The 72,089-nt window shown below is 43.1% G+C and overlaps 3 protein-coding genes and 1 non-coding gene across 4 annotated transcripts; 3 read left to right on the forward strand and 1 right to left on the reverse strand.

Annotated features, from left to right (window-relative positions):
* Positions 1-14,290: 14,290 nt before the first annotated feature.
* On the forward strand, positions 14,291-14,454 carry LOC134325862 (U1 spliceosomal RNA). Its single transcript, XR_010014378.1, has one exon. It is a non-coding gene; the product is annotated as a U1 spliceosomal RNA (small nuclear RNA).
* Positions 14,455-23,152: 8,698 nt separating this feature from the next.
* Positions 23,153-30,614, forward strand: chrm3a (cholinergic receptor, muscarinic 3a). Its single transcript, XM_063007543.1, has 2 exons — positions 23,153-23,220; positions 28,832-30,614. The coding sequence occupies exon 2, from the start codon at positions 28,851-28,853 to the stop codon at positions 30,612-30,614; it is 1,764 nt and encodes a 587-aa protein (XP_062863613.1). The 5' UTR covers positions 23,153-23,220; positions 28,832-28,850.
* A 4,630-nt stretch (positions 30,615-35,244) lies between these two features.
* fmn2a (formin 2a) lies at positions 35,245-59,004 on the forward strand. The gene is made up of 18 exons (XM_063007873.1): positions 35,245-37,084; positions 37,982-38,148; positions 39,992-40,090; positions 41,987-42,701; positions 42,735-43,134; positions 43,321-43,468; positions 45,729-45,816; positions 49,895-49,956; positions 51,403-51,488; positions 51,635-51,764; positions 53,205-53,351; positions 53,524-53,583; positions 54,047-54,167; positions 55,723-55,815; positions 55,968-56,019; positions 57,300-57,449; positions 57,828-57,909; positions 58,179-59,004. The coding sequence occupies exons 1-18, from the start codon at positions 35,245-35,247 to the stop codon at positions 58,203-58,205; spliced, it is 4,467 nt and encodes a 1,488-aa protein (XP_062863943.1). The 3' UTR covers positions 58,206-59,004.
* Positions 59,005-61,550: 2,546 nt separating this feature from the next.
* grem2a (gremlin 2, DAN family BMP antagonist a) lies at positions 61,551-66,865 on the reverse strand. Its single transcript, XM_063007874.1, has 2 exons — positions 66,839-66,865; positions 61,551-62,127 (listed from the first exon to the last, which is right to left on the reverse strand). The coding sequence occupies exon 2, from the start codon at positions 62,124-62,126 to the stop codon at positions 61,551-61,553; it is 576 nt and encodes a 191-aa protein (XP_062863944.1). The 5' UTR covers position 62,127; positions 66,839-66,865.
* Positions 66,866-72,089: the final 5,224 nt, after the last annotated feature.

Raw genomic sequence — 72,089 nt, forward strand, 5'->3', positions numbered from 1 at the left:
TGCTGCAGGCACTGTCGATTAGGCAACCAGGGAGTTCAGAATCTCGGCGCTGGTGTGCTAGTGCAATGTCCTTGGCATCTCATGGCATCGTTCGATGTTCATAATTCTGTTGTTTTCAGTTACTTGGGATTTTTGTGGTGTGATCTCGGGACTCTTTAAAATGCAGAGAGGCGACACCGTTCATGATCAGAACAGGAGTGTTGTTGATCAGTCAGTGACCTTCAGTCCATCACGAGCGGATCTGAGGTTTATTTAACCGAATGTTTTCCTCTGAGCGCCGCTCTCCATTACAGCCTGCCTGACCCCCCATGTGGAGGAGAACTGTGTTTTGATCGAGAGCCCTGCCGCCTCTTTTTGTGCCACAGCTCGTTTCTTGAAGCTGGTTTCCCGCGGGAAGCTGCAATCATTCGCTGCCGTTATTTACTGGTAATGAGACGCGGGAGGGCAGGGACTCGACATGAGGAGAACCATTGTACTCAGGACTGATTGGCAGTGCCGGGTAGAGAACATCTAGTTGGCTTAGAGGTTAAATGACACAGGGACGCGGTTCTGCTCTTGATATCTGTGTTGTTATCGTACGTCTATCCTGACTCGCATGCTAATCTACAGTTCTGAGTGGCTGAATGTGAGCAAAAGAAAAAATCCACATTTTACTGCAGTCATTCAATAATAGAACAAACAGAAGCTACGACACGCAGCACAGCTACATTATAGTGGAATATAAACCCAGAACATCCAGCGACGGTGCCACGCTTCATGTTCTGTCTCTAATATGAAAATTCTTGTTCGTGTTTTGACCCCTTCCTGCGACCACAGAATCGGTTGTTAGTTTTCCAAACTCGTGTTTTTAGCGGCTTTACTTCAACATCTTGGACCTTTTGACTGAGCGATTGCTAACTGAATTGCCGTAGGGTTGCTAGAACAGCTTATGTTTACTGGTTAATCTGCACTATGAGGCGTCCTAGCGATCCTACGACTATTTAAAGTTTAATTGCATTAACAGCAAATTGCAGATTACACAGTAAATGTCTCATTTCACTCTCTGTGACAACAATAATAATAATGATAATAATATTTTAATAATAATAATGATAATAGTAATAATAATAATAATGATATAATAATAATGATGATAATAATACTAATACTAATAATAACAATAATAATAATTAATAATAATAATAATAATAACAATAATAATAATAAATAATAATAATAATAATAATAATAACAATAATAATAACAACAATAATAATAAATAATAATAATAATAATCATAATAATCATAATAATTAATAATAACAATAATAATAATAAGAATAACAGTAATAATATACCTATTTTGAAAAAAAAAACCCACAAAATTACAACAATTATTGTGGTTTGTGTTTCTGCTAGAATAAAAATTGATAATAACGTGATGCATTATTTTTATTTGCTATTCTGATGTAAATGATTTATATTTGGTTGCATATTGTAGTAATATTTTATCACTTATTGTTCTTATTCGTGATCATTAATACACAGAGGGCTGGATGTACTTCACGTTTTAGGCTAAATTCAGCCTAAATGAAAAAAAACCCATAATTACACATAATTGCTGTCGTTACGCCCTCTGCTGGCTGATTGTGGCTCTGCACAGAGACGGGGGATAACGGAGATCAGTGCGTGACTCTCTGTGCACGATACAGATCTCCATATGAGGTGAAAAGAAGTGGACGGTACTGCACAATCGTGTCAGAGGGGGCGTGTGTCAGTCATGCAATCAGGTAGTTGGATACATCTTTTTGGGGGGGGGGGGGGGCTTGTCCGTACATCGTGCCCTCTGTGTAATTTAAAAATGATAGAGCGCTGTGAACTTGTAGCATCAGAAATGTGTGGACGTTTGATACATGATTGTGATCACGAGCGATACACTGTATGGCTAGAAGTATGTGGACGCCCCTTTAATTATTGTGTTTAAGTGCTAAAATGTTGATACTTTGTGCAGCAGTTTCTAGGCTGTGTGTTTTTTCTTTCCCAGTATGTAATGGGTTGACTGGTCGGGTGTGGACCAGTCAATTTGGGGGGACCCCCCCCAATTTTATCCAAAGCAACTGATTACCATTTGAGCAACAGGGGTTTAAACCGGCAACCTTCTGATTACTAGTGCAGCACCTTAACCGCTGATCTACCACAACAAGACAGAATGGATACAAAGACCCACTCTCACCCCAAAACCAGACGCTGCTGTAGTCACAAAGGGGGGGACAGTAGTGGACTGGGGCGTCCACACACCCCTGACCGCACCGTGCATGCTCCACACACGGCCGTATGTTTCACGTCTAACCGGCCGTCTCTCCTCTAACGTCTTTTCCTTTCCAGCACCACCCCCCGCGGAGCTGAATTGATGATTCTGGCTTTAATTAGTATAGCCTGTTTTAGTGATCACATCAATTCTTTACAGGCTATGCTAATCTACGCCAGAATCAGCAATGCATGTTGGGAGCCGACTTAATTCTTCACTCTTTTGAAACCGGTTTGATTTGAGTAAATCTGAGTAAATCTGAGTAAATCTGATACCCCTGTACGGTTTAGCTCGTATTCGTAGATTGTTCTGGATTTTATTAGTATGCAGCTCAGGTGATCAGGTGATCAGGACTGTTATGTAAAGAACGTTGTTTCTGTGTCCACATGTTTAATCGACACGTGAAACGACTGATCACAGAGAAAGACCTCGTTTATATTTGTTTAAAATGTTCTCTCTCTCTGTATTTACTGTATGTTTGAAGTAAGTGGGTAGCACTGTGACCTCACAGCGAGAAGGTCCTGGATTTGATTCCCAGGTGGGGCGGTCCGGGTCCTTTCTGTGTGGACTTTGCATGTTCTCCCCGTGTCTGTGTGGGTTTCCTCCCACAGTCCACATACATGCAGTCAGGTTCCATGGAGATACTGAATTCACCTTAGGTATGTGTGTGTGTATGAGTGTGTGTGTGTCCTGATGGACTGGCACCTTGTGTTTCCTGCTTCCTGCTTAATAATAAAAATAATAATAACAATAATAATAATAATAATTAATAATAATAATAACAATAACAAATATAATAATAATAATAATAATAACAATAATAACAATAATAAAATAATAATAATAATAATAATAAATATATTAATAATAACAGTAATAATAACAATAATAATAAATATATTAATAATAACAGTAATAATAATAAATATAATATTGTGTAAAAAGACACTATATAAAGTAGTGACTTCTCTGTGCCCACAGTATTAATACAAAAAACAGTGGGAAGCAAACACAACATGTCACACAACACACGGACACGTAGAGAACATGCGAACGCCACATTCACCTGGGAATGGAACCCAGGACCTTCTCGCTGTGAGCCGCCGTGTCTCCTGTGTACTGATCTGATCCTCTCATGTATGACGCAACTTTATTTAACAGATTGTGATGAATAAATGATGGTAAGATGAAATAAAAATAATAAAGGTTTTCTGGTTGTAACTGATCCTCTTTTCTCCTCTTTCATCGCTGATTAAACTTTAATCCTGAGCTTGTTTGCTTTGGCGCTCTGAGGGACGGAGTGAGGTTTAAACCTGTACTAAACCTGTACTAGACCTGTACTAAACCTGGAACTGAGAGAGACGAGAGAGAGATAAAAGATCAACACTGATTCACTTTTAACGTTCACACTGCGGCGGATCATCACAGAGGTCACATAGAAATATTAGCATTATTTAATTCTGTCTACGTTCTGCTTTTCTGGGGTCGTGTGTACAACCCCGTCTCTCTCCAGACATTACTAGCTGAATTGTGCTTCGTTATTAGGGTCAGGTGTCATGTGATCGCTGCGGCGCCCTCTAGTGTTCAGCACAGATCCCCAACCTCAGTTCCACCAAACAGCTTCGAAATGAATCGGAACTTCACCTGAGGCTTTCTTTCCTAGCCAAACTGAACAGGCACAAATTCCCACAGACATACCGTACAAAATGAACAGCGTCTGTTATTCCAGCTGAAAAGGTATCGCAGAGATAACATATTTTAATACTATTTGTTTTAAACAAACGGCTGCTGAAACAGTCGTGTCCTTCTGCGCTGCCGTTTTGACTTGCATACGGGGCATGGAGGCGCAGATGATCGGTGTGTCCGTTCCTCTTAATTGACATTCACCTAATATCAGCTAATAAATAGCATCTTTGCCTAGAGACTCAGCTGCCTTTTGTCCACAAGGGCACGCTGTAAGTAGGCAAAACCAACGCTGCGTTTGTAGTAGGCCGCCACTTTTAGGTATAACCTGGTCATACAACCTCAGAGTTTCTATTATTCTGAGTCTGAAGCTCTGCTGGTGGCTACTGGAGCAGCGCTGGTGCAGAACTGAGTTCTAGAACTAAAAGGCGAGAACACGAGATCATCAGAGAAAACGTTTCTCTGTTTCCGGTTTGTCACGATGGACCTGAGCTCGGCTGGAACCTTTAAAACACCTGGAACGTTTCCTGCTGTTTGAGTTCTTTCCTTTTTTAGCTCCAGTCTGGGATGAGTGACGTGGGGTTGGTATTTGTAGGAACGTCTGAGTGACAGAGCAAAAGGCCGCTTGTATCTGTAGGCGTCTGGCGCCAGAGACCGGCACTGAGCTCGGTGAATGCCAATGCGCCCTACATCCCTCCGGGGTTCCACTCGTAACACCGCTGAGTTCGGTTCGGGTTGTTTTGAGAATCAGGTGGTGAAGGGTCGTTGGACTGGCAGAGGATGCCAAGCGGTACCAGATTACTCTGTGAATGGGCACATGGTTATGCCCAGGGCTGTAATTTAAAGAAGCCAATCCACCCTCAGCATGTTTCAAGAGGTGAGACGAAACCTGGTGCAATTGGTGCAATGTATGCATATTCACCATTTTTCTCCGATTTTGGGGATCCAAGGGGGGGTAAATTCGCCTGCCTCACGGACCCTCACGGCCCCTCACGACCCCGGGCTGGTAACCAGGGTCCTTACACAGTGCTTAAGGCCCCGCCCAATTATTAGTCCGGTCTTTTCCCACAAAGCAGACTCGAAGGCCAATTTTGTCTGCAGAACTGTCTGCACTGCCAATCGTACCCACTAGAGGGCGCTCACCTGTGTGCCAACAACCCTCCTATTTCTCTTCGGACTTGGGACTGGCATTGAGAGAGCACTGCTGAGATTCGAACCCCCAGATTGGATTGGATCCCCAGATCTCAGCAGTAGTGCCATCTTGAGCGCCCTCTAGAGGAAACAGGAAAGTATCTGGAGAGAAGTCCTCACAAACTGTGGAGTTACTGGAGGCGAGGATCGAACCCAGGTCCTTAGGGCTGATGATACCGTCTGGAACTTATTCTACCCACTGTGCCATGGGATAACAGAGCGCGACAAGTGTTTGCGACCGAAGCTCCTGCCATACGTGACACAATAATAAACCCTCTTTTGTAGTCAGGTCGACTTTTTCTGAAGTCGCAGAGCCCATTGAGAGTGCACCGGCAAGTGCGCCTCCTACTGGCTAGACTAGGCTGTTTCAACCACCCCGCCCACAGATATTAGCCAGTCATATCTGTGCAGACGCCTACCGGCCGATAGCACAGCTGAGATTCAAACCCTGGATCCCCAGATCTCAGCAGTAGTGCCCTCTAGAGGAAACCTAAGTATGTATCACAAACTTTGGAGTTACTGGAGGCGAGGATCGAACCAAGGTCCCTAGGGCTGGTAATGTAATGCATAACTTCAGTCAGGCAGAATAAGTTTGTGATGTTCTGAGGATTAAACTGTGTCTGCTACAGGATAACGGAGAGCAACAAGTGTTCGCGACCGAAGCTCCTGCCATACGCGTCTCAATAATAAACCCTCTGTTAAAGGCAGGTCGACTTTTGGAAGCATCTGCGCCGGCTGTGTTTCAATCCTGACCTTAACTAAGTCCTGACCTTATGTTGTACTCGGTGTGTGTGTGTGTGTGTGTGTGCTGGCCTGATTAAACCAGACACGTACCAGAATTCCGTCCCGGTTGAAGCCAGAGTCCCCGTCGTATCCGTCTCCCGCTGCTCAGTGTTTTCGTAACCAGATCTGCTTTGAACGACGTCATGTTGTGAAAAATGGCGGCTCTCAAGAGGCTGGCGTGGTTGGCGCACACGGCGACCTCGAGTCCTGGGTTTGATGGTTAGCTTGTCGGAACCGATTAGCTGTACAGATGTGCAGACGTCTAGTTTTACAGTATAAAGGATTGATTCATTACAATGACTGGGGTAACTCAGCGGTTACAGTACCGGACTAGTAATCGAAAGGTCGCTGGTTCAAGCCTCACATCTGCCAGGATGACACTGTTGGGTCCTTGAGCAAGGCCCTTAACCCTCGATTGCTTGCAGTATATACAGTCTCAATTGTTAAAGTAGCCGTGTCCTCCTGCACTGCCATTTCGACCTGCAAAAGGGGCGCGGAGTCGCATAAGATCGATGTATCCATAACTCCTATTGACAGTCACTGCTTCTGCATCTCATGGAGCAATAGTTCGCTCCAGGTGGAAGGTTTCCTTTATATATATTACGGTTTCTCTCTGCCAGACTTGCCATCTCTGTTTTTTCTATTTTTCTGCTAGCGTGTGAGGCTTATTTCTTTCTGGTGACTTAACCGGGGTCTATAAAGCTGTAAAGAAGAGCTCTAGTGTCCTGCACAGAGCCCTGACCTCAGCCCAACATCAACATCATTAGTGTTCAGCCATACAAAGGTGAACGGGCACAAATTCCCATACACTTGAAAGTCTCGTGAGAAGCCTCCTCAGAAGCTAATAAGGTCACATAGAGGACGATCTCTTTCGAAATGGGACGTCCAACAAGTGTCAGCTACCTTTAAACCTGGCAGGCTGACTAGATTTCGGTGAACAGACCCCCCTTCCCCACATTCAGGGCGGAGATTGTAGCTGGTTAGCATCACACAGGCGGCCGGAGAGAAAGAACCAGGACGATGATTGATGGCCGCTAGAATAAAACACTCCTCCGCCAGCGAGCAGCCGCTAATCACAATCAATCACTCTGTCGCCATCAGGGTGTTCCTGTGGAACTTGGAACCTTTATGTGGAACCCTTTCCAAGGATTTGGCTCTGGAAAGATCAGCAATGCGCAATTAATATGAGGTTTCGTCTTCTTTTGCTGCCATAACAGCCTCCACTCATATGGGAATTAATTCGGTTAGATCCTGGAACCGTACAGACATGGAAGTGAGATCAGGCCCTGGTGTTGCGCAATAAAGCTTGGCGTGGTGAAACAGGTAATGGCATTCCCCAAACTGTTGCCACAAATTCACTGCACATAATTCACCCTCCGCCACACTTCACATCTGCTGGCAGATGATTAAGCTTGCATTCATTATATACACTGATCAGCCATAACATTAAAACCACCTCCTTGTTTCTACACTCACTGTCCATTTTATCAGCTCCACTTACCATATAGAAGCACTTTGTAATTCTACAATTACTGACTGTAGTCCATCTGTTTCTCTGCATGCTTTGTTACCCCCTTTCACCCTGTTCTTCAATGGTCAGGACCCCCACAGAGCAGGTATTATTTAGGTGGTGGATGATTCTCAGCACTGCAGTGACACTGACATGGTGGTGGTGTGTTAGTGTGTGTTGTGCTGGTATGAGTGGATCAGACACAGCAGCGCTGCTGGAGTTTTTAAATACCGTGTCCACTCACTGTCCACTCTATTAGACACTCCTACCTAGTTGGTCCACCTTGTAGATGTAAAGTCAGAGACGATCGCTCATCTATTGCTGCTGTTTGAGTTGGTCATCTTCTAGACCTTCATCAGTGGTCACAGGACGCTGCCCACGGGGGGCTGGATATATTTGGTTGGTGGACTATTCTCAGTCCAGCAGTGACAGTGAGGTGTTTAAAAACTCCAGCAGCGCTACTGTGTCTGATCCACTCATACCAGCACAACACACACTAACACACCACCACCATGTCAGTGTCACTGCAGTGCTGAGAATGATCCACCACCTAAATAATACCTGCTCTATGGGGGTCCTGACCATTGAAGGACAGGGTGAAAGGGGGCTAACAAAGCATGCAGAGAAACAGATGGACTACAGTCAGTAATTGTAGAACTACAAAGTGCTTCTATATGGTAAGTGGAGCTGATAAAATTGGCGGTGAATGTAGAAACAAGGAGGTGGTCATAATGTAATGCCTAATCGGTGTATATAAAAAACTATTCCCACTGCTCCAGAGTCCAGTCACAATGTGCTTTAAACCAGTAATTTAAAACCTTAATATAATTCTCAGGGTCGCACTAAGTCCACTTCACTGGGTGAAGGGCAAGAAAAATCCAAGACCACACATTTGGGACAATAAAGCATCATTATCCTGATTAAATGCCCTTAAATGGACTGTGGGAGGAAACCGGAGCTCCCGGAGGAAACCCACACGAACACGGGGAGAACATGCAAACTCCACACATTAAAGGACCTGGACCGTTCCACCTGGGAATCGAATTGCTGCTCTTTTTTTTTGTGCATGAGGGTGACACGGTGGCTCGGTGGGTAGCACTGTTGCCTCACTGAAAGAAGGTCCTGGGTTCGATTCCACATGTTTCATAATCAGTGATTGATTACAGCACATTCTGTCTATATTCTGATCTGCAGTCGTTACAGAGTCGTTACATGTGACGAGTTTATAATAACGTACTAACGACTCTCATCTCTGATTATCGGCTGTCAGATCAATTAGACTGACGTGATTAACGATCATATAACATCGTAATACGAGCTCATTTATACGACTGTTCAGGCGACAGGACGTTTTAATAAATCACGTCTGTAACGTCCTGACGTCTCCTGTTATTATCGTCAGCTCTCTGTTCCCTGATGAACGAGCTCAGCTGATTCGTTTCTGTTCGGTTCTTAGAAGCACAAAAAAACCTGCCGTCAGCTGGAGCTGTTCTGAACTAAACGCTGAAGAATAAAACACGCTCACGCGTGGTGAGCACATACGCGGCGGCCATTCTTCCGAGCTGTTGGAGGGTGCTCAGGTGGAAAATCCTTCAGGGAGTCATTTTCATTAAAGCCGCTCGATTGTGACCTGCGGGGGGAAGAGACGTCACGAAGATTTGGTTTTATCCAAAGTGACTTACAGTACTGAGACAGTGTATTATTTAAGCAACGGAGGGTTAAGGGCCTTACTCAAGGGCCCAACAGTGGCAACCTGGCAGTGGTGGGCCTTAAACCAGCGACCTTTCGATTACTAGTCCAGTACCTTAATTATTATTATTACATATAAGTATTATTACTGTTATTATCATTATCATTATCATTATCATTAATTATTATTATTAATAATAATATTATATTATTGTTATTAATATTATTATTATTATTAATTATTATTATTATTATCATTATCATTATTATTATTATCATTATTATTATTAATAATATTATTATTAATTATTATTATTATTGTTATTATTATCATTATCATTGTTATTATTAATATTATTATTATTATTAAGTATTATTATTATTATTATCATTATTGTTATTATTAATATTATTATTAATTATAATTATTATTATAATTATTATTATTTTTATTATTGTTATTATTGTTATTGTTATTGTTGTTATTATTATTATTAATTATTATTATTATAATAATTATTATTATTTTTATTATTATTATTTTATAATTATTATTAGTAATTATTATTATTATTATAATTATTATTAGTAATATTATTATTATTATCTGATTTATAGACTTGTGCTAATCCAGCGTGAAAATAAAACGCTAATCATTTTAAACCTCTCGATCCTCTGCAGAGCTAAATGTTGACAGAAGATGTTTGTTTTGATCAAACGTAACACGGGAGGATCGGACGGCCTTAGCGCTGCAGTTTAGCACCCGACTGCTACATGCTAATTAGCGAGTAGTGACAGATTGATGATTGATGCGGCAACGGTTCCAAATCGGATCCCGTCTGACGTCTGGCGGACGTCTAGTTTGCATATTTATTGCCGTCTGACGGGAGCCGCCGCTGGGTTTGACTGGCAGGATAAAGAGCCGTGCCAGGAGTTTTAATGAGCCGCCGGGTCGCAGGGCGAAGAGCATCATGGGAAATGTGGCCCTCTTGATCTCGACCTAGCCGCGGCATTAGCCTAACGTTAGATTTTCTTCATTCTGATGATTCTGGAGGAGAACAGACGAGTTAATTTAACAGATAATAATATTTATATAAATCCTGGCAGATACTGTTAGGATTTGTTCCATCTCGTGAATCTTAACAATCAGAACATTAAACCCACAGAGTCCCAGAGGAGAACATGTTTATTTATTTATTTAAATATTGAAACAGATTTATATTGTTGTAGTTTAGGTGGAATCGTGGTGCTTGTTTCTCCATGTGGGATCCTTCAGCGTCTCTCTCCTCTCTCCTCTCTCATTCTCTCTCCTCTGTGTGTTTTTTCTCTCTTTTCTCTCACACGGCCGGTTTCAGAGCTTATTAAAAGATGGATTAGAAGAATTCAGCCAGTTTAAGTGGTGAGATTTGGACAGAAACTCATTATCTGCGAGTGAGAATTGAAACGGAGGAGGAGGCTGAAAATCCCTCGACTCTTAAACCACCTCGAGTAGCTTCAGAAAAGCAAAATAAAGAAATAAAGATTATAATAATGTTACAGATCATAATAATAATAATCCAAACAAGAGGAAACACCTTTATCATATACACATAGACAGAAAAATAGACAAGACAGACAGACAGATAACTAGATGGACAGATAGATAGATAGATAGACAGACAGACAGATAAATAGATAGATAAACAGACAGACAAACAGACAGACAGATAGAATGATAGATGGATGGATGGATGGATGGACAGACAAACAGACAGACAGATAGATAGTTTGCACGGTGCCGCTGGAGCCGAGATGGTTAAGGGCCTTGCTCAAGGGCCCAGCAGTGGCTTCATGGCAGGGCCGGGACTCTGGTTCAGGTTAAAGGTTAAAGGTTTATATTACATTTAAGCTTAATTTTCATACCAACTGTAACCAGCAGAATTTACAGAACCTGAACTTGAACCTGAACCGGGTCCCGGTGCCACTTCAACCCAAACAGCCAGATGCCACAGCTTGGCGTGGCTTCCACACACACACACACACACACACACACACACACACACACACACACACACACACACACAGCTGTGATTGGTGGCTCAGACTCTTCAGGGCTGATGGGAGAATCAGGGTTTATATTGAGCACACAGATCAGTAGGATCCACTCCAGCTCCTCTGTACTGCAGGACCGCGGTGATTAACCCAGATTACAGTCCAACCCAAACACACCTGAACTTCTGCCTCAACTTCTGCTCAGTCAGGTAATCATAGACCACAATGCACCAGGGCAGAGGGTCACACGGAGCAGAAACTGTGGGAAAAGGAAAACTGATTAAAACAAATGTATTCAATTATAAATATTTAAAAGACTGAAATGAAATAAACAGAAAATAAAATAAAAAAGATTTAATATAATGATAATAATCATTTTTAACACTAATAATACTATTAAAATAATAATAATATAAATAATAAGCAAAAAAATTATATAAAAAGCAACAAGCCTTCAGTTACACAAAACGTACATTAGAAAAAATAAATAAATAAATAAATAAATAAATTGATTTGGGTAATAATATTTTTTCTAATTGACAATAATTTAATAATTAAAATATAAACTAACTGCAAACTGAAATTCTAATATTAAATAATAATAATAATGATATAAATACATTTAATAATAATAATAACAGTAATAATAATGATTAAATAAAATAACTAATGATTACATTTAATAAAATAATAAATATTAAATATTAAGAGTTAAAAATTAATTGGTTAATAATAACAGTATTTTTTATATTTATATTTATTCATTAAATGCAAACTGATTCTAATATTAAATAATAATAATAATAATAATAATAATATTAATAACCATAATAGTAACAATAATAATAATAATAATAATAATAATGATAATAAAATCTAATAATAATAATAATAATATAAATAATTTTTTTAAATAATATTAATAATCTAAATACATTTATGAATAAAAATAATAACAATGATAATAATAATATAAATATATTTATTAAAATAATAATAATAATAATAATGATTAAGTAAAATAACTAATGACTAATGATAAAAAAATTATACAATAATAAATATAAAAATAAATAATAAAAAAAAAATCTAATGAAACCAAACATAAATTAAAATTTTTCACTTACAAAAACTAAAGAAAAAAAGTGCAAAGTACACAAGGACAAAAAATCAACAGGGTTTTCATTTAACATCTAAAAACTAGGGCTGTCGAAGTTAACGCGATAATAACGCATTAACGCAATCTCAATTTAACGCGATTAAAAAAATTAGTGCCATTAACGCAAATTCTAGTTCATGTTGACACTTGACTGGTAGAACAAACATTTTAATGTCGGACTTGCCACCGTTTTTCATTTGCGGTTTGTTAACATAATGTAACCGATCGTGGTAGTGATGCACTTGCATAATAAAGAAATAAATACACGCTATATTCACAAGTTGTCGGGAGCAGAACACTTTATTACACTTAATTAATTTCTTCTTCTGTACCGAATACCGGAAAGCTGAGTCGAGCACGTTAGTTCATGAACTATGGAAGCCCCAAAGGGTCAAAACACACTCACTTCGTGTAGAAACGTCCATCAAACCATCGTCACGATACAACCACAGACAAGTCTGATACAATAACTACGCCTTATCCCACCTAAAGCACCGCTGATCTACAATGTTTGCTGATGGAGAAATTCTAACCTACAATCTGACATTTACTGCCTAGTATGTGAGTGAATAAAACTCCCTTACAGTTTTCTCTTGTCCCAGCAGTTTTTAACATCAGTACATTTAGCATAAAATGTGTTCACCATTGTAATTGTAACATTTCACTTAAAAATCCTTGTTTTCTATAACATTTACACAGATTTTTTTAAATGCGATTAATCGCGATTAACTATATGAAATTCTGAGATTAAAATTAAAATTTTTAATCGTTTGACAGCCCTACTAAAAACATTTGCTTAATTATGAGAGTATTTTTAGCATTTTTAGTCTTTGAGCAGATGATCTTCAGGTTGTGGTCGGTTAGTGAAACAGCTCTGTGTGTGTTTAGATTCTCTCATTATTTCTTCTTTTATCACCCTGGATAAAAAAAAATCTGTTTTTATTCATTTTAATAAGCAGGAACGAGACAGAAAAAAACCCCCAGAAACCACAAACCCGAGTCTGCGTGTTTATTCAGTCCAATTTACAGCGTTCAGGTTAAGCGGTCCTGACAGGGCACGGCAGGAATTGTGGGTAGGGGGCTGCGAGTCGGTCTCTGAAATGCCACGTCCCTTTAACGAGACACGGGTACGATTACACGGGGGCGGCCACCGTGCCGCCGTGCTTTGTTATTTTAGGGTGGGTGACCTTTCTCAGATCTGAAGGTGGAAGTTAATGAGTCTGAATCTATGCAAATGAGGACGAGGACAAGAGGGCCACCTTTACCCAGAGTATGTGTGTGTGTGGCATGGGACTCAAAATTGAGACCTGAAATTAATGAAATAAAGAAAAATTTTATTGTTTGTGCTTATTAAAACATTAGAAGAAGAAAATGTAGCATCACGACTCTGTTTATTAAAACTTACATTAATTTTGGAACATCAGGGTGTCGTTTGAACCATATTGCTCTCTCTCTTTCTCTCTCTCTCTCTCTCCCTGCCTCTCTCTCTCTCTCTCTCTCGTGGTATTTATTTGATATAACGGATTAATCAGGGAATTTCCCGGCCGTCTGCGACAGGCCCCGTCTGGCTCTCCGTGCTAGCATTGATCAGAAGCGACAGTGCAGAGATGGCTTTGATCCGAGGTGTTATTGCGCCTCTCTCCCGCCGTTACGCCGCGTTCTGGCTAATCACGGGGCCTCGTTACACCCGGCCGTCCCGTCCTAATCTCCTCGCCGGATCGTTCTCCGCTCTGTCCGTCTCCCTCTGAACCGAAGCCAATCGATAACGGCACCGTAATGAAAAGGGCGGCTATGAAATTGGCATTCGCGAGGGGGCTGCGAGAGAGCCGTCACATCCCATTCTTACCCGTGTTGAGTGGCTTCTCGAGCGAGGACTAGCAGAATCCACGGGAGGGGTGTGTCCGAAAACCTAGCGATCTTTATACACAGTCGCACTTTACGTCATCCTACATCCTACATACTTACCCGGCAGGGGCGAGACCATGATCAGGAAGCTGGTTCCCCCAGGGCGAGGCTCAGTCATTGACCTCCGGCTGTGCTGACCCCTGAAAATTCCCCAAATGTGGGAATCTCAACTGCATCATTTCTGATAGTGGGGGACTGTGCTCGTGCTCTTTCCTGATTTTTTGGACAGTGGTAGCCTAGTGGGTAAGGCTTTGGGCTATTAATTGTTGGGCCCTTGAGCAAGGCCCTTAACCTGCACTCTGACTCCAACTTCCATAAGCTGAGATATGCGAACAAAGAATATGTATAATGTACAGGTGTACTGTATCAGCTCCACTTACCATATAGAAGCACTTTATAGTTCTACAATTACTGACTGTAGTCCATCTGTTTCACTACATGCTTTGTTAGCCCCCTTTCATGCTGTTCTTCAATGGTCAGGACCCACACAGGACCACCACAGAGCAGGTATTATTTAGGTGGTGGATCATTCTCAGTACTGCAGTGACACTGACATGGTGGTGGTGTGTTAGTGTGTGTTGTGCTGGTATGAGTGGATCAGACACAGCAGTGCTGCTGGAGTTTTTAAACACCTCACTGTCACTGCTGGACTGAGAATAATCCACCAACCAAAAATATCCAGCCAACAGCGCCCCGTGGGCAGCGTCCTGTGACCACTGATGAAGGTCTAGAAGATGACCGACTCAAACAGCAGCAATAGATGAGCGATCGTCTCTGACTTTACATCTACAAGGTGGACCGACTAGGTAGGAGTGTCTAATAGAGTGGACAGTGAGTGGACACGGTATTTAAAAACTCAACCAGCACAACACACACTAACACACCACCACCATGTCACTGTCACTGCAGTGCTGAGAATCATCCACCACCTAAATAATACCAGCTCTGTGGGGGTCCTGACCATTGAAGAACAGCATGAAAGGGGGCTAACAAAGCATGCAGAGAAACAGATGGACTACAGTCAGTTATTGTAGAACTACAAAGTGCTTCTATATAGTAAGTGGAGCTGATAACATGGACAGTGAGTGTAGAAATAAGGAGGTGGTTTTAATGTTATGCCTGATTGGTGCTCTCCAGGCTTGTTGAAGGTCGGAGGTATCGATCCTCCTCATGGATCCTGGTTTACTGACCCGAGTCTGGAATTGGACTCTCCGGTTTCCGGCTCTTCTGGGACCTGCTGTAGTTGAAGAACCTTGTGTGTGTTTCTCTGATTCTATTGATCGTATCAGAAGTGCACATTTCATTCATTTATTCATTCGTTATTAGGAACTGCTTCATCCTGGTCAGGATCACAGTGGGTTTGGTGCCACATTGAAGCACTGTGTGTCGGGCAGGAAAACATCCTGGACAAGTCGCCAATCCATTAGAATAGAATAGAATAGAATGGCGTAAAACGAAATGTACAGTACAATAAAATTCCAGCTAGTTTGGAAGCTAGGATCAGAGCCGAGAGGGTTAAGGGCCTTGCTCAAGAGCCCAACAGTGGCAGGATTTACACCCCTTGAGACTAATTCTCTTTTAAATGGCTTTTTTTCTTTTTCTCCATGACGCTGCGTGTCTCCTCTCATTTTTATTTCCCCTCGGTGGCTGTTATCGACCCGTGATGAATTGCTTCACCTCGTCTGATGCCCCGTCAGACCTGTATCGCCGGTAAATCCTCACATCACAACAAAAAATGACAGTTTTTAATCCCGACCACTCGCTGTGATGAAAACGTTCATATTTTTGGTTTTGCGTGACGTCCTGTCCATGCAAGACCATCTTCTCTCGTGTAATTAGGACGACGACCTGCCTGCCCGGTCATTCCTCCCAACATCCATCTCTTTTACAAGCTCATGAGGCGCACGCTGTGCCAACGTCTCTACAGATAAAGACGGGATGAGTTTTATTAGACCCTCGACATCAGGATAATATTAATTTTCTAGTTTTATTTCGGGTTCTGTCGTACAGAGGAGCTGTAGAGGTGAAACAGGACAACAAGGACGTTGTCTGGTCGTCTTGTTGTCTTGCTTTGTATTAGTGTGTCTAATCTTTCATCAGGTGGATTAAAAACTGGTAACTGGTGCATCCAGCGTAAAGGCATGAAGTGAACACTGTACTGAGCTTCTTCAGTGTAAAACAGTGTATAATGTGGTAAATAAGGATCACATCCAGAGAAACGCACCCAAGTGGAAGTAACAAACCCTCCACGCTACCGAATTCCATCAACAACCACCTGGGGACACGAACACTACAGAAAAAAACATCAATCCTATAAAAGCGTCTGATCTGATCATCTGTAGGAAAATTCATTTTCTCCTCCTGAGTTACGAGGTGATGAAGTGATGATGGTGATGATAGAGAGCAGATTTTTCTTCCTGAGGAACGTTAGAGATGTTAGAAAGCTTCTCATGGGCTGAGATCTTCTGAAAATGAAACCAGATCCCAGAACAGTGATTGATGTTCCGGCTGCGCTACTGACGTCCAACAACACGACGACAGAGACCAACTCAGAGATCCAGTTTATTCCATTTGTTTACCGTTTGTATTGCAGTAATTTGGCGTACTATTGAGTACGCTAGTGTGTGATTTGGGACACAGCCCACTTCAAGTAACGCTGAGTGTTACTCCGAGCCCTGCCTTCAGTTTCCAGTTCACCTTGTTCCTGCCGAAACGGTCTTTGTTCCCACCCACGTCTAAGCCAAAATCTTAGGACATTCTGTCGCTCTATGCTCAGAATAAGGTATGTTGGGGGTGAGGAACGTCCTCCAGGCGTGCACCGGACCCACCATTTATCAAGCTTCCAGATGGTGAGGATGATCTCCCTGCGCACCCTGTGGTGCGTTCTGTACGCTCGACTTAAACGCTGAGCGCTCCTTATTTCAAGCCTTTCTCACTTCACGTCAGATACACGTACAACAGACATAAAGATGTAGACCTGATCTAGTGTGACTTGATCTACTGTGTGTTATGATCTAGTGTGACTTGATCTAGTGTGTGTGTTATGATCTAGTGTGACTTGATCTAGTGTGTGTGTTATGATCTAGTGTGTGTGTTATGATCTAGTGTGTGTATTATGATCTAGTGTGTGTGTGTTATGATCTAGTGTGTGTGTTATGATGTAGTGTGTGTGTGTGTTATGATGTAGTGTGTGTGTGTGTTATGATGTAGTGTGTGTGTGTGTTATGATGTAGTGTGTGTGTGTTATGATCTAGTGTGTGTGTAACGATCTAGTGTGTGTGTGTTATGATGTAGTGTGTGTTATGATCTAGTGTGTGTGTTATGATCTAGTGTGTGTATTATGATCTAGTGTGTGTGTGTTATGATCTAGTGTGTGTTATGATCTAGTGTGTGTGTTATGATGTAGTGTGTGTGTGTGTGTGTGTTATGATCTAGTGTGTGTGTGTTATGATCCAGTGTGTGTGTGTTATGATCCAGTGTGTGTTATGTGTGTGTTATGATGTAGTGTGTGTGTGTTATGATCTAGTGTGTGTTATGTGTGTGTTATGATGTAGTGTGTGTGTGTGTGTTATGATGTACAGTAGTGTGTGTGTGTTATGATGTAGTGTGTGTACATTATAATGTAGTGTGTGTTATTGTGGAGCTTCTCATGGACTGGAGAGGTCGACGACAGGTTCGATCTGCTGTGTTTGGGCTGTGTGTGATCTAGTGTGTGTGTTATGATCTACTGTGTGTGTGTTATGATCTACTGTGTGTGTGTGTTATGATGTACTGTAGTGTGTGTGTGTGTTATGATCTAGTGTGTGTGTTATGATCTAGTGTGTGTGTTATGATGTAGTGTGTGTGTTATGATGTAGTGTGTGTGTGTGTGTGTTATGATCTAGTGTGTGTGTTATGATGTAGTGTGTGTTTGGGCTGTGTGTGATCTAGTGTGTGTGTGTTATGATCTAGTGTGTGTTTGGGTAGTGTGTGATGTACAGGACTCGACTCTGGCATGGGCGAGTGTGAGACTGTAAACGTCTCCCGCTGAGACGAACCATTTGCTCACATTTGAAAATACGCTGGCGTGAGTCCACGGAGAACAAAGGAGAAGTGACGATGGTACACGGTGTTTCTCTCCTCTGTCACGTCACTTGTTTGTTGTGATGTTGTTTAAATAGACCAAACTTTCCTTTAACGAAAATAAAACCTTTAATTATTATTATTAAAGGACTGAGATCAACTTCAATCCATCAAACCGAGACGAATTCTGCTCTGGACTAATCGAGATGATGTTCCTACTGTTCTGATCTGGTGGTCTGTAGTTCCTGTTAGAGTCATGTGACTGATGGTTTTTTGGCTGCCACCAAGAGGCGCTGTTCACTAATGCTATAAAAGCAGCCCTTGTAGGAAATTAATCAATATAAATAAATAAATAAGATAGATACTTTATTTATCTCAAAGGAAATTATTGAAATAAAATAACAGTCCACAATGAATAACAAACAAATAATAAATAAATAAAATAACAAACAACAATAAATAAAATAAACAAATAATAAATAAATAAAATAACAAACAACAATAAATAAAATAAACAAAAATAATTAAATAATAGACAGCAGTAAATAAAATAAATAATAATAAATAAATAAAATAATAAACAAACAATAAATAAATAATAAATAAATAAAATAATAAACAAACAATAAATAAATAATAAACATAAAATTACAAACCACAATAAAACAAAATATATAAATAAATTATAATAAATAATTATTATAATAAATAAATTAAATAAGAGACAACAATAAATAAACTAAATAAATAATAAATAACAGACAATAAATAAAATTAATGAATAGTAAATAAATAAACTAAATAAATAATAAATAAAATAACAACAATAAATCTAATAAAAAAAAAAAATAATAATAATAATAGATGTTTCCTTTATTTTGTTTACCCCCTGGTGCACAGATTCACATCAGCTATTAAACATTTTGCTATTTTGTGCCTCGGAGCTTCTTTACTCGCTCCAGCTGCAAGAAAATAATTTAATTTAAAACGAATCCTGTTCAATATTTTTCCCATCATTCCACTGGTAATGGTTCTGACCTCACATCTGCACCTCCAGCGGAGCCGCTAGCAGATTCCACAGCAGCGCTAGCACGGCGATCCATCACCATTTGTAAAACTTCAATTTTCTATTAACGTCCACGTTAATAAAGCAATAACAGAGTTTTCCATCATCGTCTCGCCGCGGCTCAGACTGTTTATTTCACATTAGCGGCCTGGCTAACGGAACGGCGTCTCTGTTCGGAAACTGAAGTGGAAAAATGCAGATTTGCTCTTCGTTAGCAGAAGCGGCCGCTGTGAGCGATAAAACACACTGATTTATAGCGATAATGCTAATAATGCTAATAATTCTCTCTGCGCAGCATTTTAGAGCTCAGTTTGGTCACCTCATGTTTTAAACCCGACTGTATCAGAATATACAGAACGTATCACTTACATCTAAATATATTCAGCCATTAAACTGCAGCATCTCTGTACTTAACTCTCTCAGAATTTAAATAATATAAAATAAAGTAAAGAAATATATTAAAAATAATCCAACAATCAGCAAAATATAAAAAAGCAAAGTCAGAAAAATAAATGAATTATAGAGAAGAAGAGATTTAATTATTTTAATTATTTTAATGGAAGAACCTCAAAACTAAGTTCACTCTGTCATGTTAGAATGATAAAGATAAGGAAACTACAGACATGCTGCCATGGTCAGGCCTCCCTTTTTATTCAACAACCTACAAGGAGAACTTGTGTTTGAATAAATGAATAAATAAAAATAAATAAATGAATAATGAATAAATAAAAATAATTTTAAAAAAAATAAAGAATAATAAAAAAATAATAATAAAATAAAATAAAATAAATGAATACATGAATAAATAAATGAATAATAATAAAAAATTTTTTTTTTAAATATAAATATTTGAGAGACACGATTATAGAATTAAAGCTATTAAAAATGTCCCATCCTTTATTTAAAGAGTACACTTATCTGAAGGTTATTTTAGTGTTTTATTTTGCCCTTTTTGATGCATCTCATTTTATCCGTGTTTGGGACCTGCACTGAGAGCGCACTGTTAATCTGTGTTGATGTGAGACGCGCCCCTCAGTACCTTTGCTGTGGTGTGTAGAGAACGGTGTTCTGTGTGTATCACGTCCGTGTAGACGCCCAACCAACCGTCGCATCACCCGAGCGCCCTGCAGCTCATGTAATCTCATCATTAGTAGTTCTTACCAGTTAATGATGATAACCTGGGTTATTATGGTACTTACGGTACTTTACACCGTCAGCTCATGTTGTTGCTTTATAGCGTCTTCAGCATCATCAGACGTTTATTATCTCCCAACAGCCCCGAGTGAACGTGTACGAGGTTTCTGTCTCTATCCGAGCTCTCATTATCACTCCGCAGCAGGTGAGGGCCGTAAACAGAACACCTAACGGCATCATTTCAGCTCGGGGGTCCTGAAAGCATGAACATAAAAAAGGTTCGTTTGTTCTAAGCCGATCGCTGGTATCCGGCGGGGATTCGACCCGGCGTGCTGTTGAAATAAGAATGCTTTCAAGAGCTGTTTCGCTAACAAGAAAGCGGCGCATTTATTTCATGATAACACCCGGCTGCACGCTGTTAACCTTACGGTTTAGGGTAGAGTGTTACCGAGTCAAGAACACTCGTACAGATGAGGCAGAAGTATGTGGACACCCTTCTTAATGAATAAGTTCAAGCGGTTCCGCCAGATCCTTTGCTAACAGGTGCATATCAAGTAATATCAACTATGTTTAATAATAATATGGGCAAGCTGTAGCCTAGTAGTTAAGGTACTGGACTAGTAATCAGAAGGTTGCTGGTTCAAGCCCCATCACTGCCAGGTTGCTGCTGTTAGGTCCTTGAGCAAGGCCCTTAACCCACAATTGCTCAGACTGTATACTGTCACAATACTGTAAGTCACTGTCAGTGTAAATATGCTTCCGGATTAGCAGCAACAGTTTAGGGAAGGCCCTCTGCCAGGTCTGTAAGGACCCTCAAATCAACCCTTAGTCCATAATCAGCGCCGGACAGGTGTGCTTTTGACTGAATGGAATCTTGTGGAACCTTCCCGGATGATCGGAGCCTGTTATTGCTGCAAGGTTCATTTGACAAGCTGGTGGTGTTTGGACCGTGGGAGGAAACCGGAGCTCCCGGAGGAAACCCACACAGACCTGGGGAGAACATGCAAACTCCACACAGAGATCTGGATGATAAAAATAAGGAAACTACAGGCATGGTCAGGCCTCCCGTTTTATTCAACATCTTACAAGGAGAACCTATATATATATATATAATGACTACTGTAACCCAAACTGTCACACTAAAGTGCAAAGGTTAGTGGATGTAGTGAATACAAATAAATAAATAATAAATACATTAATAAATGAATAAAAACATTAATAAATGAATAAATAAATAATAAATTAATTAATAAAAAAAAAAAAAAAAAAAAAATGAATAAATAAATAAACGAATAAATAATAAATAAAAATAAATGAATAAATAAATAAAAATAAATGAATTAATAAATGAATGAATAAAAAAAATGAATAAATAAAAATAAATGAATACATCAATAAATAAATAAATGAATAAATAAATAAAAATAAATGAATGAATAAATGAATGAATAAAAAAAATGAATAAATAAAAATAAATGAATACATGAATAAATAAATAAATGAATAAATAAAAATACCGGACCGCTCCACTTGGGAATTGAACCCAGGACCTTCTTGCTGTGAGGTGACAGTGCTACCCACCGAGCCACCGTGCCGCTCATTTTCCGTATTTCCTGTCTGATTAAAAAGGCTTTAAAATGCAGCTTCAGGTTGGACGTGTTAAAACATCTCAGGAGTGTAAGTGGGTGGGTAATGTAGCGTCGTGTGTGTGTGTGTGTGTGTGTGTGTGTGTTGTGAAGCGGATGTTGGCATTCCTGTGTCTGCGCCGTGTTTAGATAAAGTCCATGTGGGTTTCTTCTCTCAGACAGCATCATCCATCACGCCAGCTTTAGGATGCCATGTATGGACTGGACATCACTGCACAACACACACAGATGTATGGAGCGCACACACACACGCACACACACACACACACACACTAACTAAGCTGCAAAAAAACATCCATGTCATGGCAGTCCTGAATCATTTCTGCATCGCTTGTAGCTTGGCTCTAGTCAGATCTTACAGTTACATTTAAGTACAATTGTAGGTACAACTCAAGTACATGAGGACTGAGGGCCTTTCTCAGGGGCCCAACACTAGCAGCTTGGCAGAATTGGTAGTTTTAGCAGTTTGGTTGGTTCTCTGGTGACGACTTGATATTTTAATACTGTCCAAATATTATTGACAGTGTTGAAGTGAAGTTTATTTAAAAGGCTTAATTTTAGCTACATAACAGTTTCAGTTCCAGTTAAACCACTTTCAGCTACTTATCAGCCAATGAGAACAATACAGCACTAGTGTGTATAACTGCCACCACCATTCTGAACAGTAGGTACAGTGTTGTTGGGTTTAAATGCTTTAATCTTTCTCCTCCATGCTCACTTCTGGTCACTGTGGCTAAAGCACCATCTGACCATCCAGATGAAATTTCCCAGCAGATGTTTGTTTGTTTGATCGTTTGTTTTCCTTCCCAGGATTTGAAGAAGAATTGTTTGTGTAGATCTTGAGACCTGAAGTGGCTTGAAGAAACAGTGGCTGCATGGCAGAGCCGGGAAACAAACCCACAACCTTTTGATTAATAGCCATATTGTTGTACATAAACTTTGGACTTTGTAATAGTATTATTAAATGCTTCTTGTCTGTTGACAGGACCTGATTCTGCTCTCTAGGATTTCTGGGATCCCATGAGCCCTTGAGCCGTTCAGCAGCAGAGCGGTAACAGGAGAAACGATCTTAAGGTAGGTCTGCAAACCACCGTGCACTCTGAGATGGTTGTAGGTGGTGCTGGAAAAATGTGAATGTCAGAAAACAATATTTCGTCCACGCCCGTTGCTATCAGGTTTGGGAAAGGTTCTGCCCTGGTTCAGTGTGGCTGTGCCCCTGTGCGCAAAGTGAGGTCCATTAATACATGGAGATAGTCCCTGTCACATTCTCATGTGTTTACAACGTGAGAGGCAGTAATAGGTTAGTGTCTGGGACATACCTTAAGCCCTGGGCCCTCAATCTACAGCCCAAAAAGTGGTTGATAGCTCCCAAGCTTTTGGCCCTTCTAGCAGCCGTGTGCTCATCACGCCTCAGGGTCTGAGACACACTTACCAAATCCAGTAAAAATGTAACTTATAACTCTGGGGTTTGTGTTTGCTCAGGTGGTTTATCTCACGTCAGAATCTTCGGGTTTTAAGTGCTGTGTGTAATGGGCTTCTGGGAATTTATAAAGATTTGATAAGGCACGGGGTTTAAAAACGAGGGTTTGTGCTGCTCTCCTATAAAAATGTGATATTTAGGGTCAGTCTGAAAACCCAGTGATCTCTCTACACAGACGCATTTTACATCATCCTACACTCCCGAGAAGAGGGCGTGTCTAAATTCTTAGCTCCCTTAAAATGCTCCTACTGAGGCGCCTTAATTCTGAGTGATGATCTGACTGAATAACGAGGGAGCGTCCGACGCTTCATCAGCGCTGAAGGCAATCCCAGCATTCCGTGCGGCACAACTTTTCTCACCACAAAATGACAAACACGGTGGACGAATGCGGAGCAACCAACAGAGTTCCTTTCAAATAAATGTAAATAAATTCTCACTGATGTTTCATTTGTCGTTTATTTGTAAATTGGGCGTCAGGGACGGTTGAAGCGTTTTTGGTACACGGAGGGAGACGTTAGCTGGCATGACATAATTAGGCTTCATTAAGATTGTTCCTATATTTAAAAATGAAAGGTGAAGATAAGACGTGACCCGGGTCGATAAACGTCCTCTTGCTAAGTAGCAATCAGACCGCGCTGCTAACATCCGTAATAACACCCTCAGACTCTCTGGAGAACATAAACACACTTCAGCGCGACACCCTGACCCCTCCACGTCAGCAGTTACCCCTCAGCCGCGGTCCGCCGCGTGTTCCCGCCCGTCTCCCCGGCTCTGTGTGGTCCGAGTTACGCAATCCTGCGCTGTTTCTCATGTTTCTAACACCACACTTGCTTCAGCATTCCGGTGCCAGGATGAACCCACGGCGACGGCGGCGGCACGTGGGAGGAGAGAAACGACAGGGACGCATGGAGGACAAAACCAGGATCGATTTTATTCCAGTCATGAAGAGACGCCGGTGCCGGTGCCAGTGCTGGTTCGGGTCAATAGCAGCGTCTCGGGTGCCGGGAGGAGGCGAATATAAGGGGGGCTGAGTGTGATACGCAGGAGTTTATTTTAGAAACCTGTAAGATTTACTGTAAGACTTTCTGACAGTTCCACCTTAAATAGTGAAAATGATAAAAATAGCTGAAGATCAGCACCTTAAGGCTCGAGGCATCTTCCTCTGCTGAAGACCCCGATCATGTTTAAGGAGGGTATAAAGGGTCCACGACCCCTCTTATTGGCCCGTACTTTGGTGGATTCACATGTGAGGCCAGTCTCGCGCATGGAGAGTCACTCCACTTTTGTAAACGCACAGCATCCACTTTTTAGCTAGGGGCGCCCCGCCGAGCTGAGATTCGAACTCATAGACTGGTGTACTAGCGGAATAGAACTCTTCCATGAGCTTATTAATGGGGTGCAGTCACACCAGTATTAGTTGTAGGACACAGAGAGGTCACCAGCTGCGGTCATTCATAATCAGTACTGAGAAACGAGGGGCCGTCGTGGTCCTTTAGGTCACTTGGTTTCTGTGTGTGTGTGTGTGTGTGTGTGTGGAGATGATAAAAGCGCTCCTTCATGCTTGACTGGACCCTCAGCAGATATACACGACAGAAATATCGTACACAGTCCGCTATAACTTACATGAGCCGTTATCAGCGAGTGCTAGCGCTAGCACTTCAGACACCCCGGGCCGGCGCGTGTACATTAGCGCTCAGTAATGGAGGTTCCATCACTCAGGGCGACCAAGATAAAACAAGGTTTATTTAAATTAATAACAGATTATGTAAATGTTTACAAGAATATACAAGAACCCGGGTACCCAGGGGCCCTGGTGCCACGCCACACCCACAATACCTGATATAACAAAAACTGGAACCCTTGGTAACCAAACTGGAACCCTCTGGAGTTCAACTACATGTCATGAGTAACACAACTGAAGGTTTTTATACTGGAACTGGAGGTTTTGGTACTGGAACTTATAGCTTTGATGCTTAACTGAGGTTTTGGCTTGATTAATACTGTTAGTTTGGAAGTGATGTCATTGATACTAGAACTCTATTTGGTACTGGAACTGGAAGCTTTGGTGGTTTAACTGAAGGTTTTGGTACAGGAACTGGAAGTTTTGGTACTGGCACTGTAGCTTTTGACTGGATTAAAGCTGTTGGTTATAGAAATGATGTCATTAATACTAGAACTTTAACCCTAGGTTTTGGTACTGAAACTGGAAGCTTTGATGGTGTATCTGAAGGATTTGGTTCTGGAACTGGAAGCTTTGATGGTGTATCTGAAGGATTTGGTACTGAAACTGGAAGCTTTGATGGTGTATCTGAAGGATTTGGTACTGAAACTGGAAGCTGTGATGGTGTATCTGAAGGATTTGGTACTGGAACTGGAAGCTTTGATGGTGTATCTGAAGGATTTGGTACTGGAACTGGAAGCTTTTTGGTGGAACTGGAAGCTTTGGTTTATAACTGAAGGTTTTGACTGGATTAAAGCTGTTGGTTGTAGTAAGCGTCTTGCTGTGCGCTGTAAGTGTGTTTGTTGTGATTAGCTTCCTTGCTGAAGTCTGGACTCCCTCAGACTCGTTAACACCTCTTAATGAAGTAATTGCAGGGTTATTAGATGTGTAATGAAACGCTCGTCTGTTAAACGTGAGCGCGGTGTGGACGAGCCGTTACCCGCCTCTCACACCCACCTGCCAAGTACCATAAACCATCAACTTGCCGCCGCTTCACTCGCTTCAAATCTAACATTTATAAGGCAATTTAAACCGGTGGTGTGTGTGCGTGTGTGTGTGTGTGTGTGTGTGTGTTTGGTAATTCAGTTATTCCCGCTGCTAAAAGGAGAACACAGCATGCTGACATTTAGGCCCAAATACCCCAGAGAGGCTTACACACGCCCCAACGTGCTATACAGCGACACACACACACACACACACACACACACACCTCTCAGTGTGTTTACCTCGGTCTGTTCCTCATCATGTGGGGTTTTTTCTTTTCCTTTTTTTTAAAAACAATCTCACAGTTGATTTCCTGTAACAATGTGCGACATGATTAAATGGCCGATGTGTGTGTGTGTGATTGTAATCTAAAGTAGTGATATATAGCTTCATCTCATCTTTCATCTCGAAGCATCTGATACAGCTAGATAGAAAGAGCTTCACTGGAGAAAAAACGGCATTTGCTGATGGATTTAGCCACAGAGTTTCTGTCTGTGCTTTATTGGCAGCCGTGTAGATCAAATCCCTCCTGCTGGAGCAGCTTCAACAACCCAGAGAGACACAGAGACACAAAGACACGGACGTGCAACTGCAAAGACATAAAGATGCAGTGACACAGAGAGAGAGACACAGAGACACAAAGCTTTATTAAGCTTTATTGGCAGCCGTGTAGATCAGATTCCTCCTGCTGGAGCAGCCTCAACAACCCAGAGAGACACAGAGACTCAGAGTCACAAAGAGACAGAGACACAGAGAAACAGACACAGAGACACAATAACACAGAGACACAGAGAGAGACAGAGAAGCAGACACAGGCGCAGAGACACAGACACAAAGATACAAAAACACAAAGATGCAGAGACGCAAAGACACAGAGTGACAGAGACGCAGAGAAACAGACACAGAGACACAAAAACACAGAGATGCAGAGAAACAGACACAGAGACACCAAAACACAGACAGAGGAAAAAGACAGAGGCAAAAAAACACAAAGATGCAGAAAAAGACAAAGACAGAGACACAGAGACGCAAAGACACATTAACACTAAGACACAGAGACGCATAAAACAAAGAGACACAGACACAGAACTTCAGACAGAGACACTAAGATGCAGAGACACAGAGTCGCAAATACAGAGTGACAGAGACGCAGAGAAACAGACACTGACAAAGACGCAAAAAGACACAAAAAAGCAGAGACATAGAGACACAGACGCAAAGACAGGCACAAAGATGCTGACACAGACACAGAGACACAAAAACACAGACACAGAGACAGACACAAAGACACAGAAACACAAAGATGCAGGCACAGAGACAAAAACACAGAGACATAGAGACAGACACAAAGATGCAGGCACAGAGACACAAAAACACAGAGACATAGAGACACAGACGCAAAGACACAAAGATGCAGAAACGATAAGATGCAGAGACAGTAATTCAGAGACAGACACAAAAAGACATTAAGACACAGAGACGCTAAGACACAGAGAAACAGAGACTTAGACACAAATACACTAAGACACAGATGCAAAGATGCAGAAGCACTCGGACACAGAGACAGAGAGATGCAGAGACACTAAGACAGAGATGCAGAGACACAAAGACTTAGAGACTCAAGGACCCAGAGACACTAAGACACAGAATCCTAAAGACACAGAGACACAAAGACTTAGAGACGCTAAGATGCAAAGAGACAGAATCAGGAGACACAGAGACACAAGGACACAGAGACGGGACACAGAGATAAAGCAGCAGAAACAGAGCAGCATTGTGATTAATGACTTTTGTGTAAGGACGTCCATCCTTGAACTGCTGCCAGAGACATTCTATACTTCACCTCTGTCAATGAGATTAACTGTGTGTGTGTGAGTGTGTGTGGGTGTGTGTGTGTGTGGGTGTGTGTGTGTGTGTGTGTGTGTGAGTGTGTGTGTGTGTGAGTGTGTGTGTGTGTGGGTGTGTGTGAGTGTGTGTGTGTGTGTGACTAAAGTCCTTCTGACTCTGTATTTTTGTTTACAGATTTATTCGTTTATTTAATCGTCCACTTTGGGCTCAGCTTCATGTTAATCGGGGTCACACGAGTCCAGAGTCTAACCTGAACACCGAGCCCAAGGTGGGGACGGAGAGGGAGCAAGATACGCCCCAGAGCACAATGCGATATTCCCAAATTTACCCTGTTCTCACCCCTGTTGGGCAGAAGTAATTTTGGTCGGGGTGCAGCACTCACCCTGACATGGAAATGACCTGGTAGTGTGAGTGGTGCTAATGGTAGTTAATGTGTTCGGTTCTGTGGGAGGAGTCTCTTAATTCCCTGTTTGATAGTGATTGACTGACTTCTCCATGTTCATATAAATAGGGCTTTCAACTCCCACTTCCTCCTTCTTTGAGGGGTTGAATGACACCCAGTCCTGTAGTTCTGGGGGGTAAAACTGCATTGTATGTATTTCCAAAATTAAATATTACTTATTAATATTTCCTCTCCTTTATTTTTGTTCCAGAATATGCCTGGACTGCACGATGGACTCCAACAACACAGAGCCTGGCCAGTTTACACCAACCGACACCCAAGGACCACCAGTTTACTCCCAATCCTCTCCCTGGGCACCATTTCAGAGCATGGGTGATGCCAATGTGTCCTTTTTCCAAGGCATTGTGAACCTCAGCGCCATTTATGGGGTGAACCATACTGACGCGCGGGTTGAGGAGTCAAGGGTTCAGTATGACCCTTTTGGCGGGCACTCGTGGCAGGTCGTCCTGATCGTGCTGTTTTTGGGGCTGCTGTCCCTTATCACCATTATTGGGAACATCCTGGTCATCGTCTCGTTCAAGGTCAACCGGCAGCTCAAGACTGTGAACAACTACTTTCTGCTCAGCCTGGCCTTCGCTGACCTTATCATAGGGGTCATCTCGATGAACCTGTATACAGCGTATATCGTGATGGGCCAGTGGGCCATGGGCAACTGGGCATGCGATCTGTGGTTAGCGATAGACTATGTGGCCAGCAACGCGTCCGTCATGAACCTGCTGGTGATCAGCTTCGACCGCTACTTCTCCATCACCAGGCCACTGACGTATCGCGCCAAGCGGACAACCAAGCGTGCAGGATTGATGATAGGACTAGCCTGGCTTGTATCGTTGATCCTGTGGGCGCCCGCCATCTTGTTCTGGCAGAATTTCGTCGGAGAGAGGACGGTTCCCTCGGACAAGTGCTACATCCAGTTCCTGTCTGAGCCGATTATCACATTTTGTACAGCAATGGCGGCTTTTTATCTGCCGGTGACTATCATGAGCGTCCTGTACTGGAGGATCTATAAAGAGACCGAGAACCGTTCCCGAGAACTCGCCGGACTGCAAGGCTCAGGGGGGCGACTGGGACAGGAACGGACTAAATTTCGCATCGCCGCGACGAGAGCCAGCTCTAGAAGCTGCAGCAGTTTCGAACTGAGCCAGCCTGCCAAGGGACAGAAATCTTTACTGGGATTGCCAGGACTTTTTCACTGCTGGAAGTGGAAAGCTGGTGGCAGAGGAGATGAAGTGGACCGTAGCAGCTGTGACAGTTGGAACAACAACGACACCGGAGTGTCTGCTGACCATTCTGGTTCATCTGATGAAGAGGACGGGGCTCCACCTACAGCGCGGGCTATCTTCTCCATCGTCCTGAGCCTACCTGGCATGCAGGCAGCCGTCAACTCCCAGGTTGCGGCTTCTGAGGTCTTGGGTGCTTCAAAAGAAGAACCACCACGTGAGCCGGCGGTCACCAATGGCAAGAGCTTCGTGTCCAGTAAAGCCAAAGGTCAGTCCGAGTCTGCCGATCAGGCTGAAACCACCAGCATCGATACGACCAGTGGTACTGCCATTAGATCCCCCTCCGCACCCATTTCCTTTAAGGAAGCGGCGCTCGCAAAGCGTTTTGTCACTCGCGCAAGGACTCAGATTAGCAAGCGCAAACGGATGTCATTAATCAAAGAGAAAAAAGCTGCCCAGACGCTCAGCGCCATTCTGTTCGCTTTCATCATCACCTGGACTCCCTACAACATCATGGTGCTGGTCAATACCTTCTGTAACGGCTGCATCCCTGAATCCCTGTGGGCGCTCGGATACTGGCTATGCTACGTCAACAGTACGGTGAACCCCATGTGCTACGCGCTTTGCAACAAGACCTTCCGCAGCACGTTCAAGAGGATCCTGCTGTGTCGCTGGAATGAGAACAAAAGCAAGCAGACCTTCCTGCAGAGGGAGTCTGTCCGCTTCCACAGGAGCATACTCGGAAACTCCACGTAGCACAACTAGCCCAGATGCTAAGCTAATGTATTAAAAAAGAACTCAGTTAGACCAAACTTGTGGATGTAATACACCGATCAGCCATAACATTAAAACCACCTGCTTGTTTCTACACTCACTATCCATTTTATTAGCTAAACTTACCATATAGAAGCACTTTGTAGTTCTACAATTACTGACTGTAGTCCATCTGTTTCTCTACATGCTTTGTTACCCCCTTTTTATGCTGTTCTTCAGTGGTCAGGACCCCCACAGGACCACCACAGAGCAGGTATTATTTAGGTGGTGGATCATTCTCAGCACTGCAGTGACACTGACATGGTGGTGGTGTGTTAGTATGTGTTGTGCTGGTATGAGTGGATCAGACACAGCAGTGCTGCTGGAGGTTTTAAACACCTCACTGTCACTGCTGGACTGAGAATAGTCCACCAACCAAAAATATTCAGCCAACAGCGCCAACAGCAGCAATAGATGAGCGATCGTCTCTGACTTTACATCTACAAGAGTGGACAGTGAGTGGACACAGTGTTTAAAAACTCCAGCAGCACTGCTATGTCTGATCCACTCATACCAGCACAACACACACTAACACACCAGCACCATGTCAGTGTCACTGCAGTGCTGAGAATGATCCACCACCTAAATAATACCTGCTCTGTGGTGGTCCTGTGGGGGTCCTGACCGTTAAAGAACAGCGTGAAAGCAGGACTACAACGAACTACAACGTGCTTCTATATGGTAAGTGGAGCTGCTAAAATGGACAGTGTGTTTTTAAACAAGGAGGTGGTTTTAATGTTAGGAGGATTATTACATTTGGGTTTTGCTTCCGGTCTTTATATTTACTGGTTACTAGAGTTTCAGAACAACGTTCTGAGCTGTTTCTGGTGTTTTACACTGTGGTTGAAGTAGTAAATACTCTGCCATGTCTCAGAACAGATACTAACTGTGGTTTAAACGCAATCTCTGAGACATTAAGATCGGTTTTACAAAGCTGCATGTGTATTTCAGGGACGGGACTGAGATTTTATTCTTGAGAAAATACAGAGTACAGAATATTTAATGTGTCTAAGTAAGATTCCAGTGTAAAACGTGGGTGTATTTTTGTACAATCGTGGTACATTAATGTTGCAAAATCTACTTTCTTCCTCAGTCAGAACTGAACTCTGGTAGACCAAGAACACGTGACTGTTGTTTACATGGTTAGCGCTTAGCATTCCACTAGCTGGTGTTATTATTGATGAAGTGCATATTATTGATTCTGTTGTTTTGTATTTTTGGGGGTGCCTTGTGCCACGTCGGGGATGCCTTCTTTTGACAAATGTTTTGTACCTTTTAAATATTTCAACGATGTCGTGTGATTATGTACTTTAAAGAGATTTATCATGCTATCATGCTAATTTTGATCTCCAACTTGATGGGTCCAACTTTAAATCTATTTGAATCGCTGTTTAAAGCTTTTTTCACAGCACTTATGAGCCGAGACAAGTCAAACTAAATGAATTCTGTATTTTACTGTGTGACAGGAACTTTTAATCTTATATTTAATGTCGAATGGATCAAAGATCAAAGATAATTAGCATTACAGGCGGCTGAGTGAGCTGGGTAAAGTGCATTAGTGCCATCTGTCGGTCATTGTGCAGTACTACAGGCTCAATCATGATGTAAATCAGACAGCACTATAAGAATGTGTGTATCGTGGTACACAAAAAGCCACGAAAAGTATTTTTTTTCTATCTTAACATGATTTCCTTTCTTTCGTTTTTAGGGGGTGATAAATAATAGTTCATAATTACAGTGTTTACTATTTAATAAACAATCTTCCCTCGTTCGTTTTGCATTTGCTTCTTAAAATGAGAGTTGATTTGCAGAATGTGCAGGGAAAAAACTAAATAACATAAACATGTTGGAGCAAATTGAAAATAAAGATTTATTTAAGAAGCAGGATCACGATTTGCCTTTAGAAATGTGTTCCTCCTTCTTGGTAAGGTCGTGTTCAATCCTTAATACTATGTGTTGAAATGCTGAAGCTTTTATATTGATTAATATCCAGAATTATACTCTTACAAGGACAAATTGAGTTCTTACATTTAAGGATTTACTTCTTGATATCAAGAAATAATAAAAATAAAAGCTAAAACGACCATCTGTACTCAACAACATTGGTTCTCAGGATCTGAGTGTAATTCTTACCTATAGTCGCTGTCTGAGAGAAGTTTCAGCTGTGTTGTTTAACTCGGTATTTTAGGATTTACCAGCTTTTTTACACCTTCAAAAAACTGAAAGCAAGTGGATTTGCTGTTCCAAATGCCCCCCGTGTTTCTAGGTATAATAGTTAGGACCATTTTATTTCAGTTTGCAGGTTCTCATGATGTCCTGGCACCTATGTTCTATGTTTCGCTTTTTTATGAAATCAGATGTTATTATAGTCAAGTCAAGTTAATTTGTATAGCACTTTTGACAATGGACCCACAGACCAATAAATCCTGTTGAGCAAGCCGAGGGTGACAGTGGCGAGGAAAAACACAAAGAAACCTTAAGAGCAACCAGACTCAGCAGGGACCCATGGCCTGGAGGATGACCAAATGTGTATGGACGTTCTCCTGTCTAATCATGAGTTCAGGTGGTTCACTTCATCTTCATCCAACACCAATGTCTGATCCCTCTAATGCTCTTTTAACTAAACGGGCACAAATTCCCACAGACACATTAAAATCTTGTGAAAAGCCTTCCAGAAAGAGTTTATTCAGGTTTTCTTTGACTGTGTGTGTCTGTATGTGAGAAATAAAAGCTGTTATTGATGTGATGGAGAAGAAGAGACCATGTGATGAGAAGCTTTCCTTCATGTGACTAAAGAAGAGGATTGGCAAGAGGAAAATATCACAGACACTTGTTTGTTCAGTCTTGTCCAATCAGATGGGTGATTTTTTTTCTCATTTTGTTTATTATTTATCACTTTATCTTTCATTCTTCCTCGATTCAGTTTAGTATCTGATGTTCTCAGAGGTTCAGATCAGCCATCTAAAAGGTGAGTCCGTTTTCTTGAGGATTTAATTGTTTAAATGCTTTATAAGAGCCGTTGGTGCTTCTACTGTTTGGCCCTTGAGCAAGACTTTTAGTTCTTAGTGACTTGAATAGTATCCTGACTTGATAGTCAATCAACCTGAACTACAATGTATGAATAAATATAAATTATAAATAAAATAACAGAGATTTGTCACATGATTGACATGATTTTTTTAAAAATGTAGACACAGTCTGAGAATTAAAACTGAGTATCTCTACAATCAGCTGATGGTAAAATACTCTAAATTCTTTTCATTTTATTTGAATTTCATGTTCAATGCATTTCAAACCATAATTAATAACCATAAACATTGGCAAGGCTCCAAAAGGCGTGCAGTTCAATTCCTTATGAGTGAGAATCCACTGCTGGTAGTGTAAAGAATGTATGTTTCAGTGAGCAACATAACACCTAAACTCAAAACACCTCAACCAAAATTATTGTCCACATACTGTCGGCAGTGGGGTGTTTTTGGGTGTTACAGCATTTATTCAGTCATACATCAGTTCATGAGAACATGTGACGCTGTACACACACAAAAAAACCCACAAATACCCACCACGGTCACCAACCATACAATCCTTCTCATCCTTTGTCCTTTACTGTTTGATGAAAACTGGTTTTGGCATGACTCTCCACCTATAAACAGGCACACGTGTACCCACCCCACAGCTTCAAAGAGAACGTTCTCACGGCCCCGTCTTCTTATTCCTGGAGAGTTTCTGTTGTTTTTTCTTCAAATGGAGAAGAACGGTCGGTTCGGACACTCAGGACCTGACTGACTAACTTGGTGTCATCTTTCCTCAGTGGGGTGAACTGAAAGAAACAAGTTCAGGTCAGTGTAAATTCGTAATGACGGCCTCGGTATATGAGAGGGGAAGCAATTCTATAAAAGGTTTTTGTTGCATCCAGTCATACCATGAGTGATGGATTATTATTATTATTATTATTATTATTATTATTATTATTATATAACTGTTGTATTATTGTAATAGTATTATTAATATTATTGCAACAATAATATTATATTGTTATTATTTTAACATTCTATTAAGATTTTATTATATTTATATATTATTATTATATTTAGATTTATTTTGATTTTTTATTATTATATTTAGTGTTGCTGAATGTAATGTGAGTCATTATTATTATTATTATTATCAGATTATTATTTAGATTTTTATATTATTATATTTATATATTTTTATTATATTTAGATATTTAGATTTCTTTAGATTTGTATTATTATATTTATATATTATTGTTATATTTAGATATTTAGATTTATTTAGAACTTTTTTATTATATTTAGATGTTTTTATTAGATTTAGATATTTAGATCTATTTAGATGTTTTTTATTATATTTAGATATTATTATTATATTTAGATATTGAGATCTATTTAGATTCATTTAGAGGGTGGGTGCACCATACAGGGTACAAGGACCTGGATTCAAAAGTCACCTCTAATCTGTTTTGAGCAGTTTGGTATGCCATTTCCATGCTTACACAGGTTCTATATTATCATCACAATTCTCTATAACTACTGTGTTTGTGTTATGCAGAATGCAGACCATCCAGACCGTAGAGACCCAGTTCCCCATGTTGCGGGAGATCGTCCACCCGTCTCCCTTCATCCAGCTGGACAGAGAGAGGAGAAAGAGCAGCATCACCAGCCTCCTCAGAAAACAACAACAGCGCAAACAACTATCTGTAGACTCGGCTCAGAAGCCGCAGAAGGGTCCGGCCGAACACCCTCGACTGACCCGGTCATCCAGCAGCCCGGGATGCGAGGCCGTGAACCTAGTGGTCGCTCGTGCAGAAGAGACAAAGCCCGAGAGAGAGGGAATGAAAGAAGCAAAGCTATCACCGTGCATGTCTTCGGTTGTGGCGACACAGCTTGCATCACCGCAACAGCTGCGCCCGGCGACAATTACGGCGAGGGAGGGATTAGCAGAGAAAGCAGGGGGTGAGCGAGGCAGGGAGGGAAAGATAGAACAGCAGCAAAGCCAGACCGAGCCAGAGAGTCATGGCTTAATCGCAGAGAAGGTTCACCTGCAGAGCAACATGGGTAACCAGGAGGCCAAGCGTCTCTTGGATGGGCTCGGCTCCGATCGGAAAGATCCTGGGAGCAACAGGAAGGTTAAGAAGTCCAAGACGACCACCAAGAGCTCCAAAACTTCCATCTTGGGGCTGATCCAGAAGGTGGCTTCCAAAGATCATGAAGAATTGGATGGTGGGATAAGGATTAGTGGAGATGCCAGCGAGGAAGTGGAGGGTCCTACTCCAGGCAGTGAACCAGACAGAAGTTCATCAGCAAGTCAGCAATCACTTGCAGATGCAAATGATGTAGATGGGATAAGTGATGGATCTGGTTCTGAGATCTGCAGCTTCCACTCAGCTTCTGAGGTTCAGGATATGCTAACAGACATTCAAAGGACCATCGGACTAGAGCAAGAGAACAACAGGCTCGAGGAACAGAGATGGACGACAGAGGAGGTAAGGAAACCAGAATGGCAAGCTGAGATCTGCCAAAATCCAGAGGCTCAAGTTTGTCAACAGAAAGGTGGTCCTAAGGGTCTTCCAAGTACAGCTGACACTGATGGCTGCGTCAATGAAGACAACATGGCAACTCACACCAAAGCACCAAGTAGCCAAGATGCTTTGAAGAGCTCCTGTAGCATTCAAGATTCTTCAGGAACCGTTAGCCAAACATCTAGTAGCTTCAGCATTGAAGACACCTCAGCAGCTAGCACGTCATTTGAGAGTGCAGAGGAACACCTTCATGACGGTTCCTCTTTTTCAACTCCGACTGAAGAGTGTCCACAGGGCATCGGTATCCTGAGCCACCATCTGAACGGTGGCTCAATCAAGAGGCCCACAGATCTTAAGCTTGATTCTGGACCGAGAGTTAGGCAGGTGGCCTTCATGCCACAGAAGAGCGTGAGCAGCTTGGATCTCAGTACAGAACACGGTGAGGAAGACTGCCGACTCGAAGACCCAGCGCTATGCAGTTCTTCTCAGAGAAAGAGGACGAGCAAGGGCACGGTGCTTACCCAGTCGCTCTCCGAAGGCACGCTGGACCAAAGCTCTAAACCTCGCAGAACTTCCATCTCTGGAGTTAAACTCTACCCGATCATCCAGCCATCCTACGTGAAGACCACTACGAGGCAGCTGTCCTCTCCTCTCCACTCGCCCTGCTCAACCGGTCGCAGACTGAGCCAACAGATCTGCTCAGATCAGGGGGCCATCAGAGCTGAGCAGTGGAGGACCAGCAGGCAGCGCTCCTGTAGCATCGCTGTTCCGGTGGGTCTTCACGAAAATTGGTGTGGGCACGCCGAGCTTGGAGAAAGAGACTTTTCAACTCCCGAAGCCATCCAGAACCTGATCCAGGATGTGTTCTTAGGTGAGACTTTCATGCTTTCATGATAGCATCAAACCAACCAAGTCCTGCTTAGATTAGTGACTATTGTTACAGCTATAATTCCACCTCTTTTTCATAAGGGACGTCCAACAAACTCATGGTCAGATGGTTTAGAAGTTTAGCTGCATCTAAGCCAAGCACCCAGTTAGCGACCTGGACGTTTCTTTATATTAATTTATATCATGCTGTTTAGACGCTCGGCTTTGTGCCCGATAATCTGGCATTCTGGCCACGCCCGGACTCTTATAATCCGTGTGGATTATCGCTGGTGCTTTCTATAAATAAAGCACCACAACAAGCTCCCACTGGCTTCATCCACCCTCCCATTTTCAACCCTCAGAGCTGCACTGGGGCCTCACAGTGAGAAGGTCCTGTGTTCGATCCCCAGGCGGGTCTGGAGTTTGCATGTTCTCCCCGTGTCTGCATGGGTTTCCTCTGGGAGCTCCGGTTTCCTCCCACAGTCCAAAAACATGCAGTCAGGTTAATTGGAGACACTGAATTGCCCTATAGGTGAATGTGTGTGTGTATGTGTGTGTGTCTGCCCTGTGATGGACTGGCGCCCCGTCCTGGGTGTTACTGTGTGCCTTGCGCCCATTGAAAAGCTGGGATAGGCTCCAGAACCCAGGGTTAAGGGCCTTTCTCAAGGGCCCAACAGTGGCTGCAAAGCAGAGACTGGATTGATAGCCCACAGCTTTACCGACTCGGCTACCACTGTCTTATAAATATGAAGAATATTACATTATACTGTTAGCAGTGGGTGTGGCTAAAACACTCGATTATTGGTATAAATTCCATCCAGATGTGCCCTTTATAATAGATTCTCTTGTCTTCCACATCTGTGTTGTTGCCGTTGACCAATCCCGGTTGCGTCTCTCTCAGGTCGGGCTCTGTTAGAAAGATGCGCCGGTGTTTGTGACCATGAAGACTCAGATGAAGCTGAGAGGTTCTGCTCCAGACTTCTGGCTCTCGGGATCCTCCAGCCTTTCAGTCACTGTCCACAAAATGCAACCACAGGAAGTGATGTCATCACCAAGCCAAGTTTTCATGTAAGATTTTTATCATTTTTTAATTCATTAGTTATTATAAAGAGGGTCTGATGTTCCTCCTTTTGGGGCATAATGCGCCCCTTTCTGGGGTTTAATGCTCTCTTTTTTGGGGTCTGACGTCCTCTTTTTTTCCCCTTTTTGGGGTCTGATGTCCTTCTTTTTGGGTTATAATGCTCTCCTTTTTGGGGTCTGTCTTTCTCCTTTTTAAGGTCTGATGTCCTTCTTTTTGGGGTCTGTTGTCCTCCTTTTTGGAGTCTGATGCCCTCCTTTTTGGGGTCTGTCCCCCCTCTTTTTGGAGTCTGATGCCCTCCTTTTTGGGGTCTGATGTCCTCCTTTCTGGGGTCTGATTTCCATTTTTGGGGTCTGATGCCCTCATTTTTTTGGGGTCTGACGTCTTCCTTTTTGGGGTCTGATGCGCTCTGATTTCCCGAGTGGAGGAGCTTTTTAAAGCCTGTACATACCAAACACAAAAATAATTAGCATTAATAAACACAGCGGCTCCTATGAGCTATTTTTATTTTTATTAGCATGACGCATTTCTTCTGGGTCAGCCCGGCTAAACTGAGTGTGTGTGTGTGAGTGTGTGTGTGTGTGTGTGCGTGTGTGAGAGTGTGTGTGTGTGTGTGAGTGTGTGTGTGTGTGTGAGTGTGTGTGTGTGTGTGAGTGTGTGTGTGTGTGCGCACACGCTAGCGATGCTTTCTTAGCCTTGTGATAATGAAGAAATCAGAAGGACGGCAGGCGTCTGGCTAAAATTAACGCTGCGTTCTCACTCGTGTAACAGCTAATTAAACACCTAGCTTACAGCGGAGGAGCTTCAGCTGTTCTACTGTCTGTAGTAACAGTGTTTAAAGCTTTACATTTATTATTATTTACTGGTTTAAAGCTTCACATTTATACTGGTTTAAAGCTTCACATTTATTATTATTTACTGGTTTAAAGCTTCACATTTATTAGTATTTACTGGTTTAAAGCTTCACATTTATTAGTATTTACTGGTTCTGACTGTTGGAAATGTGCTGGAATGATCCAGAGAAAATAATGTAGCAGAATTATTACGTTTCTAAATAAAAGGGCGATTTCTTTCCATAATGTTTGCTTACGTCTTGCTGACGTCACAATATTTTATACATTTGTTGCTATGACGATGTAAATGTACAGGTTTTGAAATGCGGTGTGTGTGAGCTGTGAAAATACCTGATCATATTATTTTGGAAATATTTGGGGGGTTTTCTTTACTGTATGAATGAATGTGCACCAGCAGAGGTCACTCTTATCTGCTCATAGAAACATCCTGGGGTTTTCAACATACATCGATCAGCCATAACATTAAAACCACCTCCTTGTTTCTACACTCACTGTCCATTTTATCAGCTCCACTTACCATATAGAAGCACTTTGTTGTTCTACAATTACTGACTGTAGTCCATATGTTTCTCTACATGCTTTGTTAGCCCCCTTTCATGCTTTTCTTCAATGGTCAGGACCCCCACAGGACCACCACAGAGCAGGTATTATTTAGGTGGTGGATCATTCTCAGCACTGCAGTGACACTGACATGGTGGTGGTGTGTTAGTGTGTGTTGTGCTGGTATGAGTGGAGTTTTTAAACACCTCACTGTCACTGCAGGACTGAGAATCGTCCACCAACCAAAAATATCCAGCCAACAGCGTCCTGTGACCACTGATGAAGGTCTAGAAGATGAGCGACTCAAACAGCAGCAATAGATGAGTGATCGTCTCTGACTTTACATCTACAAGGTGGACCGACTAGGTAGGAGTGGGGTCCAGATCCTAAGGTTGAATTAAGATGATTCTTCTTCTATCTTTTTTTGTTTGATCTCCAGAAGGATCAGTGGTACACATGGGCTCCATTAGGTCGGCCTGAGGCCTGGACAACAGGACCATTACAGACCCCGTGGCCCCCGGCTTCCAGTACAGACCTGGTATGTGTGTTTATACAGGAATTAAACTGATAACCAATAAAAGTAATTTGTGGAAGATTTTTAAAGCTCTCTCAGAAGATAGAGTCACTCAGAGGAATCATTAATATGGCTTTTCTGGGGCAGTCTTTTCCAGGATGACCATGCCCCCTCATCTGCAGGTCATGATTGGGCACTAAACTGTTTAGTGAGAGTTACAATTATGATAATTAGCAGCTCTGGTTCTTCACAGTTGCCAGATTTTAACCCTGAAGAACGTCTAAGATAGACTTTGAGACAATGTATATTGTAAAAAGCGCTATATAAATAAAGTTGACTTGACTTGACTTTGGATCGTTAGGTCAAACAGCGCTCTCCACCACCACCATCATCATCATCAACATCAACATCATCAAAACATCAACCAAGGAAAGCTCTTTTGATGGAATGGTGTTCCAGTTCTCCACTACAGTTCCAACAACTTGTGGAACCAATGCCCAGGAACACTGAGACTGTTCTAACGTTCCGAGACAGCTTACGTCTCAAGACATTTTATGCTCTGGACCTCCACCACCTCTCTCCCAGGATTTGGACCTCCACCTTCACCACCTCCAGAAAAAGGAAAAGTAATCACCCCCATTTTAATTGGATTTTATTTGGTGAACCAGTTTCTGGAAGCTTCAGGATGTCAAGCTCCGCCATCATCTTAAAGTCTCTACAGGAACACTCTTTCCAAACCAAAGGACATCAGAGGAGCTGAGAAAACTGTTTTACATAGCTGAGTCTGTAAAGGGTTAGAAAGTTTTGTCTGAGGCTCCGTGACTCCACCAAACCACAGTGAGAGCCCTTACATCCAAGTGAAGGAAACCTGGAGCCGTGCTTAGTGAAGGAGAAGATTCAAGAACATCCAAGAAAAACCCAGCACTAACCAAGACAAACAGTGATCATCTGACTTGAGAAATCTACATGTGCGTTTATTCTTCATCCCTGAGTCCTGCGCTGGCTTAGCACGGCCCACGCGACACCCATCAGATCTCTGAAACGATCTCACTATCGGGTCTGTAAGTGATCAGACCTCAGATATGCGACGTTTTCCCAGCACCCCTCACACGAGGCCTTTTTGATGTTGTTTGAGGTCGTATAACGGCGAAGCTCTGGCTCAGTCGCCTGATTTCCCCGGAATCCGCGGCTCGCCTTCCAGGAGCCTTTGGAGACGCAACTGCTGGCGTCTAGACTCTTCGTGACCCACTGGCCTGTGTGTGTGTGTGTTGGTTTGTGTGTGTGTGTTGGTTTGTGCGTAGTTGTACAACTTTACCCCATTATTCGGGAAGTGAGGGTCGTCCTCCCACCCATAAACACCCCACCTCACCCCAGCGAGACCGGCTTTAATGGTCTGTGGTGAGCCACACGCCTGCCCGCTCTGTGTTGCTGGAAAAGCTTTACATTCCTACACACATGCTCTGTTAGCATCGTTCCGCTAAGAGACGACAATACAGCGTCATCTGAACGCCTAAGTCTAATACCAACCGAATAAAACAAAATGTATAAATGAAATTCTATTTCAAAAATACATTTTATTAACGGTAAATAATAAAATTAAATAATATGCTGTTTACATTTACCTTTTCGTCATTTAGCAGATTATAGATATGATTCCTCAGTAAACATTTTCTTCCTCTGTTTTCATTTGCTTTGTAGATAAAATTTAAATAAAATTATTTGTAGATAAAATTACATTTTAATTATTTGTAGATATAATTTACATTAAATTCTTTGTAGATCAAATTTAAATGTAATTATTTGTAAATAAAATTTAAATAAAATTATTTGTAGATAAAATTGATAAGCATAAAATAACTGATAAGCATTGAGTACCTTTAGCTCACATGCTAACAGCTGTCATATGTTCATTTTCCACAGATTGACTCTGAGGGACGCGCTCGATCCATCCAGAAGCTGCAGAGAACCATCGCGGAGTCACATCAGGAGATCTATCAGCTGGAGAAAAACCTCGGGCCCTCGATCGTCTCAGAGAAAATACCGACTGAAAACGTTCCTGACAGATCAGCTCTCGATCCTGGACGTTTATCTTCTAAGAGAAATGAACTGACGCCGCTATACGAAGCTCGATCGGTCCAGACGTCTCCTGCTGAGGAGGCCTTTAGGTTCCCGGTGCCTTTATCTGACCAATCACAGCCTCTTAAATTCACTGATCGTGCCACCTCACCTATAGCGCCGCCCGATATCCCACAGGGTGCTACACCTCCTCCAGCGTCAGAACCCTCACCACCAGTACCACAAACACCATCTTCACACACCCTTCCTTGCTCCACACCTCTTCCTTGCTCTGGACCTCCACCACCACCACCCCTTTCAGGCTTTGAACCTCCACCCCCACCACCTCTACCAAACTCTGGACCTCCACCACCTCATCCAGGCTTCAGGCATCCACCGCCGCCACCACCTCTTCCAGATTCTGGACCTCCAGCATCACCTTTTCCAGGCTCTGGACCTCCACCCCCACCACCTCTACCAGGCTCTGGACTTCCACCGCCACCACCTCTTCCAGGTTCTGCACCTCCACCTGCACCACCTCTACCAGGTTCTGGACCTCCACCCCCACCACCTCTTCCAGGCTCTGGTCCTTCAACTCAACAACCTTTTTCAGGCTCTGGACCTCCACCTCCACCACCTCTACCAGGTTCTGGACCTCCACCACCACCACCTCTTCCAGGTTCTGGACCTCCACCGCCACCACCCCTTCCAGGATCTGGACCTCCACCTCCGCCACCCCTTCCAGGATCTGGACCTCCACCTCCGCCACCCCTTCCAGGCTCTGGACCTCCACCTCCACCACCTCTACCAGGCTCTGGACTTCCACCACCACCACCTCTTCCAGGCTCTGGACCTCCACCTCCACCCCCAGGACCTGGAAGTCTTCTGCCACCTCCTATTGGTTTGATGTCAGTGAGCCCAGGCCTGGATTCTGTCCCCACAAAAGCAGTTATTGAGCCTCCACGACCAATGAAGCCTCTGTACTGGACCAGGATACAGCTGCATGTGAAAAAGTAATCATGAACGTACTTAAGCCAATCCACATAAGTTCACAATGTCTAACATGCTCATGGTCTAATGTCCACATACTTTTGGGTGTATAGTGATTTAATAGTATTGTGGTTGTGTCTATTCTTGTATAATCATCTATAGAAAGATCAGAGTATAGATGGACTTGTTTTATTTCTGCTTGGTCACAGAGAACCAAACACACACCTGATCTGGGAGTCTGTGGAGGAGCCTCAAGTGGACTTTGACGAATTTGTTAAGCTGTTTTCCAAAAGTGTGGTGGAAGAGAAGAAGAAGAGGCCAATCTCAGATACCATCAGCAAATCCAAGTCCAAACAGGTCAAAACCACCTCCTTGTTTCTACACTCACTGTCCATTTTATCAGCTCCACTTACCATATAGAAGCTGTTCTTCAATGGTCAGGACCCCCACAGGACCCCCACAGAGCAGGTATTATTTAGGTGGTGGATGATTCTCAGCACTGCAGTGACACTGACATGGTGGTGGTGTGTTAGTGTGTGTTGTGCTGGTATGAGTGGATCAGACACAGCAGCGCTGCTGAAGTTTTTAAACACCTCACTGTCACTGCTGGATTGAGAATAGTCCACCAACCAAAAATATCCAGCCAACAGCGCCCCATGGGCAGCGTCCTGTGACCACTGATGAAGGTCTAGAAGATGACCGACTCAAACAGCAGCAATAGATGAGCGATCGTCTCTGACTTTACATCTACAAGGTGGACCAACTAGGTAGGAGTGTCTAATAGAGTGGACAGTGAGTGGACACGGTATTTAAAAACTCATACCAGCACAACACACACTAACACACCACCACCATGTCAGTGTCACTGCAGTGCTGAGAATCATCCACCACCTAAATAATACCTGCTCTGTGGGGGTCCTGACCATTGAAGAACAGCATGAAAGGGGGCTAACAAAGCATGTAGAGAAACAAATGGACTACAGTCAGTAATTGTAGAATTACAAAGTGCTTCTGTATGGTAAGTGGAGCTGATAAAATGGACAGTGAGTGTAAAAATGTTATGCCTGATCAGTGTATATTTTTAGCGTAGAATAAGATAAACAGGTAAATCTAGATGTAAAAAATTATCGGACCTATGATTGAGCCTTGGGGGACACCGTGAGAAAAATTCTGCACATATGCTCATATGCTTTGAATAAAATCTATACTATAGTTGGCGGTGATGGGTTAGCATAACTTTCAGCACAACTACTAGTTGGGGTTCACCCAAAGTTTGTTGCCGTTTTGGCTCGTACTCGTACAGTTTATCTACTGTAGATAATGTTGAGGTCAGAAATTTAGAATCATGACCATATCCAAGAACAAATGGCTGTTAAGTTTAAAACGGCACTGATGTACAGTATAATGCGTGATTAAAGCTAGCGTACATGCTAAAAGAATGATACTACGCAATCCAGTTCCAGGTCCCGGTCGCAGTGGTTTCCAGTGGCAACGTTACATTATTTTTATTTTTTATTATTATTTTTTCATAAACCGTGCAACTTCGGAACTACAGCGGTTTACCGTTGTGGTATCGACGCGATCGTTCCTTCACTACTACCCTTCCATCCTGATCATTGGCACAATGGGTCCACAATGGGAGCACTAGTCCATTACTGGAGCGATAATATTAAAAAGTGGTTTTATTTAAAGACGTTCCTCGGTATAAATGGGAAAATGAGTCGGAGGAATGCCTGAGATCGGGAACTCACATCCATTATTGGTAAAAAAAAAAACCAAACCCTTTGTGGGTGTTTTGACTCCAGTGTAATCTATTCATTCATTCACTCTCTGTGGTTCTGTGTTAAGGATCCCCAGAGCTCCGACCACAGGCCAACCCAGAGACTCCAGCCAGCCTGGTGTGGTTTTGTGGTCATGCTGCGCTCCACTCCCAGTGTTTGTGTACTGAATCAGACTACTGTGGAAATGTGTCTGCTCTCGCCCGGTTATTCGAACCCTGGAATTCGGTGTGGTCCAAGAACTCGGGCGGTTCGATCTCAGCTGATGTTACGGCTCTCCTGCCACCGTAAACCTGACTGCCGAATCACGCTGTAGGATAGAGCCATACACAACATGAACTAAAGTATGTGGCCGCCTCTACAAATGATATGAAGGTCCCGTCTGTTCCACTACGACAGCGCCTCGTAAAGGCATGGTTGGACAAGTTTGCTCTAGAGGAACTTCAGTGGTCGGCACAGATCCTTGACCTCAACCACAATAAACACTGCTGGGATGAATTGGAGCGACCTAATGGGCACAAATGACTTAACAGGCACAAATTCCCATGGCCGGATACAGCCCAAAATTATGTGTGAAGCCCTCCCATTCAAGCAAAAGTCAATACCTGTGATTTTAGAATAGGATGGTCAGGACATACTTTTGGCCATGTAGTGTATTTTACACAACACTATTTGTGTCAATACTGATTTGCACGTTGTGTTCATACCTTAGATTCTGGCTGTCACAGAGAACCGCACCGCGTATGGACAAAGCAGTAAAGAAATGATTCGAAGCGCGGGTGTTTGTGATTCGGGTCCCGATGGACTGTTTTGATCAAATCTCTTTCTTGCCGTCTCAGGTGGTGAAGGTGCTGAGTAATAAACGCTCTCAGGCTGTCGGGATTCTCATGTCCAGCCTGCACTTAGACATGAAGGACATCCAGCACGGTGAGAATCAGAATTATTATTTATTACTGTTATCAGGTTTTATTGATCGTCATGCTAACATGAGTGGACTGTGATTGGGTTAAAAAAAAAATGACAACAAACATCAAGAAAACTGCAAAAATACCCCAACAAAACCCACAGACAGACATAAAATAATACAGGAAACACACTACCCCCCCCCGTGCTGAATCTCAGCTCTGCTAACAGCCAGTTGGACACTTAAACGGACAATGATTGGCATGTGAAAAGAAGCGGTCTGTAGTAAGATAGACCAGGGGTGTCAAACTCAATTTCACTGAGGACCACATCAGCATTTTGGTTGCCCTCAAAAGGCTGCTGGTAACGCACCTGCTGCAATTGCAGTCTGCTTTTAATTCTTGGACAGTCTGTTTTTTTTATCGTACATCTACAGGGGTTGGACAAAATAACTGAAACACCTGTCATTTTAGTGTGGGAGGTTTCATGGCTAAATTGGACCAGTCTGGTGGCCAATCTTCATTAATTGCACATTGCACCAGTAAGAGCAGAGTGTGAAGGTTCAATTAGCAGGGTAAGAGCACAGTTTTGCTCAAAATATTGCAATGCACACAACATTATGGGTGACATACCAGAGTTCAAAAGAGGATAAATTGTTGGTGCACGTCTTGCTGGCGCATCTGTGACCAAGACAGCAAGTCTTTGTGATGTATCAAGAGCCACGGTATCCAGGGTAATGTCAGCATACCACCAAGAAGGACAAACCACATCCAACAGGATTAACTGTGGACGCAAGAGGAAGCTGTCTGAAAGGGATGTTCGGGTGCTAACCCGGATTGTATCCAAAAAACATAAAACCATGGCTGCCCAAATCACGGCAGAATTAAATGTGCACCTCGACTCTCCTGTTTCCACCAGAACTGTCCGTCGGGAGCTCCACAGGGTCAATATACACGGCCGGGCTGCTATAGCCAAACCTTTGGTCACTCGTGCCAATGCCAAACGTCGGTTTCAATGGTGCAAGGAGCGCAAATCTTGGGCTGTGGACAATGTGAAACATGTATTGTTCTCTGATGAGTCCACCTTTACTGTTTTCCCCACATCCGAGAGAGTTACGGTGTGGAGAAGCCCCAAAGAAGCGTACCACCCAGACTGTTGCATGCCCAGAGTGAAGCATGGGGGTGGATCAGTGATGGTTTGGGCTGCCATATCATGGCATTCCCTTGGCCCAATACTTGTGCTAGATGGGCGCGTCACTGCCAAGGACTACCGAACCATTCTGGAGGACCATGTGCATCCAATGGCGGTGCCGTGTATCAGGATGACAATGCACCAATACACACAGCAAGACTGGTGAAAGATTGGTTTGATGAACATGAAAGTGAAGTTGAACATCTCCCATGGCCTGCACAGTCACCAGATCTAAATATTATTGAGCCACTTTGGGGTGTTTTGGAGAAGCGAGTCAGGAAACGTTTTCCTCCACCAGCATCACGTAGTGACCTGGCCACTATCCTGCAACAAGAATGGCTTAAAATCCCTCTGACCACTGTGCAGGACTTGTATATGTCATTTCCAAGACGAATTGACGCTGTATTGGCCGCAAAAGGAGGCCCTACACCATACTAATAAATTATTGTGGTCTAAAAGCAGGTGTTTCAGTTATTTTGTCCAACCCCTGTATATCGTACTTCTTTACCACAGACACGGCCTCATAACACTAAAGACATCGTGTTTCTTCTGTTCTCTTCTTGGACATTTTGGGATTATTATTTGTAGATATTTCTCAGCTCCACTTGTTGGAAACCTGCCTTAGTTAAATGCTGATGTGGAAACTCTGCCATCTAGGGGCGGGATGTGAGTCACAAAATCGACGTGCATTGTGTAAGATGAAGTTTATGTATAATTTTACAGTGTATTTTTAGACACTTGTACACCTTTTAAACTATCACGGGCTACATAAAATGAATAAAAATAAAATAAATAAATAAACAAACACCAAAGAAAACTACAAAAAAAAAACTACAATTACACTAAACGGTATAAATAACTCAGAAAATGCTAAAGGACGACGGCATAAGACAAGCACAAACTTGTATTTGCTTTGTAAATGTAAATGTAAATGTAATGCTTTCCAAACTTCCATTAAATTTCCTTCCTTCTTTTCTCTGACATTTTGGGATTATTTGTAGATATTTCTCAGCTCCACTTGTTGGAAACCCATCTCAGTTAAACGCTGATGTGGAAACTCTTCCATCTATGGTGGGATGCAAGTCACAGTCGCTTCATGGGTCACAAAATTGATGTGCATTGTGTGAGATGCAGTTTATGTAGGATTGTACAGTGTATTTTTAGACACTCGTACACCTTTTAAGCATTTGCGGGCCACATAATATGACGTGGCAGGCCACAGAAACCCACAGAAAATGCTACAGGGCGACAGCAAAACTCCAAAACTAATAAATATACCAATAAATATAAGAAATCCCACTGAGGTAAACGTCCCATTAAAAGCTAAAGGACAGCGCGGCTTTTTGCACTGCGCCCAGCTTTTCCAGATCCAGCCCTGGACCCACTGTGAACCCGGTCATGATGAAGTGATGAATAAATATGAACCAATGAAAGTACAGATGGCAGACTGAAGACGTCGCCTGGCTGTGTTTGGGAACATGAGGTTCAGCTGAGGAAATTAGAACTGGGTGTTAGAGAGTCACAACAATGACATCAGACTGGAACTGGACTTTAATGAAAACCAGTTCAGCTCCAGTTCAGCCGACCTGACAAACAAACTGGACCTGGAGAAGAATCCCCCCCCCCCCTTCGGCCCCGGTACAAACCATCCAGTCCGACAGCTGGTTTTGCACCACAATGACTGCACCCAGTAAAAAGTGCCACCAGATGCTGACAGATTTGTCCAAGAAACTGACGCTGCCCGCGTTCAAGCAAGCTTTGCATTGTCATTGGCTTACATTTTATTGCACATCTGTGGCGAGACCTAAATATGGCGCTCCATACGCTCTATATTTAATCTAATGGAACTTAAAGGGAGCTGTTATGAAGGACAGGATAAACCGCCCAAATTTAGGAGTGCAAATCTTGTATAGACGTAACCAAGAAGACCTGAAGCTGTAATTATTATGAATGATTAAAAATAGCAATTATATCCATTAAATAAAATCAAATCTATAACTAAATGCTAACTTCCTCGCTGCTAAGCGTTTGCACGTGTGCAGGCTGATCTGGCATCGTTTTTGTCCCGTATAGATAATTAACGCTAATGGTCGATTCATTAAGCGCTAAGCGAACCGCGGTGCCGCCGCGTCCTCCCGAGAGTCCGGGGGCTTCCTGCTCCAGCTGACCTGTGCTGTGAAAAGAATGCGCATGTTAACGCTAAGGCTAGTTTCTTTCGTCTGAACATGGCACGCTATTTAGCGCGTGTTGCTCTTGGCATCGTGTTAGCGCCGGTTAAGAGTTCCCGAGTCCTGAGTAAACAAACATGCTCGAGGATGAATTACACAACCTACCGACTGTACGGCTACAGAGCAGAGATGTTTTGTAGGAGCCGCGGCCTGGAGCAACGTGGATCAAACCGACCGTAACTGATTCTGGACGGTTTTACATAATAACAATGTTTTTTTTATTATTTTATTTCCCTTTAATAATCCCTGATATTTCGGGGGCTAAAAACCTACGAATAGCCCTGCTAAACTCAGTGGCCACTTTATTAGGAAGACCTGTACTGTAGGAACACTATACAGAAGATATAAATATGGAAAAGTTGTGTTCCGAGCGATTGCGCCCTCCTGGGCGTGGTTCATGGGTCCACATGGTCTGGTGTAAGTGTATCAGAAATGGCTGAACTTACTTTTGTATTCCAATGATGCGTTGCTCAATTACACCTCAGCTTCAGCTCACAGACAGATGACCTCACATTCACCGACTGGGCGCCCCCTAGCAGGCACAATTGGCAGCGCCTGCAGCAGACAAAACTGGCTGCCACCCCCGCCCCACCACACCTTATTTCTGCTGAATTTCTTTTGCATGGTGGAGTCACAAACGTACGGCATTACGTGATTTCTTTCTTCTCTCTTCTCCTCTGCAGCCGTCCTGAACATGGACAGTGGCGTGGTGGATCTTGAGACCCTCCAGGCTCTGTACGAGAACGTAAGACCATGTTGATTATTTACAATTTTTTTTGTTAATTAAAACTGAGTCCCCCCCATCCCAAGCAATATCATTGTAAAAATAATTATAACATTTTAACGATGACTATTGTCGCCATCTATTGGCCATTCTTGGTATTACTGCTTGCATATTCTAACTCGTAGCACCTTTAGCGCCCCCCTTAGGACTTGCTCTTGAAAAAAACGACTGTTTATTGGCCACCCACACTGAAATGACATGAAACGCCCTTGCTACCTCCTGTCCTACAATAGGTGTGACCGACAAGCCTAAACTCAGTAGTTAGGAGAGGCGTCTACATACTTTTGGCTATGAATTATTAGTATTACTGGAAAATCAAAAAGCAGAAATGATTAAGATCCCATGACTCTCATACAAGTGTATGTAAACTTCTGACCTCTACTCTATGTGCTGCCCCTCAGCACCTTCAGCATTTTTGGGACCCCCACTTACCCCCGTCTCTGCCCCCCTCTGTAAGGCGAGAGAGGTTCAGTAATGCTGAGGTTGTTCCTCTGGACTCGGAGAGACTCCGCACTGTCTCTGACTCCTGCAGCCACAACCGCCGAATAACACGAAAACATTTCGGACACGTTCGCCCCCCTCTACACCCCTCTACCCCCCCAACACCCCCGTCCCCCTGCCCCGTCCCGACCGCACTGACAATTCAGTCCTTCCTCTTCCTCTCCCCGCGCCTCCGAGACTAAACCGAGTTTACTCCTCAGTTACTCCTCAGTCACTACTCCAGAATTTACTCCTCATTACTCTCATACTCACTCTGATTCATTCATTCATTCCAGCAATTCATTTATTCGTTAATTTGTTCATTCATTCACTTAATTTATTTATGCATTCATCAGTTCAAACATGCATTCATTCATTCATTCATGTATTCAATCATTTATTCATTCAATCATTCATTTGTTCATTTATTCATTCAATCATTCATTTGTTCATTTATTCATTCAATCATTCATTTGTTCATTTATTTATTCAATCATTCATTTGTTCATTTATTTATTCAATCATTCATTTGTTTAAACATTCATTTATTCAATCATGCATCAATTAATTCATTTATTAAAAAAATCATTCATTCATTTTTTCATTCACGATTTCATGCTTTCATGTACTCATTCATTAATTTATTCATTCAAACATTCATTTGTTCATTTAATCATCCGCACATTCATTTATGATTTAATCATTTATTCATTCATTCGTTTGTTCATATAATAATTCGTACATTCATTAATTAATTCATTTGTTCATTTAATCATTCATACATTAATTGATTAATTCATTCATTCATTTGTTCATTTAATTATTCATACATTAATTCATTTATTCATTCATTTATGCATTCATTTATGCATTTGTTCACTCATTCATTCATGCTTTTCTTTTCTCCTCACTGTGTTGGTTGAACAGAGAGCACAAAAAGACGAGATGGACCAGATCAGGAGAAACGTCCAGTCCAACCAGGACCAGAACAGACCGCTGGATAAACCTGAACAGTGAGATGCACACACACACACATACACCCACACACACACGCTCACACACACACATACACACACACACACGCACACACACACACACACACACACACACACACTCTCTCTCTCTCTCATACACACACACTCTCTCTCTGTGTGTGCAGGTTCCTGCTGCAGCTGGCGGACGTTCCTCAGTTCTCTGAGCGAGTTCTCTGTGTTCTGGTTCGATCCTCCTACAGTGAGAGTTTGATCTCAGTGCAGAAGAAGATCAAACTGCTGCAGAGAGTCTGTACGGTGAGGGGCACCACCCACACCACCCATACAACCACAATACACACACACACCATCATAATACACCCACACCACCCATACAACCACACCAGACTAGCGCCACACACACCACCATAATACAAACACACCAGTACCACACACACTACCATAACACACTCACACCAAACCAGCACCACACACACCACCACAATACACACACACGAGTACCACACACACCACCACAATACACACACACCAGTACCACACACACCACAATACACACACACCAGTACCACACACACCACCACAATACACACACACCACAATACACACACACCAGTACCACACACACCACCACAATACACACACACCAGTACCACACACACCACAATACACACACACCAGTACCACACACACCACCACAATACACACACACCAGTACCACACACACCACCACAATACACACACACCAGTACCACACACACCACAATACACACACACCAGTACCACACACACCACAATACACACACACCAGTACCACACACACCACCACAATACACACACACGAGTACCACACACACCACCACAATACACACACACCAGTACCACACACACCACCACAATACACACACACCAGTACCACACACACCACAATACACACACACCAGTACCACACACACCACAATACACACACACCAGTACCACACACACCACCACAATACACACACACCACAGTACACACACACCAGTACCACACACACCACAATACACACACACCAGTACCACACACACCACAATACACACACACCAGTACCACACACACCACCACAATACACATACACCAGTACCACACACACCACCACAATACACACACACCAGTACCACACACACCACCACAATACACACACACCAGTACCACACACACCACAATACACACACACCAGTACCACACACACCACAATACACACACACCAGTACCACACACACCACCACAATACACACACACCACAGTACACACACACCAGTACCACACACACCACAATACACACACACCAGTACCACACACACCACAATACACACACACCAGTACCACACACACCACCACAATACACACACACCAGTACCACACACACCACCACAATACACACACACCAGTACCACACACCACCACAATACACACACACCAGTACCACATACCACCACAATACACACACACCAGTACCACACACACCACAATATACACACACCATCATACTACACACACACCAGCACCAATGTCAGTGTTACTGCTGTGCTGAGAATGTTCCAGCGTCCATATAATTTCTGGTCAGTAGTTGTTGTGTTTTTGATGGATGGGTTAGAGAAGCATCTCCATCAAGAAGTAAAAACATTTTCCTCTCTCTCTCACACACACTCTCTCTCTCTCTCGCTCTCTCTCTCTCTCTCTCTCTCTCTCTCTCTCAGGCTCTGAGCTCCAGTAAACGTGTGCTGCAGGTTCTCGGCCTGGTTCTCACCTTCGGAAACTACATGAACGGAGGGAACAGGAGTCGAGGACAAGCGGACGGTTTCACCCTCGACATCCTGCCCAAGCTGAAGGACGTCAAGAGCGCTGTGAGTAAGCTGGGCGTGGCCACCCTCGTCACCATGGTCTTCAGTTGTTTTCATGTGGTACACGAGGGGGTGAATCCAGACCCCAGTGTTTGTGTTTTTGTCTCTCGTTTAAACGAAACCATCCTGGCATGGTTGTGATGGTGACGATTGTTCTTCTGTGTGTGGGAACCAGGACAGCTCGCGGAGCCTCCTGTCCTTCATGGTGGCGTACTATCTGCGACACTTTGATGAGGTTGGTTTCCATTCCTGTTTATTTCTCCCAATTTTTCTCCCTCACTTCATCACCCTTCGTTTTTTTCCGCTGACCGTCGTCCGACTCGGAGGAGCCGCGAGTCTAGATGAGCAGCTGTTACAGATGTGCACCGTGAAACGTCAGGCGTTTTCATTCGAGAAAAGATGCAGCTGTGATGCTCCACCATGGATCTCAGGTTCTGTGCGTCAGAGCAGCAGTCCAGACCAGCCAAGACACGTTTGGTAACTCAGCGGTTGAGGTCCCGGACTGACTAGTAATCAGAAGGTCGCTGATTCAAGCCCCATGTCTGCCAGGTTCCCTTGAGCAAGGCCCCTAACCCTAAATTCCTCGGATTGATTCTGTCAATTTTGGCAGCTCATCATGGCCCAACTTCTTCTAACACTTTACTCTGTTGATTTGGTGTGTGTGTGTGTGTGTGTGTTTGTGTGTGTGTGGGGGTCAGGATGCCGGGATGGAGACCTGCTCGTACCCTCTCCCGGAGCCACAGGATCTTTTCCAGGTGTCGCAGATGAAGTTTGAGGATTTTCAGCGCGACCTGTCCAAGTTACGCAAAGATCTAAACGGTAAACAAATCTGAACCAGAATTTGAACTTTCAAGCTTTGATTGACAGCCCAAAGACGACCACTGTTCCACTAGGCTACCACTGCCCTCAAGGCTCTACCCACTAGGCTACCACTGTCCCACTAGGCTACCACTGTCCTCAAGGCTCTACCCACTAGGCTACCACTGTCCCACTAGGCTACCACTGTCCTCAAGGCTCTACCCACTAGGCTACCACTGTCCTCAAGGCTCTACCCACTAGGCTACCACTGTCCCACTAGGCTACCACTGTCCTCAAGGCTCTACCCACTAGGCTACCACTGTCCTCAAGGCTCTACCCACTAGGCTACCACTGTCCCACTAGGCTACCACTGTCCTCAAGGCTCTACCCACTAGGCTACCACTGTCCTCAAGGCTCTACCCACTAGGCTACCACTGTCCCACTAGGCTACCACTGTCCTCAAGGCTCTACCCACTAGGCTACCACTGTCCTCAAGGCTCTACCCACTAGGCTACCACTGTCCCACTAGGCTACCACTGTCCTCAAGGCTCTACCCACTAGGCTACCACTGTCTCCAAAGTTCTACCCACTAGCTCTACCCACTAGACTACTACTGTCCCAAAGCTCTACCCACTAGGCTACCACTGTCCCAAAGCTCGGCCCACTAGACTACCACTGTCTCCAAAGTTCTACCCACTAGCTCTACCCACTAGACTACCACTGTCCCACTAGACTACTACTGTCCCATTAGACTACCACTGTCCCCAAAGCTCTACCCACTAGAATACCACTGTCTCCAAAGCTATACCCACTAGGCTACCCCTGTTCCACTAGGCTACCACTGTCCCACTAGACTACTATTGTTCTCAAAGTTCTACCCATTAGATTACCTCTGTCCCCTAAACTCTACCCACTAGACTACCCCTGTTCCACTAGGCTACCACTGTCCTCAAAGCTCTACCCACTAGACTACCCCTGTTCCACTAGGCTACCACTGTCCGAGGTGCCCGTGTACCTTACATACCTCAGTTAAACACTGTTAATGAGCCAATGATTCGATTATTATTAGCTACAACATACGAGACCCCGAACCGGTTCCAGCTGGTTCTGGACGTTCAGAGAACAGTAAACAAGATCACGTGATCTATGATTTATATGATCAGACACACATTTATAACTTTCAGCCGTATGATTCAGGATTACAGATCGTTTTGGGTCCGTCTCTCCGCGCTCTCGTATAAATCAGACGTCCCGTCGGCCAGGTCCGTCCTGAGAAGCTCGACAGAATCGGTTCGTTTTTTTTCTGCTAAACCGATCATGAACGTTAGCATTATTTCACAAACTCATCACAATTCATGCTGCTGGAAGCTCTCGGCGTCCCCGCGAGACGCCACGGCTTTGTTCAGATGGAGGACCGTACGATTGGGTGAGTTATTGTGCGCTGCTGGCGGGACGAGCTGCAGTAAATGATAAAGCAGATGTTTTTAGCTTTAGGGCTCACTGGGGGGTTTAGGTAGTCGTGATGTTTTGTTTTGTTTATAATTTTATCGATATCATTACCACTGTGTTTCTTCAGCCTGCTCGACCGCCGTGGAAAACGTCTGTGCTGTTTCGTCGGAGGAACATTTGCAGCCCTTTAAAGATAAAATGGAGCAGTTCATCACGCAGGGTGAGTGAAGAGAAATAAAACAGAGAAATAAAACACTGCTTCTGGATTTCTGATAAAAATCATTAAATCCTTTTTGTTTTGTCGTTCATTAGCTTTTACAAACTCAATTATTCTGATGATCCAACAAACCGATTACTTTTTCTTTCTCTCAGCCAGGACAGAGCTGGACGATCAGGAGAAACATCTGGCTGACACAAAGAAAAGGTACAAACCACCAAAAATCTATTAGACTCGACTCATGACTCGTGAACAACAAGAGTCTCTAGCGTCAGCACGTGTTAACATTAGTTACGTGTGACGATTAACTCGTTTTGGCGGCCTTAACCCGCAACACACGCAATGGGTAAATGTTCCAGCCAGCTTCCGGCGTAGTGATAAAGCGTCGCTCCCTACTCCCTACACAGTCTGAAGTTCACTTCATTTGAACATTTTCGTTACCTTTGGATTGGAATCTCACTTAAAATGGTGGAATACCCTACGTAGTGCACTTCACAGGAACAACCGGGGTAAATGGAACGCTCCTACAGAATCGGCGCTAATGGTTGTAAGAGCCGCTTTCTGAACCAATCAGAGCTTCTGATTGTAATTGTTAGTAAGAAATGCTGTTATTTGCATTTATTCAGTTTGCGTCACACAGATGACGCGGTAATGAAACGCTCGATCGGCTTTCTAACGACTTCCTGTTTTACTTCACGACCGGGAAAAGTTTGGAGGTTTTTAATTATAAGCACATTTACAAAATAACAGATTCTATTCCTAATGGGACACACGCTTATAAATGTAATAGCATCTGGAAGAACAGAAGCTCAGGTAAGAAGCGGTTATGATGTTTTTGCTGTGTTTGGGATTTTGGCCGCTGTGCCGTGATTTATCGAGCGCTTTTGTTCTGTAATGAAAACAAAATGTATCAGTTTGAGCTTTTAACTGGAACCTTCTTGTTACAGAAATTACATTCATTTACACAATGAGGAGGAAAGTAAAGACACGAAGTAAAACTGCTAAATACACTCGCTAATCTGTTGTTGTTTTTATCTGCACTTACAGATTATTTCTTTATTTCTACGCTACATTTACAATATATGTTTTGTGTTTATTATATTGACTCATGACTTGACTCAGACTCGTATTTTGTGACCTGTGAACAACTCTGGATCAGTGTGTGACTCCCCACCAAAATACAGGTGTATAAGAAGGGATTGGTGGACTGCACACCCTCCTCAAAAACCAGTGAAGTCTCCAGCAGCTGAAGATTAATTAGCTGCACTTAACTGGGGAGAAAAAGGAAGAAAATACATAAATAAAACAATAAGAAAATGGTGGATGTGAGGGTGCGGGGTTCATTCTGCGTCCACACGTTTCGTCAGGAATAAATGATCTGTGTTATGAAGCTAATTACTCATTAACTCCAGGTCTGTTTCCCTCACCCGCACCACGCTGATCTAATGCATGGATTTATTTATTTATTTATTTATTTTTTGGTGCAGCTTTCTGGAGCTGAGTGGGATTTTCTCGGTGAAGCCTAAAGGAGGAGAGAAAGAAGTTTCCCCGAACACGTTCTTCTCCGTGTGGCAGGAGTTCTCCTCCGATTTTAAAGACGTGTGGAAGAAAGAGAACAAGCGTCTCCTGAAGGAACGGTGAGTGTTCCCGCAGCGGTCGCCACGTCTGCTCCGGGTTCCAGGTCACACTGGTGGGAATCTAAATAAATAAATCAACCTTGAAAAGGTAGTTGCAGCGTAGTGATTAAGGTACTGAACTAGTAATCGAAAGGTTGATCGAGCCTCATTACAGCCACGTTGCTACTGTTGGGCCCTTGAGCAAGGCCCTTAAACTTCAATTACATAGACAATATACTGTCACACTACTGTAAATGCTGAAAATGTAAAACGTAGGCGTGAGCAGCGATATACCCACCTCACCTGCAATCAGGGATCCACCAGCAGCGGAAGACAGATTGACGATGATAAATTCTGCTCAGTGGTTTAAGTGTCTCTAATTTGCTGGTGTGTTTTCAGGCTGAAAGCGGTCGAAGAGACGATCAAACAGACTCGAGAGAAATCGTCCCTCAACATCAAACCTAAGAACGCTTCTGGAATCGTGAGTCACATTATAATATACCCCAAAAATTCTAAATCTAAAACAAATGATCTTATTTTATTCATACAAAGAAATGTGATCTTTGTCTGGGTGGGCAAAAGTTTCCACAGACACACTCCACAATCTTCCCTAAAGCCGGGAGTATTAATGAATTATTAATCCATGGTCTTGAATGAATGAGATCTGATAGCTGTACAGGAAACTAATCACATGTACTCCTCGTCGTTCTGTCACAAATATCACATCCCAGTCTCTCTGTTATTCAACAGAAAGCCAAACTGGGCCAGAAGATCTGAAGATCGGTGCTGGTGAACAGTCCTGTCATCCAACTCTCCAGCTTCTATTCACACTGAGCTTAGGGTGGCCACATTCATAGCCACAAAAAGGAGGACGTTACACCCAAAAGGAGGACGTCATACCAGGAACAGGGGGACATGATACTGCAACACACAGAATGAAACCAGAACCCATATAACAGAGTTTTTGACCAATTTAAGCAAGAATTCTACAACAAATTACTGTTTTACTCACTAATTGTTGTGTCTACTTTTGATATTTAAGTCCGTTCCTCGCTGCCTCCAAAAGTTTACTTTTTGGCATTTTCACAGCGTTCCTGAGCATGAGAGCTGAGTAACTGACTCTATTAGAGGTGTATACAGACCAGAGCGAGCGGGCGAAATTCAACCACCCAATCACAGACTAGCATTTAGAGGGCGGACCTTCTGCGATTGGCCAGTGGTAGCTCTATAAGCAGTCAAATGAGGCTGTTAAACCAATGAAATACAAAGCATTTGTTTTGATGTGTACCCGAGCCAATGACAGATAATATTGATCAAAAATGAAACCAGTTCATTCCAAAAGGAGGATTTTTAAGTGTCCGTCCTAGCGTTGCGTGAATGGAGGACTGGCAGCTGAAAAGCGGGACTGTCCGGCCTAAAACCGGACGGCTGGCCACCCTAACTGAGCTGCTAACAGGATTTAGCAGTTAGCCTGTAACTTGTAACTGTAGCTCTTCTATATAAATAAAGCAGCAAAGACTGTTTATACAATTTCATTTATTAGTTGTAAATAAATCAGTTCTGCTGTTTGCTGTTTATAATGGAAAGACAATCACAATGTTAGCCATACTGCAGTGCTAACGATGCTAATGTTCCTTATGCAGTTTGATAAAGCTTTATATAACGTTTATATACTTTACACACAAAACGTTAAATGAAACATTCAGAGATTTAGAAATAATGAGACCACATCAGGTTCTCTAAAAATACATTATTCATGTACAAATCAGAACGTACTGTTATATGCACGTGTATAAGCTGCTTCATTTGTATTTTATGTGCATTTAATATTGATATTGTGTTTACATTTCTGATTTTCTAGCAAATATGAATAATTAAAAGCATTTCTGTTTGACTAGACAGTTATTTTTAGGTGTTTACATCAACAATATTCACATTTAAGTTACATTTCATCACATTTGTCACGTCCCAACAGATTCAGCCTCAAAGCTGTAAAAAACATAATCGCCCCCTTTCTGATTCGCCATTCTGAGCTGTGGCAGATTTGTTGGACTGAATGATTTCAGATCATTAAATAAAACACAGCTGTGGAAAATCTCACAGAGGAGGATAAGAACCACTGAGCGAGTGTATGAGAGGGCCAGAACACAAAAGGAAGTTATGTCTATTTATCTTCCGCTGCTGGTGGATCTGATTTGCAGTCGAGGTGGGTATATCGCTGCTCACGCCTCCTCCGACCCGCTCGCAGCCTTTAGTAGAACCCTTTTTCACCCATGTGTTCTGCACAGGCACCTCTATCTGCTAATCAGGTTCCTTACACAGCGTTCGAAGACCCCACCCACATAGTCCGGTCATCCCGCCCTAGCAGAACCGTGTCTGCTGCAGGCACTGCCAATTATGCCCGCCCAGCCGACCGGTGGCAACACCGAGGAGTTCAGAACGTCGGCGCAATGACTGCAACTTTGATTACGACCACTTGCAATACCAGGTGATCATTTTAGTGTTTCGTGACGAGCTGTGTGTCTTTCTTGAATCCCATTACTGCTTGTGTTTTTTTTATATTATGATGTCACAAACACTGACCTTAGCTGTGCCTGGAGAAATTTTGCTAGCCGGCCACTCGTGGGTAGATTCAGTCTGGAAATAACGGCTCTCGCTGTGGTTCGGGGGAGGCATGGGGCCTTAAAATAGCTTGTTCCTGTAGAATACTTGACTGACAGTAAGGTGAAGGATGAATGAGGTTGATTTATCATGTTTTGGCTAAATTGTTCTTTAAATCAAAAGAAATTTGATGTAAAATGACATTTTGTTTAATCGTTTGACAATAAATATGTAATAACAGAGGCAATATTAAAGGGGGCACATACTTTTTCACAACCCTGTACAATAAAATACAATTAAAACATCTATAGATGCCTGTTTTATTCCACCAGACTAACATGAAACCAGTTTGGCAGGGTCATCGGCTGTCCACTCTTGGCAATGAGGGTCATAAAGGTCCCACCACAGTCTTTGAATATAACCAATATGCATACAGTATATACAGGTAGCCGGGCCCCAAAACCAGTCCAAGCCCCGTCCACCTCTCTTCTACTGTCCAGTCTTATTACGGAGCCTGGAAGGCATCCAGTCGTGTCTAAGTTAAGGTTATATATATAATACTGATCAACCACATCAAGGTGCCAAGTAATGGTACACAGGAGGAGTCTGATCCCATCATTTCTGGCTTCATAGCTAGAGAGTCCATCAAGGTTTGGCAAAATCCAGACCTCAATGTAAATATCTCGCAGGGTTCATTTATTTACCCCACCAGACCCCCACCGGGATGCAACTTGGAAGCACGTGGGTCCCACCAAGACTTCCAGAAGTCCAGGGTGTCTCTGGAAATAATGGAATTCCATGTGCTGACCACGTTCCATTGACCGGGAACATAATCCCAAGCAAATGACCACGTCCTGCTTGAACTTCTGCACGTTGCCTCAGTCTGAGGAGTTACTGGCATCTTCAAGAGACTTGGTATTCCGTACCGTATTTGGTGTCCAAGTTTACGTCTCCCAGTCTTTGCAGACGAATAGAATTAAACGCTAGCAGCACTTGCTTCCCAGTTTGAAGGAGATGCTCATGTATCAAAGGGCTCCAGGACTAATTGAAGACCTCAAGCCACTCTAGACAATGTTTAGAGTTTAGATTTTTGGACAGTTGGTGTTCCTTAGGATCCCCTTGGGTGTCCGGCTGCGCATGACCCTTGGAATCCTTCCCACGTCTTCACTGTGCCTTCTTTTACAAATACTTTACCAATGCAGGAGGCAGCAAGGCAGCACTTCTGACGGCTGCCTAGCTTAGAAACAGGCAGTGGTAGCTCAGGGGTTAACCTACTGGACTAGTAATGATAAACGTTGCCGTTTTAAGCCTCAAGTTGCCACTGTTGGACCCCTGAGCAAGACTGGACCAAAGTGTCTGCTAAATGCCGCTTATGTAAATGTAGAAGTTTGTCATATGTGTAGATTGTAAAGGACACGGTGGTGCCAACACCAAACCCATTCCCTGTTTGATGGTATTTACCATTGGGCGGATTCCTGACCTATCGGTTCATATCTCGTCTGCCCACTGACTTTCCAAGAGTCACTGCACGCTGATGGACATGCACCTGCACTCCTTGATGCGCTGGACCTTCCGGTACCTGTAGGGCGGCTGTAGCCTGGGACAGAGCAGTCGGACCGTTATGGTGGAAATCTGCTGAGGCTTACAGAAAGAGCACGACTGGAACGACGTGTCGCGCTCAGGCTTCGCCGACCGTTCCCGACCCCGGGGCCGGTCCCAGGACGCTTGGTGCCGGGGGATGTAAAAGGAGTTGCACTGGCCGTAGCAGAAGCGGTTGACGATGGTCCGGCTCACGCAGCCGTCCAGGCTGAGTGTCTGCTTCAGCGGCTGGGTTTTACACCAGTCGCTCTTCAGGTACCGGCGCTCAGTCACCACCAGCGCCTCGCGACTGGACAGCAGCCCCTCCTGTTCGCCCTTGTGATGCTTCACGGGCCGGTGAGGAGGCGACGCTAACGTGAAGGACGGGGAAGCCGAGAGCCTGTTGTCGTTATGCTTGTAGAGAGGCGGGATGGAGCCACGCGGCCGAAGCTTCTTGGTTTCCGAGGATGCGCAGAGGGTCCAGCTCAGAAGAGCCGGCAGGACCAGTTTCCAGAACATCCTACAGAGCAAAGACAGAGATACGAGGAACATCAGGGAGATACGAGGAACATCAGGGAGATACGAAGAAAATTAGGGAGATACGAGGAACATCAGGGTTCAGCTGTATTGATCTTATTGGTATGTTAACCTCTGCAGACCCCACCCACTTTCCAATCAGGTAAACCTAACCTCGAGAAACGATATATACCCTCACCAAGCACTTTACTAGGAACACCTATCCAGTACCTACCATACAGATGAATCTTGTGGGTATACAATTACTGACTGGAGCCCTTCTCTTGCTGTACCCCATAAATTAGGACCCCCACTCACCAGAAGTCTTATAGTAATGACATGGTTGAAGTGCTCTTCTCTTCCTAGCATCACGTCTGGTCATCTGGTCACTAGACGTCCGCTAAGGGTCCTTTGATTAGGGCAACATATGGACTACAGTCAGTAATTGTATACCCATACTAATCAGTGGTTCAAACCCAAAGTTTTGGGGGTGAGTTATTCCCCGTGCGTCCTCTCGCCCGGTCCCAGGCAATCAGCAGCGCTTTCTACGTCAAGCCTCAGTGCTGTTTACTCTCTCACCCAGCACCAATAAACACCGGCACCCATCAAAGCCGGGCAGCGTCGGAACCGTGAGATGGGCAGGAAACGAGCTTTACAGTCTGCGGCGCGGCAGGGAAAAATAATTAGAGCTTTGCTTACACCAGCGTGGAGATACGCCACGGACGCGTAAACAGTCTGACAGTCAGCGCCATGTGAAGGGTATTAGAGCCGGACGTGGGAAGTTTAGCGGGCCGCTGATTTAGCACAGACACAAACCACAGCCAGACGCCGGGGGGCTTTTATCCTTCTATTATGGTTTAATTAGCTCTCTGTATGGTGAATCACTGCCGACGTGATTCAATAAATACAGTGTAAGTCCATCAGGGAAAGTTCTACAGGTCGGGAGAAAGGCCTCCAGCACCAAACTCAGATCCAGGCATTCAGATCATAGATTTAAAATAAATAAATAAATAAATAAGTAAATAAAGTAGTAAGTAAATAAGTAAGGCAGTCGATAAGTTATTAAATAAATAAATAAGTAAATAAATAAGAAAGTAAATAAATAAGTAAGTAAATAAATAAGTAAATGAATAAATAAATAAGTAAATAAATAAATAGACAAGTACATAAATAAATAAGTAAATAAATAAATAAATAATAAATAAATAGACAAGTAAATAAATAAATAAGAAAATAAATAAATAAGTAAATAAATAAATAGACAAGTAAATAAATAAATAAGTAAATAAATAAATATGTAAATAAATAAATAAATAAATAGACAAGTAAATAAATAAATAAATGAATAAATAAATAAATGAATAAATAAATGAATGAATAAATAAATAAATAAAAAGTAAATCAGTCAGTCGGTAAATAAATAAAAAGTAAATAAATTAATTAATAAATAAATAAGATGAATTGTAGAAATTACTGCTTTATCCTGGTCAGGGTCCAGAACCACACTGCGACACGAGAGGGGAATACAACGAGTCTGGGTTACTCTGAAAAACACACTGGGCACACAGCAGGAATACCTACCCACCCCCTTCCCCAGTCATCCAATCATGTCTGTGTAGAGGCCTGGCCGGCTGATAGCACCGCTCAGATTTGAGCATAACAGACCACAGCTGATAGAATGAAAACATCTGTATCTGTCCATGTATCTCACCTCAGAGGAACCGGCGGCACAGATACGCAAATACTGCGAGAAGTACGCGATCGGTTCTGCTCAGCGAGGCGTGATTGTAACCACATGCCGTGCTGAGCTTACATTCATCACCGGGAACCGCTTCAGCTTTTACGACTCGGAAACCACCAGCAAGCCACAAACACCGGCGCGTCTCGCACGGCCCACATGTGTCAGGCGGTCGATAGCCGTGCAGCAGTTAACACGTCTCATATCTTTAAAGAGATCCCACAAATCCACGCTGCGAGCACTTCTCGGCACAGATGTGTACACACACAACACGAGGAGAAGGGGAAAAACGGACGGAAAACACGGGATTCAATCCGAACCAGCGTGTAATTAGTTTCAGTTCTGGATGCTGTTTTAATTAGGAGTGATGCCTGTGCTGCTGGTTCCCCGACCTCCAGCCTGTAAAGTCTGCTGACGGAGATCAGGACTCAAATAAAGGGCGAATAAAGAGGGCGAGTCTTTAATTTATTTAATATCTTAATATTAACATGTCTGGAAGGGCAAGTTCTGATTGGTTGATTGATAATTAAGAGTTCCTTACCTGTTTTGAAAAGAAGATCAGAAACGAGGAACAGTGGACGCTTTACAGGGTGGTTATTAAATGCCTGAACATTACAACCATAAAACGAACTTGAATCTGCACTTCTGTGAACCAGACTCAATATTATTTTGAGACAGGGATGTATTAGGGCACCAATATTCTGCACCCAGCGGGATATTCTGCGCCCCCTAGCAGACGCGATCGGCCACTACTTTGGCCACTGGGTGTGAAAAGACCGAACTAAAGAAAAAAAGGACCCTGGTTAGTACCCCGAGCCGACTGTACAGAAGTAAAGGAATCTGGAGATCGATGAGTGACTCTCCATGCGCGAGACCGGCCTCATGCACAAATCCACCAAAGAATGAGCCGGTTGATCGTGAATATACCCTCCTCGGACGCGATTGCGATCTCCAGCAGCCGGTAGATTAATTGGCTACGATAAACTGCGAGAAAAGGGAGAAAATGCCCCAATAAATCAGCAAAACCAGTAAAAACCGGGTCGACTTTTACTTTTGCCAACGTTTGCTTTGCTTGCTTGTATTGTACAGCAGCCGGGAGATACGTGGCCATTTTACCGACTCGGGTGCACCCTGTGGTGCAAATCCTGTTCCAATATTCCACTAATACGTCCCGCTGGAACAAGTCAAGCTTTATTAGAGGTTCGGGAGTGCAGTGCAGACTGTGAAGTAGATCAACAGTGTTTCTTACGGATGCAGCAAAATAAAACACACGTCAAAAATCATTCAGGGTTTTTATGGGAGAATTTCAGCAGGATTAAAGCTGCTCTAAATAAAAAAATAGATTTTAACAGCTATATAATAATATTATTGCATTGGTTTCTGTTATTCTGTCCACCCCGAACGAAATGACAAAAAAATTCACTTTTATATGTTACACAATCTGCAATCTGCAAAAAACAACAATAGCTGCGACTAATTTCGCCACCCAGCGTCGCTGACAGAACCCAGACTCCATCAGACGTGCTTTCTCAAAACACATGGAAGGCTTTAATATTCCTGCAATATTTTCCCCATTTCCACCAGCATAAAAACCATCCCGATACTGGCGCCCCGTGAGCCGAACGCGATCTGGAGTCCTTCCTCAAACCACATGTGCCTCGGGAAAAAAAAAACAAAAGGAAGGAAAACAAAAGGAGACGGAGCGTCTAGCGCCTGGAAGAGCCGGCGTGGATTTATCACCGTCTAACCCAGGCATGGTTTAGTTTGGAGTTCAGACAGGAATTAGACTCGGTGTCTGACTAATACAGACCAGAGTCTCAAAATATATCAATAAATAAATAAATACATAAATAAATAAAAACGTTACGGCAGCTTTGGATTAAATATCTGTAAATGTGATCTGATCTGGTATGAAGCTGTAAATCAGACCCAGATGTTGATGGGATTAATGACATTCTCTTGGACAGATGGAGTGTGACAGGCTTCAGGGTTTGTTAGACTGGTTTTAACTGGTTTTAGCTCTTGATGACGATGAATTAATCTGAATCTTGTATATATATTTATATAGAACGCCTGTAAGTGTATATATATATATATATATATATATACTGATCAGCCATAACATTAAAACCACCTCCTTGTTTCTACACTCACTGTCCATTTTATCAGCTCCACTTACCATATAGAAGCACTTTGTAGTTCTACAATTACTGACTGTAGTCCATCTCTTTCTCTACATGCTTTGTTACCCCCGTTCATGCTATTCTTCAATGGTCAGGACCCCCACAGGACCACCACAGAGCAGGTATTATTTAGGTGGTGGATGATTCTCAGCACTGCAGTGACACTGACATGGTGGTGGTGTGTTAGTGTGTGTTGTGCTGGTATGAGTGGATCAGACACAGCAGTGCTGCTGGAGTTTTTAAACACCTCACTGTTACTGCTGGACTGAGAATAGTCCACCAACCAAAAATATATCCAGCCAACAGCGCCCCGTGGGCAGCGTCCTGTGACCACTGATAAAGGTCTAGAAGATGACCGACTCAAACAGCAGCAATAGATGAGCGATCGTCTCTGACTTTACATCTACAAGGTGGACCAACTAGGTAGGAGTGTCTAATAGAGTGGACAGTGAGTGGACACGGTATTTAAAAACTCCAGCAGCGCTGCTGTGTCTGATCCACTCATACCAGCACAACACACACTAACACACCACCACCATGTCAGTGTCACTGCAGTGCTGAGAATCATCCACCACCTAAATAATACCTGCTCTGTGGTGGTCCTGTGGGGGTCCTGACCATTGAAGAACAGCAGGTATATATATATATATAACGCCTGTATGAGTGTGTTTGTATGTATATAGAAACCAGCTGCCTTAAACTAAGAGTTGATCTTAAAATAAATCAAAATAAAGAAATACTGCCATAATAATTAATATTGATTCATGACAAATAGTTTCTGTATTGCACCGTACCTGCAGCTAGAGTTCCCTCAGCTCTGCAGATCCTCACTTTGGTAAACGTCAAGCCCAGTCAAAAGTTCATGGTAGGTTCAGAGTTGGTCCATAAGGGATGAGAAAGTGGTCCAGACAGGAGAAGCAGATCTGCTGAGGAGACGATAATTAGTGCTGTACTCCCCCAAAAACGTCCCTAAATACCCTCCCAGTGATGGACCTCCTCCTCTAAACTCCCACAGTACTTTATTATACTGTTGCATTGTTATTTTCCTCTAACTATTTCTTCACATTTCTACCTCTTTTCGCAAACTATCCCCCTAAAAAAGACCATCCAGACACTAATGTCTTCCACCAAGTCTCCAGATTGTGTCCCAATCACCCCTAGAAGACACCCTTACAACCTTACCCTTATGCTCAAACCCACAAAAGACTCACTCTCTCCTAAACACCTTCCAGACACGTCTCGTTACGTTACTCCAAGTATCCCAAAAGAGAGACTGACCACTTCCTCTAATACCCCAAAAAACATAGGGAGAAACATCTTTGACATCAATCCTAAAATCACTATAGCAAGGTTCTCTACTCTTTATTCAAAAATGTCAACAGGCATGGCATTGGCGGTCAAACTGATGAGGATCTGATAAAGCAAAGCATTTAGCACCATCACCAAGCTACGATTAACCAAGCATCACCAAGCCTTGGTCTGGCCTGTAGCCACATGGATGTAAAGCCTGGACACTGAAGAAAGAGGAAGAAGGACGCATCCAGGCTTTATTAAACCCCGTGTAGATGCCCAGAGACAACAACTTTCCGCCCAATATTGACTTTGATCTTTCTCAAAACACCCCACAAAAATGGAACCATTTCACTTCACTTAATACCCTCATAAACAAATCAGTTATCACAAATACACCCAGATTACCCAGATTATACTATGAATACTATTATATTTTCCTGCAAATACCACCATCTGTAGATGTCCTCTATACACATCTGGGAACCCCAGGGTAAAAACTCTCCTCCTAAATACTCCCTAGAGTTCAGCTGTCATCACACACCCAAGTGGAACTAAATTCTTACTTCAGGCCCAAAAACACCTCTAAAACACCACCAGAACCAGATTTTCTCAAATTTTTACCTTTTAAATACCACCCGCAGTGGAGCATCTTTCATCAAGCGCTGCAGAGAAACCGGTGTTTTCTTCAGAGACCAACCAGAGATGGACCTCGTTCTCCACGTCCCTCAGATCCCCGCAGGATTCTGCTGTCAAAGCTGAAGTGTTCTTCTCGCCGCTCCTCCTCCGTCCTCAGGGTCATCACGTCTCCTGAGAAAGAACAACCTGCTGGACAGCGAGACCAAGGGGCAACAGTGACACTGTATGAGTGGTAATCATGAACGACTCTCTCTCTCTCTCTGTTTCTTCACCCCTTCACCTCCTCCTCTCTCCAGACTCGAGCTGCTCCTCCTCAATAACTCTCATCATCCAGATCTGTGTATTTTATCTTTAAATACACTCTCATACACACACACTCACACTCACACACACACACACACACACACTCACTAATACACAGTCACTCACTAATACTCACACACACTCACTCACTAATACACACACACACTAATACACTCACTCACTAACACTCACACACAATCACTCACACTTACACTCACTCACTCACTCATACACACACACTCTCACACACACACTCACTAATACTCACACACAATCACTCAATCATACACACTCACTCACTCACTCACTCACTCACTCACTCATACACACACACACACACACACTCTCTCACACACACACACACACACACACACACTCACTCACTAATACACTCACTTATACACTCACTCACTCACTAATACACACACACTCAGTCACTCATTCTCTCTCTCTCTCTCTCTTGCGCATGCGCGGGTGTGAGCGGTGGAGCGTGGTGAGCGTGGTGAGCGTGAGTGGCGTTATTTGCCAAAAACTTTTTTCTTTAGTTTGTTTTGTTTAAATTAATTTTGAAGTTTGTGTGCGAGTGTTTGGGTGAACGTGCGCGTGAGTGTTTGTGGGTGTGTGTGTGTGTGTGTGTGTGTGTGAGGTGCGCGGGGAGTCTGCTACCGGCATTTTTGCTGGAAGCATGGCTTTCCCAAACACCCGGTGCTTTGAAAACTTGACACGCCGGCACGGTGTTAAGGTGGAGTGTCGGGTGAATGTGGAGGAGTGCTGTCTGGCGGCGGGGGTCGCAGTAGGCTATAATAATGTATTGTCTGCATCACGAATGAACAATGCAGTGGTTATGTTTATGTCTTCTGTGGAGAAAGCAAGCGAGCTGGTTCAGAATGGAATTGTGATTAATGAGAGACTTGTGCCTGTTCTACCCCTCAGTACCCCATCTAAAAAAATTATCATCTCCAATGTACCCCCGTTTATTTCTGATGCGCTAATAGCACAGGAACTGTCCAGGTTTGGTAAACTTGTCTCCCCCATCAAAAAAATACCCCTAGGCTGTAAATCACAACTAGTTAAGCATTTGGTGTCATTCAGAAGGACTGTGTTCATGGTGTTAAGAGATGGTGAAGATGAATTAGATCTGGTTTTAAAATTCAGAGTAGATGGTTTTGCTTACACTGTGTTTGTAACTTCTAACACTAGTATGAAGTGTTTTAGGTGTGGAGAGTTTGGACATTTTGTCCGTAATTGTCATCATAGTGCTAGCAATAATGATAAAGATACTGAGTTAGGGGGTAGGAGTACCGGTGAAACTGGGCCTAATGAGGCTGAACCGGCAATGTCTGTTCCCACTACGGCCGCTGAAAGGATGACCGTGCAGGACACAGAGACGTTGTCGCCAGCTCAGATACCTGTAGGGGATGAACTGGTCGAGGTTGAGAATGCTCAGGAGACATCCGCTGAGGCTGCACCGGCCAAGGGTGAGCCTGTCCAGGCATTACAAGCGGCGGGAGAGCCCGTTGTGGAAAGGGCCCCTGTGGAGCAGGATGTTTTGAACTTAGGGGAACAGGGTGATCAGATTTGTGATGACTGTAATGAGAACACCCCAGTAGAATCAGTAGTGAAGGATGGAATGGAGGTACAAATGGAGGAAGAAAATGTTTTTAAAGTTCCAAATAAAAGAAAAAAGCGAGCTCGAGGAGAAGGTAATAAACAGGCTAAAACAGAGGTTAAAGCAGTGAGTGAAATGGAATCTGAGAGTGATGGATCTCTCTCAGACTCAGGCTGGTCCGTGTGCTCTCAGGAGGAGAGCATGCCTGTACTGTACAAAGTTGAAGAAATTAAACAGTTTTTAAAAATCACTAAGGGGCGAAGAGGTGTACGTGTTGAGGATTTTTTTTCAAACTGTGCTCAATTTGTACATGATGTCAAGTATTTTAGGAAGGAAAAGGCTTTTACTGAATTAGAGTTTTTTAGGTTGAAAAAAATACTGACTAAATGTAATAAAGAGAACATTGAAGAGGATGTATGAGATGAGCTGCTGTTCCTGGGTCAGAATGACCTTTATTTTTAGCCATTTGTATTTAATTTTATTAATGGGTGATATTAAAATTGCAACTTTAAACATTAATGGGGGAAGAGATTGTGTAAAGCGAGAGAAGCTGTATGAGCTGGTGAAACTGAAGGAGATTGATGTTACTTTTCTACAAGAAACACACAGTGATGCTAGTAATGCTAATGACTGGGCTAAAGAGTGGGATGGGCTTGTGTTTTTAAGTCACGGCTCTTCTACTAGTACTGGTATTGCTATTCTTTTATCTAAAAATTTTTTACCTTGTTCTTACAAAGTGGAAGAGATTTTAAATGGTAGACTTTTAAAGGTGACAGCAGACTTTGAAAATGAAACTTTTGTTTTTATTTGTATTTATGCTCCAACTAGGGGAGTGGACAGGATGCTGTTTTTAGACACACTGAACACTGTCATTGCAGGCTGTAATTCTACTGACTTTTTAATACTGGGTGGGGATTTTAACTGCACAGCAGACAATATGGACAGAAATCATACAGAACCGCATGCCGCATCCCGTAAACGTTTGTGTGAGCTGTTGGAGACTCATGACTTGTGTGACATCTGGAGGAATTTTCAAGGCAGACAAAGACAGTATACATGGGCTCATTCTAAAGACAATGTACTCTCATTGGCAAGGCTGGACCGTTTTTATGGTTTTAATTATCAACTTTCTGCTTTTACACACTGTTTTATCTCCCCAGTTGGTTTTTCGGATCATTCTATGGTCCAGTGTACAGTACAGAAAAGTAATGTGAAGCCACAGAGCGCGTACTGGCATTTTAACACTGCACTTTTAAATGATGTTAATTTTATAGAGTCTTTTACTTTTTTTTGGAAGGTTTTAAGCTCACAGAAAACAGCTTTTAACTCAATTCAACAGTGGTGGGATGTAGCAAAAATACAAATTAAAATGTTTTGTCAGCAATACACTTTTAATGTCACTAAAGATACAATCAGATCGCTTAAAGCTCTGGAGTGTGAAATAGAGGGACTGCAGTCTTTAGTAGAGACCACAAGAAATAAGGAACACATTGAAGCATTAAAAACAAAAAAGACAACTCTAGCTGACTTTCTGGACACAAGAGTGCAAGGGGCTCTGGTCCGATCAAGATTTCAGTACGCGTCGGAAATGGATGCTCCTTCTAAGTTTTTCTTTGGTCTCGAGCGGAGTAACGGACAGAAAAGATTTATACATGCAGTGCGAATAGAATCAGGAGATCTCTTATTAGATCCTTCTGAAATTCGCAGGCAGACAGTGCAGTTTTTTTCAAAACTGTACAAGAGCGAGTGGATTGAGGTTAAACAGATCGAAGAACGATTCTTTAATGACCATAACCAGCTTACACAAGAGTCTGCTGAATGGCTTGATGAGGAGTTATCCCTAGGAGAGCTCTTTGAGGCTCTCCAGGGAATGGAGAATGGTCGGGCGCCAGGTATCGATGGCCTCCCTGTCGAGTTTTATAAAAGGTTCTGGTCAGTGTTGGGTCAGGATGTCTTGAAAGTTCTTCAGAGCAGTATAAGGGACGGAGTGCTTCCGTTGAGCTGCCGGAGGGCGGTCCTGACCCTGCTGCCAAAGAAGGGGGATTTGACTGAATTAAAAAACTGGCGACCTGTCTCCCTGCTATGTACAGACTGTAAGCTGCTCTCAAAAGCGTTAGCCTCGAGACTGGGTAAAGTGATGGAGCAGGTGGTACATCTTGATCAGACGTATTGTGTGCCTGGAAGGTCAATTTTTGATAATGTAT

Source organism: Trichomycterus rosablanca, chromosome 13 (assembly GCF_030014385.1).
Source record: "Trichomycterus rosablanca isolate fTriRos1 chromosome 13, fTriRos1.hap1, whole genome shotgun sequence".
Taxonomy (NCBI): Eukaryota; Metazoa; Chordata; class Actinopteri; order Siluriformes; family Trichomycteridae; genus Trichomycterus; species Trichomycterus rosablanca.

Coding starts and splice junctions, on each gene's coding strand:
- chrm3a (XM_063007543.1), top strand. CDS start 28,851: ATGGACTCCAACAACACAGAGCCTGGCCAGTTTACACCAACCGACACC.
- fmn2a (XM_063007873.1), top strand. CDS start 35,245: ATGCAGACCATCCAGACCGTAGAGACCCAGTTCCCCATGTTGCGGGAG. Junction 43,469..45,728: donor GCAAATCCAAGTCCAAACAG/GTCAAAACCACC, acceptor TTGCCGTCTCAG/GTGGTGAAGGTGCTGAGTAA. Junction 51,489..51,634: donor CCGCTGGATAAACCTGAACA/GTGAGATGCACA, acceptor CTGTGTGTGCAG/GTTCCTGCTGCAGCTGGCGG.
- grem2a (XM_063007874.1), bottom strand. CDS start 62,126: ATGTTCTGGAAACTGGTCCTGCCGGCTCTTCTGAGCTGGACCCTCTGC.